Below are 72,089 nucleotides of genomic sequence, written 5' to 3'. Positions count from 1 at the left end.
AGCATTTGCTCTTCTAAAGCCCAACCTCTCCACCGACTTCCCCTGCACTCCCAAAGTTACCTCTTTCCCTCAAGGGCGGAAGCTGGGTGTCCATCTGCTGAGATCATAGTACAGACGTTCAGGGATGCTATTTCACCTGGATAGAATCATCTCCCAAATAGTTCAGGCTCTTGGTTATATTCATGTGTTATTTTGCATTATTTTCTCGGCATCTTTTAATTGACTGTAAATAGTTGCATAGTCCCAAGCAGTCATAGCTACACAATTACAACTTAATGTTCCAATTCTGTGTTCTCATACTCGTTAAAATACACACACAGCTGTTAAAATGAGGATAGGTAATTACCTCCTGTCACCTACGGTCATCTGCTTTACCATTGGCGGATGTGCAGACCCACTTTGGGAACTGCCTTCCGATGCTACAATTCTGATTATCACAGACCGGGTTTGAATCTGTAAGAAGGAAGGGGTATATTGTAGTACAGGCTCAACAAGGAAAATACAGTGTACCAAGATGTATGCAATTCAAACCTGCCAGAGAACAGCAGGAAGCACACATTCACAGGTTTTTAAATAGACATAAGAGAGCTAAGCTGATCCCTGGGGAGGCAAGTGTGTCCATTCTGGACTTGTCTTGTTCTGAGCAGCTGAGTAAATTTCTGTTTGTATTTGAAGAGGTGTATTGGTTTTTCCTCTCATTTGAAAAAAGAAGATGAAAAGAATTCTGCATGCCTCTTCTGTTTCAACAGGGTGGATGGAGTGGGCATTCTCCTTGAATCTCCATCAGTGTGTTTTGTTTTGTTTCATTTGTTGGTTTTGGGTTGTCTGTTGAAAACCTCAATGGCGTTTTGTTGTACGTATCAGAATGTATCCAAGTGTCACAAGTTTAAGACCTCTTGAATCAACTCTTAAAGAAACAGCCATGCAATTCTACTAATTCATGAAGTCCCAAATGCAACCTTTCCTGTATTAGAGAACCAACATTTTAACTAAAGTTTGCAAAATATGCTTGAAGTCATAAATGGTATTTTCTCAAAGCATTTCTCGGAGCACTATCCTTTCCCTAGAAGAGCATCTAGGTCATAACTCTTTTTTTTTTAATACTTACTTTTTATTTATCAGGGCTTCCCTGATAGCTCAGTTGGTAAAGAATACACCTGCAATGCAGGAGACCCTGGTTCAATTCCTGGGTCAGGACGATCCGCTGAAGAAGGGATAGGCCACCCACTCCAGTATTCTTGGGCTTCCCTAGTGGCTCAGCTGGTAAAGAATCTGCCTGCAATGCACGAGACCTGGGTTTGATCTCTGGGTCGGGAAGATCCCCTGGAAAAGGGAAAGGCTACCCACCCCCGTATTCTGGCTTGGAGAATTCCATGGACTCTATAGTACATGAGGTTGCAAAGAGTCGGACACGACTGAGCGACTTTCACTTTCCCTTCATTTTTATTTATTCGTTTGTTGCACTGGGTTCTAGGTGTGGCATGTGTAGTCTAGTTCCCTGGCCAGGGATGGAACTTGGCCTCCTTCTCTGGGAGCACAGAGTCTTAGCCACTGGACTACCAGGGAAGTCCCAGATCATAAGTCTTAATGTTTTCCCCCTTATAAAGGGGACATTGCAATGCCGTCTAGGGCATTCCCCTAGAGGGGTAATGAGAGACATTGGCAACACACTTTGGTGACCCAACAGCCTTTTGAAATCCTGAGCACAACCCTCATGATTCATATTCCAATTCTCAAAGTTGTTGGAAAATTGCTTCATCATCTTGACAAACATTTTCACAAGAAAGCCTTTGACATTTCTTACCTCTTGGAAGATAGTGTGTCAGAGTCCCTTTGGGGGGCAGGTTTGCAGGCTCTGCCCTCGCAGAAAAGATGGAGTGTGTGGACAAGAGTGTGGAATGTTAGAAAAAATGTTTTTTTTTTTTTTTTTTTTGAGGGAAGAGAAATGAGTTCAAATCCTAAGTCATACACTAAGCTGTCTGTCTTAGGGGAAACCAACTCTCCTTCCCAATAGAGATGACCTGCCTGGTATTGAAAGCCTAAGCATTGAAATACTTGACATCCACTAAACATAGAGCTTCCCTGAAGCCAACGGACAGAAAAGTTTGGGAGGGAGCTCAAGGGTGCTTTTCTCACCTGTGGGGATATCCTCCTAACACACTCTGCATCAGCATAAATTTTGTTTACACAGTGAGGAGCATAGATCCCCATACATTTTGAGGAAATAATACAAGCAGAGGGACTTCCCTTTCAAACACACACAGGCGCACACACACACATGCTCAGAGTAACTAAAGACGGGTGGTATACCAGTTTGTGAGTCTATGCTTGTTTTGGGCTGAAAGTGTGTATAGAGAAAGACAGTGTCTTTCTCATATCCCTTACATTTCAGGTAGAAGAACCACCGATGGATGCTGAATAAAAGTGTACGTGCTCAGTCACTCAGCTGTGTCTGGCTCTTTGTGGTCTCATGGACGGTAGCCCACCAGGCTCCTCTGTCCATGGGATTTCCCAGGCAAGAATACTGGAGAGGGTTGTCATTTCCTCCTCCAAGGGATTTTCCTGACCCAGGGATCGAACTCGTGTCTCCTGAGTCTCCTACATTGGCAGGTGGATTCTTTACCACTGAGCCACCTAGAAAGTCATGAAAAAAACTGTAGGATCATAGGCAGTAAACAAATAAATAAAGTTCAATGATCCCTTCATCTCTACTTCTGTTAAAATATTTTAAAATCCAAGTAAAATAAAACTGACTACTTTTAAAATTTTTAAAAATTAAAGATAAAACGTACCTGCTTCAAGCTTCCTGAGGGCACCTCCAAGCTGGAGCTGCCTTCCTAAATTTTTCTGGGACCGGCTCTTCTAAATGGTCATTGCCTGTGCCTTTCTGGTGGTTAAATATTTTGAATATCCCTGTTGCTCTCAAGCCTCTGTGTCTGACTCTTTGTGACCTATGGACTGTAGCCCTCCAGGCTCCCCTGTCCATGGAATTCTCCAGGCAAGAATACTGGAGTGGGTTGCCATTTCCTCTTCCAGGAGACCTTCCCGGCCCAGGGATCGAACCCAGGTCTCCTGACTCTCCTGCACTGAGAGGCGTTTTTTTTTTTGTTTTTTTTTGTGTTTTTTTTTTTTTTTTACCATTGCTGGGACATGACTGAGTGACTGAACAACAAGGATTATCATAGGGACTGAAAGAAACAACTGAATGTGTCCAACAATTCAGCAAACGATCAACAGATGTTAACCGCTTTTACTCTTCATGTCAAAGGGATTTAGTCTTCAATCTGAAACACCTTTCTTTTCCACTGATTTGAATAAATGTTTCCAAGCCCAGGACTCAAAAGACATCCCCATATACACAAACAAAAACTTACACACACACACATACACACACTGTAACATTCTTGTCACAACTAGTTTGTAGCTGAAAGATCAGAGGCCCCTTCTCCTGTCTCAGCCCTTGACATTAGGCAAACATGGTGATATCCTTGAAAATACAGAATTTCACGTTACCGCATCTCAGCCCTCCCTGGAGCCTCCCCTCCGCGCCTCCAAACTCCCTTTCATGGGCTGTCAGATCGATTTTGCAGCCTGTTTGAGCAAGTTGATTAGGGCCTGAGGGAGCTGCCCTGGCTCTCCTGCAGACGGATGAGGAGGGGGCTGGGCTGCTGAAGGCTGGGAAATCCACCTCCTTTTTTCTCTTCAAAATATGTTCTGGGGGGGCGGGGCGGAAAGTGATTTTGCCTAGTTTTGCAGCTTCCTAATGTCCCCCAGTCATTTGAGCTGGAACATATAAATTTAAGCTTCTGCCAGACATGGATTTTTTTCAGTCAGTCTGTTTTAATTGCATAAACGTTCCTCTTTGTCTTGAAGGGAAAACATGATGCAGAGTTCATTGTGAAAGGATTTTGCCTTGATTGGCATAATGAAGACTTTCTGTGCAAATGCACCATATAAAGACCAGATAAAAATCCTCTGTCCATGGGATTTCCCGGGCAAGAATACTGGAAATGGTTGTCATTTCCTTCTCCAGGGGCTTTTTCCAACCCAGGGATTGAACTCAGATACCCCGAATTGCAGGCAGATTCTTTACTGTCTGAACCACCAAAAAAGTCTTTCTTTTCAAATTGATTCCAAAAATCAAGGAGCTCTTATCTGTAACCTTTTAATTAAAAAAAAAAAAAAAAGCATTCATGCATGCTAAGTCGATTCAGTCATGTCCAGCTCTTTCGGACACTATGGATTGTAGCCCACCAGGCTCCCCTGTCCATAGGATTCTCCAGGCAAGAATTCTGGAGAGGGTTGCCATTTCCTTCTCCACTGTAAAACATAGAGGAAAAATAAATAAATAACCTTCCTCTCTCCTAAACTATTGTTTTCAAATTCTAAGGCAAGTTTTTGTAGAATTTGTCTGTATTGAAACATTGACAGTATCAAGGAGGAGGTTTGGTGGGTGGGAAGGGGTGGTGGGAGTCTCCTCTCTTGAGAAGGGACCAGCATTGTCAGGATCCTGGAAGTGTACTTTGAGCTCTCTCACACGTTCAAAGTTGCCATTGTTTTATAAAGTGTAAGATAGAGGGCAGGAGGAGAAGGGGTCAGCAGAGGATGAGATGGTTAGATCGCATCACTGACTCAGTGGACAAGAGTCTGAGCAAGCTCTGGGAGATAGTGGAGGCCAGAGGAGCCTGGCATGCTACAGTCCATGGGGCCACAAAGAGTCAGACACCATTGGCGACTGAACAACAATAAATTTATTCTAAGAAAATATGATTTAGCTTTCACCCATTAAAGCTATTGTTTAGGAATTCCCTAGCTGTCCAGGGGTTATGACTTCACATTTCACTATAGGGGGACAGGTTCAATTCCTGGTGGGGGGATCTAAGATCCCACCTGATGCAAAATGCAACCAAAAAATTTTTTTAATTAAAAATATATACATTGTTTAGAACATGTTGTGTGTTGAATTTTGTCCCCAACAAAGATACATTTGAGTGCTAACTCAGGACATGAGTGAATGTGACCTTCTTTGGAAGTCAGGTCAGATGAAATCCAGTTAGGATGAGGTCCTACTGGGTTATGGTGAGCCATAGTCTGATGACTGGCCATGAGGAAGATGGAGACAGGGAGGCCAGACATGCAGGGAAGAAGGCCACGTGAAGTCAGAAGCAGGAGCAGAGTTATGCTGCCACCAGCCATGGGATGCCAAGGATTGCTGGAATCTACCAGAAGCTAGGAGCATTCTTCCCTAGAGACTTCAGAGGGAGCATGGCACTGACGATGCCTTGATTCCAGACTCCTGCCCTCCAGAATTGTGAGAGGACACATTCATGTTAAGTCACCAAGTTTGTGGTAATTTTTTATAATTTTTGTTGTTGTTCATAGCTAAGTTGTGTCCAAGTTTTTGTGACCCCATGGACTGCAGCATCCCAGGCTCCTCTGTCCTCTATTATCTCCTGGCATGTTCATTGAGTCGGTGATGCCATCCAGTCAGCTCATCCTCTGTCATCCCCTTCTCCTCCTGCCTTCAAGCTTTCCCAGCATCAGGGTCTTTTCCAGTGAGTCACCTCTTTGAATCATGTGGCCAAAGTATTGGAGCTTCAGCTTCAACATTATTCTTCCAATGAATACCCAGGACTGGTCTCCTTTAGGATGGACTAGTTGGATCTCCTTGCAGTCCAAGGGATTCACAAGAGTCTTCTCCAACACCACAGTTCAAAAGCATCAATTCTTCGGGCTCAGCTTTCTTTATGGTCCAACTCTCACATCCATACATGACTACTGGAAAAACCACACCTTTGACTATACAGAGTTTGTTGGCAAAGTGATGTCTCTGCTTTTCGATACATTGTCTAGGCTTGTCTTTGTTATAATAACCCTAGGAAATAAACACAAACCCAATCCCTGGGATTCAACAATGAAAAAAAGACAAGCCTGCCCGCCATTTTGTGGGAACAAGACAACATGGCCGAGCCTCCTGAATAAGCTGAAGTAAAAGCTGCCTTTGAAAACCCCATCTAAGGTGAGTGGGGGGTCTGTGCGTCAGGCTCCCTGCCCTCTCATATCTGCATCTTATTTCATATCCATCTCTCCTGATTTCCACCCTGAGCATTTTAGCTCTTCAGATTCCCTCTAAGCCTTTCCACATCACAGGGCTGCTGCTGCTGCTGCTAAGTCACGTCAGTTGTGTCTGACTCTGTGCAACCCCATAGACTGCAGCCCACCAGGCTCCCCCATCCCTGGGATTCTCCAGGCAAGAGTACTGGAGTGGGGTGCCATTGCCTTCACAGTCTTCACTCTCCCGCTGATAAACTCCTCTTTCCTGAGGGTGTCACCTTGAACACACTGGCCCGTTTGCAAATCAGAGACAGGAATATGAACCCCACACAGTTTTGGAGAGCTTTCCATGAGGTGATTTACGTTTAAAAAAATCTTGGCGTCTAATCGTTCTTTGATAAAATTTAATGTGTCTCATTTCCCTTCCCAGAGAAGGCAATGGCACCCCACTCCAGTGCTCTGGCTTGGAAAATCCCATGGATGGAGGAGCCTGGTAGGCTGCAGTCCATGGGGTCGCTAAGAGTCGGACACGACTGAGTGACTTCATTTTCACTTTTCACTTTCATGCATTGGAGAAGGAAATGGCAACCCACTCCAGTGTTCTTGCCTGGAGAATCCCAGGGATGGGGGAGCCTGGTGGGCTGCCATCTATGGGGTCGCACAGAGTTGGACATGACTGAGGCGACTTAGCAGCAGCAGCAGCAGCATTTCCCTTCCCAAGAGACATCCATACTATGAGTTAAAAATGGTGAGATGGTAAGTCTAGAGAAGCCGGGCAGAGAAGAGAAGATTAGGAATTCCTGAGCAAGAAGGAGGACCCCTCCAAGGGCCAGGCATTCCGTAGAGCCTTTATAAGAGCCAGTGAATCTTTACCCACAGTCCATGAAGCACATACTGCTGTCTCCCCAGTTTTCTGGAAAGAACCTAAGTTTAGAACAGGGCTTATCACTCAGGGATATTTTGGAACAGATAACTCTTTACAGAGAAGGTCTGTCCTGTGTGTTTTAGGGTGTTCACCAGACCCCTAGTCTCCTCCCACTACATGTCAGTAATACCCCTTCCCCCAACTGGGACAACCAAAAATGTCCCAGACACTTCCAGATGTCCCCTGGGGAGGGGGGGGGGAAATTATACTGGTTGAGAACCACTGGTTTAGAGAGATTCAGTTACTGCTCCAACATCATAAAGCCAGTACCACTGAGGGTTTCAAAACCCAAGTGGGTTTCATTAATGAAGAATAACAGAGAAAGTGAGAAGTGAGTGTTTACTCCAAGACATAGACAACTGGCTTCTTCCCTATTCCAGTGTTGCCCCAGTAACACTGACTTTTGATGAAAGCAGTAAGGGATGCTCTTTATACTTAAAACACATCCTAGGACACAATGAGACAAGGACAGAGGGCTTGAATTAGGAAGATTTCTCACAAGGGTCAAATTAGGTGATGAAGATACACAAATCCCTCCTTGTACAGAAATAAAATTTTTAGATCATCTCAAAGTCAACTACAATAAAGACATCCTCACCCAGCCTTCCTTGCAGCCACGTGACTCAGATCTGGCCAATGGATGTGAAGTGCTAGAAATACAAGCATCTTCTGGCACACGTGCTCCAAAGAATGGCATATGCTCCACTCTTAATCACTCCTTCTTCAAGGAGGAGCTTGGCAGCTGGGTATACAGTGAGTCATCAGAGACTATGACAAGAAAGACAGCGTCTTAGACATGGCAGAGACGTGAGACAGAAGCACCTGCCTGGGTGCTGACAGCCTTGCAGAGCAGAGCTATCTGGCCACCTTGGACTTCACCCAAGACAGAACTAAATTTCCATGTTTCTTTCAGGCACTTTCTCTTTGGGTCTCTGCCATAGACAGCTGAGACAATAGTTATGTTTCTCTGTACAGGGTATAAACACCTTCAGAATGATACATTAGACCTTCTGACATTAGCATTTAATAGGGCTCATACCTTAACCCAAGCAATTATTCAGCAGCTGAAGCCCGACCACTGATCCAAAGGGCTGCACATAGAGTTGGCAGAGCAGTGGTGTGAAGTATGTGAAGACATAGGCTTTGACCTTCAGTTGGCCAAGTTCAAATTTCTGCCTTCTGTTCAAAGCTGTGTGACTTCAGGGGAGTAATTTATAATCTTTTCATGCTTCAGTTCCTGTTGTTACCAAATGGGGAGTAAAATTGTACCTCTTTCAGGAACTTTTTTTGTGTGGACTAAATAAGTTAGTACATATAAAGCATTTGGAGAAAGGAAATGGCAACCCGCTTTTTGTATTCTTGCCTGGAAAATCCCATGGACAGAGGAACCTGGCAAGGCTACAGTCCATGGGGTTCAAAGAGTAGAACACAACTGAGTGACTAACCAATACACAACACTATGAAGCACTGCAACAGTTCATGGCATATGCAAAACCAGCCGACAAGTATTACCCACCATTACTTCTTATATATTGCAATTTAGCTCTCATTCTCCCTACGTGTGTGTACACACACACACACACACACACACACACACACACTGACTTTCCCCTCTGTTTATCTCTCCAACATAGTTATTTGATCTACTCTGTATTTGGTATTTATCAGACTGATTTGTGTAAATCTATTCATAGCTAATTAGGTTTCCCTTCTGAAATGTTTTCTCTCGAGTTAATAATGGCCTTGCATTTAATCTGCTTAATGTTCTACCAACTCATCACAAATTCCTCTCCAAACCCTATGGGAATCTCCACACACCCCTCAGCTGTTTCTCTGTTGGAAACCCTCTTCCGCAGCTTTCTAGCACTCTCTGGATGCGGTTTCTTCTGAGTCTGCTGCCAGACAGTACCCCCCCCCCCCCAGACACTTCTTCTCATCATCTGGGGACGCCTTCCCTGCTCTGCTGGGTGGGATTCACTCTTCCCAGAGTGCCACCTCTCCCAACCTCTTCTCCTATGCCTTTTTTCTTGTGAATCACATCCTTCTCAGAAAGGGACTGCAAAGAGGGGGTTTTTTGAGATTTTCAGTGGCTACAAATGTCTTTATTCTAACACCACATTTGAACAATCCTGAGTTGGATATAGAACCCTGGAATACAGGGAACTTTCCCTCTGAATCTTAAGTTGCTCCTCCATCTCCAGGCTCCCAAGACTGCTACCAAGAGGTGTGGCGTCATTCTGATTCCTAATATTTTGTAGGTGCACTAGTTTCTCTCTTTGGAAGATTTTTGATCCTTTTTTTTTTTCAGTGTTCTGAAATTTCCTTCTAATATGCCTTGATCAAGGTCTTTTTAAAAATTCTTAATATTGGTTTTAAAATATGGGGAATTTTCTTATGTTATTTTCATGGTTTCTGTCCCTCATTCTCCTGCTTTGTCTACTTTCTTTGTCTCTTTTTCTACTTTCTATAGGATGCTTCAACTTTACCTTGCAACTATTTTATTGACTTTTTAATCTTTCTAATAGTAGTATGTATTTTCTAAATTTTCAAGAGTTCTTTTTTCACTTCTGAATACTCCTTTACAGTCCCTTCATGGGTATACTATCTAGCCTTACCTTCCTAAGGAATTATTGTTAATTGTTGTGTTGTTTTAAATTTTCTTCTTTTTACCACGTTGCTTCTTATTCCTCTGGGATTCTTTCTGTTAATGGCTTGTTGAGGTGCCTATTTTTCATACTAGATGTTTTTTGCAAATATCAGATGATCTTCAGTTGTCTGTTCATATATGGAGTGAGACATTTAGAAGCAGCCCAGGACCCCTGTGTATGGACAAGATTTACCAAGTAATGGACTTCACCATAAAATGACAAGACTTGGACCCGGCCATTATGAGGGACCTCTCCCCTAAACTGTCAGTATCTGCAGATATTTTTCTTTGTGCTTGACTGTTTTTACTCAGAGAATCCTCCAAGCTCCCATCAAGGGCTGTAAGTTTGCCTATGAGAATTTCACAGTTGAATTTGTAGATTCCCACTCGATCTACATTTGTTATTATTATTATTAAGCTCCTGTGTTTCTCTATCTTATGTCTCAGGTCCCAGAGTCCAGAGTCCATTTGGTTTAACTTCTGCTCAGAGCCAACCTCCAGTTTTCTACCAGGTGGGACAGGACAGTTCCTACTTAGAGAAAAAACCTGGGCCCTTCCTGCTTCCATGAAGACTTTCAACCATCCATCCTGCTCTCAGTTCCTTGTATCCCCTACCTTCAATTCTTCCTGATGCTGTGAATCCCTCTGCAGGATTTTGTAACATACATATGTTTTCTTCTTATGTTTAGGACTTCCTTGGTAGTTCAGCTGGTAAAGAATACACCCGCACTGTGGGAGACCCTGGTTCAACTCCTGGGTCGGGAAAATCCCCTGGAGAAGGATAGGCTACCGACTCCAGTATTCTTGGGTTTCCCTTGTGGCTCAGATGGTTAAGAATCCACCTGCAATGTGGGAGACCTGGGTTCGATCCCTGGGTTTGGAAGATCCCCTGGAGAAGGGAAAGAATACCCACTCCAGTATTCTGGCCTGAAGAATTCCATGGATGGTATAGTCCAGAGTTGGACATGACTGAGTGACTTTCACTTATGTTTACCCCTGTGAGCAATTAAAGTTCAACTTATTCAGTCACACAGCCCAGTTACCAAAATTAAGTCTGCTTTTCAGCTTTTAAAAATGAATTGATATCTCCCATCCACTTTAGTCACCTTCCCTGATAGCACAGATGGTAAGGAATCTGCCTGCAATGCAGGATACCCCAGTTCGATCCCTGGATTGGGAAGATCCTCTGGCAAAGGGAATGGCTACCCACTCCAATATTATTCGACTTCCCTGGTGGCTCAGTCAGTGAAGAAACCACCTGCAATGCAGAAGACCTGGATTCGATCCCTGGGTCGGGAAGATCCCCTGGAGAAGGAAACAGCAACTCACTCCAGTATTCTTGCCTGGAGAATCCCATGGACGTAAAAGCCTGGTGGGCTATACAGTCCACAGTGTCGCAAAGAGGTGGACATGACTCAGCAACTGAACACACATCCTGAAATCAACAATATACTGAAAACAAATGCTGTCCTGGACAGATCAGGCTAGTTTCACTTTACTTCCTAATGAAGGTACACAGCTTGCAGAGCTATTACAGGGTTTCCTGTCCAGAGGAGCCTAAAAAGGCAGAAGCCTAAGTACCAGGGAAGCACAGGGTGAGGTGGGCAGTGCAGCAGGATGACGGACTTGGGAGTCAGAGAGATGCAGATGAGTGACAGTATGTTCCACCTCTGCCTCCTGGGCCTCAGTTTCCTCATCTGTGCAATGGGAACACTGACACTGCACAGGACTGTTTTCAGACAAAAGAGAATGTCACAAATGACTTCTTGCTCACATTTCACTTGTAAACCTGAACCATGGCTTTAGCTCCTTCCCTTTCCCTCTGAAAAAGCTGCTTAGATCTTACTTTTTTTTTTTTTTGCCAAAATAAAAAAAAATGCCAAAAGACCCATTTATCTTTTACATTAGAGTTCAGAAAATAAGTATCATTGGTTCAGTGACTTTTATTTTCAATTTTTTAAAGCCACAAACTTAATATTTTAAAGGGTTTGTGTTTTCTGTCCCCTCTTTCACTAAGAATGTCACTCCTACACTCTACCAAAAACTCATGCCCCTGGGTTTAAATGATTTCAGGTTATCATGTATCGACAAGTTTATTACATGGCTACTGCAGCTTGTTTTTTGTTTGGTATAGTTTTGATATATTTTATTGTTGTTGTTTAGACCAAATCATGTCCGAATCTTTTGTGACCCCTTGGACCATAACCCACCAGATTCCTCTGTCCATAGGATTTTTCAGGCAATAATACTGGAGTGGGTTGCCATTTCTTTCTCCAGGGGATCGTCCCAATCCAGGGATCGAATCCAATTTTCTTAACATCTCCTGCATTGGCAGGTGAGTTCATTACCACTGAGCCACCAGGGAAGCCCTTAGATATATGTAGTGAATGAATTAACAAGACACCACACAATGGCAAGCTGGGGTTTCCTCTCAGTCACTCAGAAAACCCCAAGGTTGACGAGCCAAGAGTGTTGGTAAAAGTTAGAATTTATATGGCTGAAATCAGATGTGGCCTTAAAACCTCCTATTAAATTTCAAGTGAGTTATTTTTAAAGTAAACTGTAAGTCTACTGCAGCAAAGAAGAGAGTATTTTATCAGGAAGCTTGTGGTAAACACCCAGATTACTCACACACATCAAGGAAACACTGAAATATATCTGGCCAGATTAGACACTAACACAACCATAAAGAAAGCAGTGTATTTCCAAGACTAGCCACACGCCATGGGCATCCAGGGGTTAACAGAGCTGGATGTGAAGCAAGCTATTAAGAAAGACAATTTATATGAGCAGTAAAAGACACTGAATAACTCCTGGTGTGTGATGTGATAGATGAGCTTGTTGGACGATTTATGTGACTAGTCCTGAGCGGAGGTATAAGATTCAACGGCTTCACCCGCTACAGTCTACTCCACGGTAGATTGTTGCAAAATTAAGATTATATGCGTGTGCATGTCATATACATGCTAATTCTATGGTAGTGTATCTTGTATAGTGGCTTCTTATAGGCAAAGTTAACAGAACGTTTGGGAGTCTTTTTCACATTAAAGCCTTAACTAGAGTAAGGGATCTGTGCCGTGTTGCCATTGCTTTATCTCTTAGTCACGTCTGACACTTTGCGACCTCATGGACGCTAGTCCTCCAGGACTGTCCGTGAGATTCCCCAGGCAAGAATACTGAACTGGGTTGCCATGCCCTCCCCCGGGGGACCTTCCCAACCCAGGGACTGAGCCTCTATCTTCTGCATCTCATGCATTGTCAGGTAGGTTCTTTACCACTGAGCCACCCGGGAAGCCCCAGAGTAAGTGATCTTTCCAAATATCCTGCATCCTCTTGTGGGACAAAACCCCAGGAAAGAGATTTGTTTTACTTAATTAATTTTTTGATGGAAATATAGCTGATTTACAGCGTTGTTAGTGTACAACAAAGTGATTCAGCTATACAAATACACATATACATGTGTACATGCGGATATACATTTATTCATTCTCAGATTCTTTGCCCATTTAGGTTATTACAAAATATTGAGTGGTTCCCTATACTATACACTGGGTGCTTGCTGTTTAGCTATTTTATATATAGCAGTGTGTATATCAGAGAAGGTGATGGCACCCCACTCCAGTACTCTTGCCTGGAAAATCCCATGGATGGAGGAGCCTGGTAGACTGCAGTCCATGGGGTCACAACTGAGCGACTTCACTTTCACTTTTCACTTTCATGCATTGGAGAAGGCAATGGCAACCCACTCCAGTGTTCTTGCCTGGAGTATCCCAGGGACGGGGGAACCTGGTGGGCTGCCATCTATGGGGTCGCACAGAGTCAGACACGACTGAACTGAATTGGCGGCAGCAGCAGCAGTGTGTATATCTGAATCCCAAACTTCTAATTTATCCCCCCACACTTTCCCCTTGTGTGTGTGTGTGTGTGTGTGTGCATGCGTGCATGAGCACCCGCGCATGTGTGCTAAATCACTTCAGTCATATCCGACTTTTTCTGACTCTATGGACTATATAGCCGACCAGGCTCCTCTGTCCATGGGATTCTTCAGGAAAGAATACTGGGTTGCCATGCCCTTCTCCAGGGGGACATCTTCCCCTCCCAGGCCCTTGAAATCTTACTAAGATTAGAACTTTTATTTTATAATCTATGAAAATCTCAATGTTTTTGTCCAATATTTCAAACAATTGGGAGACCAGTTCCATTCTTGTGGTCTTCTCTGCCTTGAAAACCTTGCTTCTGCGTCTTCATTCATAGGAGAAAAGAGAATCCTTGCTCCACTGCAGCAACACCGACCCCAACAGAGAGCTCACATGGAATCTCCGAGGGCTCGTGGACAGTACACGTTATTGCATATTTGGGGGGAAACCAGGGGAGATGGAGAACGGGTTTGCATCATGGAAAAATGAAGAATTTCAAATTGAACGTTAGGACAATTCTCTTCGTAAAATCTCTTTTGGCCGTCTCTGCACCCTGGAATTGCCACCGCTCACCCACCCCTGCCTCGGCACTCACTTTCTTGTTTCCTCCCCTCTCACCATTCTTCTGCCCACGTTGAGATGCTCACTCTTGGGTGTGACAAGCCTGTCCTCCCCATCCCCGGCTTCCAAAAGCAACTCCAGGCCAGGTTGACACATCCAGACCCAGCATAGCAGACACAATCCTGGCTTCCCTGGAGGCAGCTGCCCCACAAAATAGTACACTTTTCCCAGCCCAGTGAGATGTCTGACCTGGTCGACTGACATTCAATCTCAGCAAAGCCAGTAAGCCACATGGAACGGCCTCACTCCACCCAAAAAGGCAGACTGGCAGCTGTTTACTCTGCCTCCTGGCTGGTCTGTTGCCCAAGCTTTCTCGGCCTGCCTCACTCCTCAGACCCAGGGCACTAGTCTCTTTCACATGCAGGGACCATCTTTCGCCCATGACTTCTGTAGACCCCATGACTTCTGTAGACCCCATGACCCCAGTCCGTCTGGTCCATCTCCGTGTCCCATGTATTAATAAACATATTTCACTTCGAAAATCGACTACGCTGAATTCTAATCATGCAGCTCTTAAAGAACTTTAAGGATGAGCAGATTCACAGTCTATTCCAGTGTTTCTCTGCTGCTGCTGCTGCTGCTAAGTTGCTTCAGTCGTGTCTGACTCTCTGCGACCCCATAGACAGCCTCCTACCAGGCTCCCTCGTCCCTGGGATTCTCCAGGCAAGAACACTGGAGTGGGTTGCCATTTCCTTCTCCAATGCATGAGAGTGAAAAGTGAAAGGGAAGTCACTCAGTTGTGTCCGACTCAGTGACCTCATGGACTATAGCCCACAAGGCTCCTCCGTCCATGGGATTTTCCATGCAAGAGTACTGGAGTGGGGTGCCATTGCCTTCTCCAAGTGTTTCTCTAATGTTTCTTAAAATTATTTTTCCTTCTTTTTTCTCCCCTCCAGGACTCACCCACTCTACTTTACCTGCATGTGTATGCTCAGTCGCTCAGCTACATCTGACTCTTTGAGACCCCATGGACTGTAGCCCACAGGAGAGTAGGTTGCCATTGCCTTCTCCAGGGGATCTTCCTGACCCAAGGATTGAACCTGAGTATCCTGAGTCTCCTGCATTGGGTAGGTGGATTCTTTAGCACTTACACCACCTGGGAAGTCCTATATCTGTATTTAAAACCTTCAAAGTCACCTCTCTGTCAGGCACCCTCAAAGTTCACGGAGCCAGAGCCCTTTTCTTTACTTTACTGCCCTCCTCGCTCTCAGATTGGTTTCTAGACATTTTTCCTCATGTGCCCTCCCAAATCCTGACAACTCAGAAGGCAGCAAGATCTCTTCCAAAAAGGTAGAGTGGGGAGGAAAAGGATGGTTGCACAACTCAATGGTCATGAGATCGTGAAGGACAGAGGAGCCTGGCATGCTACAGTCCATGGGTCACAGAGTCAGACACGACTTAGTGATGGTACACCAGCAACTTTCTTTCTTAGTCTCAGAGACTTGCCTCTTCTCTCAGCCCAGCGTCAATGCTCTATGCCTTTCACAGAAGCTGTTGAGCTAAGGTTTAAATCATTAACATAATAGCATTTGCCTTTCGTTTCCTGAATTTAGAAAAGAGTCGTCATTTTGAAATATAATACCCTAGCTTGTGCAAAAGGAATGAGGTGGGCAACTGAGGAAGAAGCAAGTGACTTGTTTCTACACTTTTCCACTGGTGAAGGTCCTCACATTTGGCAGAAGATGGGGGCCTGTCACAGGCCCTCTTAATCCTTGGACAAGGACTTCCTAACAACTGCCGACTGCTCTGCTGGGTGTGTCCTGCTCCAGAAATAAAGAGCAGGCTGTGCAAGCTTGGCAATGGAATGACAAAGCCTTCCTAGCATGGTGAAGGGATGAAAGGGAGACAAAAAGGACATTTTAGACAAAGGTATTGCTGAGCTGGTTCTTGAAGGATGAAATTACCAGGTAATGAAACCTGGGATCAAGCTATTGCATAGAAAGGTAATTTGGGAGAGGAAGGTATATAGGGTAGTTCACAGGTTCCCTGGGTACCATTTAGGCCTGTCATTGGCTTTTGTGGGCTTAGAATGCCCCTGGACGTTTGTCTGTTCCGTTAATAGAGCCCTTGTGGAAGGCAGTGCAGGAGTCAGCCTCATCCGGCCCCTTCTCTCTGCCTATCTTTAGCAAACATGTGCCTATTTGATGAAAATATGGAGAACTTTGATGGTCTACTGTGTCAGCTGAATGTGGCCCATCAGGTTTGCTTCAGTGAATCATATTTGAATCAGTAGTATTGATTTTAGAACTGGAAGGGGAATTGGCATGCATCTAGTCCATCTCTCTGTCCTAATCTGGCTTTGAAGATGGATAGAACTTGTTTGAAACTCTCACCTCCCTCCTTGGGCCATGAGACCAAGTTAAGTCCTCACCTCCCTAAGCTTCAGTTTCATCTGTACAATAAGAACAATAACACACAATCCACAGAGTACCATCAGGATTCAATAAAACAATGGGTATCAACAGCAAAGCATAGTGCCCTGCACAAAAATAGATGCCCACAAAAAATGGCTCACGTGACCATGATGCTACAGTCTTTCAAAGGTAAGATAGCTGAGTCAGTCTGCCGTGGGCTTCCCAGATGGCTCAGATGGTAAAGAATCTGCGTGCCAAGTAGGACATCTGGGTTTGATCCCTGGGTTGGGAAGATCCCCTGCAGAAGGAAATGGCAACCCACTCCAGTATTCTTGCCTGGGAAATCCCATGGACAGAGGAGCCTGGTGGGTCACAGTCCCTGGGATCTCAGAGAGTTGAATACAACTGAGTGACTAAACAGCAGAGGCAACTGAGTCCCCATGAGGTACCTGTTTGATCCATTCTTCCTAGAAGTGATTTTTTTTTTTAATGTGTTCTTTAAAGGAAGAGCTGACCCGGTGGAAGTCAGCTGTCTGTAATCAGATCCTTCTGTGATGTGGTTCTCTACTCCAGCTAGCAGAAGCAAGATGGTCTTGGGGTCCCAGACTTTTCCCCCAACTCCAGAACTGGGATGGTATTAAGGAACTCATGAGTAAAGCTGGAACGTCCCAGGATTTTTATTACAGTCTAAAAAGACATCCTGATTCGCCTGCAAAATCTCTACTGTTGCTTGCAGATAAGGACAAGGGTGAAGTTAGACTCGAGTCCTCGTGAAACTCCACCGAGAAATACGATCCTCTTCTCCTAGAGTTTCTCATGCAGAAAAGCACTGTGTGCCCCCAAAGTGTGGGAAAGGGGGAAAGAAACTGATGTTGTAACAGGATCTTGGAGGGAATTGAACCTGATCCTGTGTCTTTCAGCATCTCTCCGGGTCCACCCAGAGTTCTCACAACCTTTCAACCCCAGGCTGGGCTGTATTTGATTAAATGAAATGTATCCATCCCACCATCACCCCCACTCCTACCCAGGGCTCTACACAGCTGTGTGCCGTGTGACAGAGGGAACCCCTCCTTCAGCCTTCTTCCCAGAGAGACCCAGAAATCCTTGTGATCTGTGTTTATTGGGTTATTTGCACCCTGCCTTGTTTCATAAGGGGTTTAAAGCAGGTTTCAGCCAAAATTAAAGAGTTAATCGCTCAGTCATGTCCAACTCTTTGAGACCCCGTAGAATAGACCGTGGCCCACCAGGCTCCTCTGTCCGTGAGACTCTCCAGGCAAGAATACTAGAGTGGGTTGCCATTTCCTCCTCCAGGGGATCTTCCAAGACCCAGGGATTGAACCCGGGTCTCCTGCATAATAGGCAGATTCGTTACCCTCTGAGCCTCCAGGGAAGCCAAAATAAAGAATGAATGAGTAAACAAACCAAGAACACACTACCACAGCCAAACTAAGAATTGAAAACTGAGGCCAGCGGACTCCCCTGGTGGTCCAGTGGCTAAGAATCAGCCTTGCAATGCAGGGGGCTAGGGTTCCATCCCTGGTCTGGGAACTAAGATCCCACCTGTGGGCAATCAAGCCTGCCCACTGCAGCAAGGGAAGCCTGTGTGACGCAGCCAGAGAAAGCCCACCCGATGCAAGGAAGACCCAGCTCGGCTCTAAACAAAGAAGAAAGAGGACCGAGGCCAGCAAAAATGTAAATGCGAGCTCAGGATGAGGCGCGGAGGGGTGCTCACAGGACACCCGCAGCACCGCAGTCTCCCCAGAAGCACCTTCAGAAGTCAGGGTGCGCGGTCGCCCCTTCCGGTGAGCGTCCCCTTTCCTCTCCCACCCCTCCTTTGCCTTTGTGAGGTGGCAGCAGGCACTGTGGTGTGGACAGGGGCTGTGGGGGCCCTGCTCTCTTATACCTCGCTGTGTGGCTTCGGGTAAGTTCCTTCCCCTCTCTGGACTTCAGCCTCCTCGTCTGTAAAATGAGAGAGAAGGGGAACATTAGTAACCCTTTCCCCCACCTCCCAACAGACAGATGAGAGACAGAACGAAACGGCCTCGCCCTCCTCCTCCAGGCCTCACAGGACGCTGGGGCAGCAGGTGCTGTGTGCGGAATTCCAGGCTCCCCGGGGCAGCAACAGGGTGGGCTGGCTGAGTTAAGAGCCCACTTGGGTTTCAGGCCCCGACTTTTTAATTCTAAGAAGGAGGGTGTTCAACAGAAATAATGTGAAAGTGAGGGTGCTTAGTCGTGTCTGACTCTTTGTGACCCCATGGACTGTAGCCCACCAGGCTCCTCCATCCATGGAATTTTCTAGGCAAGAGTACTGGAGTGGGTTGCCATTTCCGTCTCCAGGGGATCTTCCTGACCCAGGGATCAAACCCGGGTCTCCCGCATTGCAGGCAGACGCTTTACTGTCTGAGCCACTAGGGAAGCCCATTTCATAATGTGAACCATGTAGGAATTTTAACCTTTCTGTTAAACACTTAAAATGAGTAAGAAGAAACTGGTGAAATTAATTTTAATAGTGTTTACTTAACCCCATATATCCAAAATATTATTTCATCATGTGTGTGTTAGTCGCTCAGTCGTGTCCAACTCTTTAGGACCCCTTGGACTGTAGCCCACCGGGCTCCTCTGTCCATGGGGTTCTCCAGAATACTGGAGTGGGTTGCCATTTCCTCCTCCAGGGGACCAACCCGGGTTTCCTGCCTTGCAGGCAGATTCTTTACCGTCTGAGCCACCAGGGAAGCCTCATCCCAGGACCAAAATAAAGATTACTACCAATGTGTTGTACATCTCTCTCGGAAGTATTCAAAACTCGGTGTGTATTTTACACTTAGAGCATGTGGCAACCTGAACTGGCTGCATTTCTGGGGTAGACAGAGCTGCCACATATGCTGGTGGCTGCCATACTGGTCGGAGGTGCTTTTGCTCTGAGGGGAAAGGAGGAACAGGGTCTCATTGTTGGGGGTTGGGGGCCCCCAGGACAAGAGAAAGACACAGACCTTGAGGATGCAAGGGGCAGAGGCTGGGGCCCACTCCAGAGACCACAGGATGGACATTACAAGGGGGCTCAGAGGAGGCGATCAGACACTAAGCATGGTGATCCCAGGGGACCGAGTGGGGGTCCCTGAAGCATGAAATCAGTCCAGTTGAGGCATCTCTGAGACCCACTAGGAGCAGAGATGCTCAAAAGGATATTGAAGGGGCAGCTTCTGACTCCTGCGTTACCTAGCAAAGGAGCATGGCCAGCGCGGCTGGGGACCAACCCCCTCAAAACAATATCACAGTGAGCAGGGCGCCCCGAGCAAGCCCCATCCAGTGGCTGTTACTGGGCTTCTCGGGGATCTTGGTGTGCAGTGATTCTGAGCCAGAGTTGATTCCATTTAGATAAATCTAGAAACGTGACATTTGCTAAATGCTAAGTTGCTTCAGTCGTGTCCAACTCTTAGCGACCCTATGGACAGTAGCCTGTCAGGCTCCTCTGTCCATGGGATTCTCCAGTCAAGAATACTGGAGTGGGTTGCCATTTCCTTCTCGAGGGGATCTTCCTGACACAGGAATCAAACTCACAGCTCTCATGTCTCCTGCATTGGCAGGCGGGTTCAGTACCACTAGCACCAGCTGGGAAGCCCCACGTGTGACATTTGGTCCACCCCAAATTTTTTCAAGAAATTTATACCTGTGGAGAAGGAAATGGCAACCCACTCCAGTGTTCTTGCCTGGAGAATCCCACGGCCAGTAGAGCCTGGTGGGCTGCAGTCCATGGTGTCGCAAAGAGTTGGACACAACTGAGCAACAAGCACTCACACTCACACTCACAGGTCCTAAAGTCCCTGTCCCACATCTTTTTTTTTTCTTTTCATCCTCAAAACAGAAAGCTGGACATGATCACAGATCCAGGAATCATATTCACAAAGGCTCATTTCCACCTGACACGGACATCTAGTCCTACCCTGCCTTCCCTTGGGAAATCTCCATCTAGGGTTTGTCTACGCACCAAAAGTATCACAGACACTTCCCACTCAGAGGCCTGCCCTCTGCTGGCTCTGTCTTCTTCCTGCTGTTTTTTCTCAAACAAGATGAGATGAGTGGAGCCAGATGCAGAGCAAGTGGTCCTCAAAGACGCACAGAGAAAGTCATGACCCCAAATTCCCTCACCTGCACCAGCCACCTACCCGGTGGCCACCATCTCCCTAGAGGGAACACTTCAGGCAAAACCATCCCTCCCTTGTAGCCAGAGATGCAGTCCTAAAGCTCTGTAGGGAATTCTTCCCCGGGGACGTGAAGAACTTCCAAGAAACACTGGAATCCTGGACCTTGACCCCTTTAGCTTCCCACCAGAGGCTTAGTCAATGAAGAATCCAAATGTCAATGTGGAAGACCCAGGTGTGGTCCCTGGGTGGGGAAGATCCTCTGGAGAAGGAAATGGCAACCTACTCAAGTACTCTTGCCTGGGAAATCCCATGGACAGAGGAGGCTTGTGGGCTACAGTCCATGGGGTCACAAGAGTCAGACACAACTTACCAACTAAACCACCACTAAGCTAAACCATGTTTAACTTAGGGCTTAGATTAGTGGTTTTTTAGATCTGGAGTCCTAGATCACTGTGCATCAGGGTCCAAGATGCCTACAAGTGAGAGCAGGGCTGCTCAAACTGGAGTGTCCGTACAGATCTCCTGGCACCTTAACATGCAGCAGGCCCGGGGTGGATGCATGATTCTGCACTTACGACAGCATCCTAGCAACTCTGATGCCGCCGAGCCACACTCTGAGTAACAAGGCAGCCCAGTGCATTCCGCAGAATGAAGAACTTGTTACCTCATCTCTCTTTCTGATCCAAACTCCACTACTGCACACTGTGACCCAGTCCGGTCTTTGCCCTTGAATATGTCAGAGCGATTCTGCCCAGGGATGGGGTGGAAGAAGGTTGCCAAGTTTACCAGCTTTACTGCAGAACTCAGTGGGTCACAGCTAGAGGTGACATCACAGGACATGGCATTTGCCACCCGACTGGGTCCACCCAGTGTCTTTTCCATCATCTCTTTGCCCCAACTCCCCCAAGACTCCTGGGTCACGGCTGAGGTCTTCTCTGTCATTGTTGTTTAGTACCTAAGCCGTGTCTGATCTTTTTGCGACCCCATGGTCTGCCAGGCTCCTCTGTCCATGGGAGTCTCCAGGCAAGAATACTGGAGTGGGTAGCCATTCCTTTCTCCACGGGATCTTCCAGACCCAGGGACTGAACCTGGGAATCCTGCATTGGTAGACAGATTCTTTACTACTGAGCCCCTGGGAAGCCTGATACTTTCTCTAGCTTGTTGCATGTAAAGCAGAGAGATTCTTAGGGAAAGAGGAAATGTGGAAGAAATGTGTGAGTGTGCAGAGCCTCCAGTGACTCTGATTTGACTGTGCAGAGCCCCCTAGAGGTTGCTGCTGCTCAGTGGCTCAGTCGTGTCTGACTCTTCTGAGACCCCATGAACTGCAGCACACCAGGCTTCCCTGTCCTTCACCATCTCCCAGAGTTGGTGCCAAACTCATGTCCATTGAGACAGTGACGTGGAGACAGCTTAACGGCTACCCAGGATGGTGTCTCTGGTCTAAATACTCCCTACCAAGGCCACATTTAGCCCCCATGAATTCTAGACATTTTACCTTCATGGATCCTTTCCTTCATGAAAAATAACAATAGTAATAATAATACAAACTTTTATTTTATGATTGTATTCACATAAACATGAATACATTAATGTTATGTATTAAATACTTCCACTTAAAAGTTCATTTTTTTTTCCTTCTGATTTTACCAGAAATTAAAACATTATGCTGGACCCCTAAAACTTAAGGATTTGTCCCCAATCTGGTGCCTACAATGTCTGATGCTAAAGCTGGCCTCACTTTAGACGTAGACATCCGTTTAATACTCCTAAAGACACATTTCCAGGTGAGGAAGCAGAGCAGAGAGAGACTACTACCTGACCTGTCACACATATAGTGATGGAGCTGTTTTCAAACCCAGACCACGTGGCCCAGCACCCTAGTCATAACCACTGTACCACACCACCTCTCTCCTTCAAATGTTTGGGGACAGCGCCCATGTCCTCATGCCCTTTTCTCCAGCAAACTCTCCCAATTCTCTCAAACAGGACAGGATAGTGTAGTGGACACAGAACAGAAATAGGGACTAAACTTGGGGGGTTGTTCTATTTTTGCCCCAATCAGCTATTTTGATTTTCCTGCCTCACCAACTCTCAATGGGTCTTGATTGCTCAGTCCGACAAATTGGCACAGTGATGCTTGCCACAGTAACAATACTCGCAGGGTCATGGCGAGGATCATGGTTGATGAAGAATGCTGGCAAATCAATGGAGCTGTTATCATTGCTAATCAGTGTTAGCTGAATTGAATGTCATGCTAGCTGATTTGCAAGACACACTACTAAGTGCACTAGAGGAAACTATCACTGAGCCACACATAGTACTGTTCATATGACCAACATTCTCTCTTTAAATCTGTGCACCTGCCCAATCAGGGGTACACATCACCTTTATTCCCCAAGGTTAGGACATGGAGGTCCCAAGAGGTTAAGGAAAGCTTATTCAAGGACACACAGGGGGGCTTCCCTGGTGGCCCAGTGGTTAAGAATCCACCCTGCAATGCAGGGGACATGGGTTCAATCCCTGGTCAGGGAGCTAAGATCCCACATGATGTGGAGCAAGTAAGCTAATATGCCACAACCAGAGAGTCTGTGTGGCTGCAATGAAAGATCCCACATGACACAGTGAAGATGTCACAGGCTACAATTAAGACCCAACACAGCCAAATAAATACATAAAAAGACATATGGTCAGCAGTCAAATTTTAAACACAAACCTGCCCCCTCTGATCTCTTCACTAAACCCCACACTGTACTGAGCCAGTATTTATATGTTATAAAGTGAATATGAAAATACTACTAATATCTAACTTCCACGTAAGGCGTACAAGACACAACTCTGTGTGCTTTCCATGAAACAAACTCACAGCAACCCAGGAGCAAAGTCCTACTATGACGCCCAAAGGAAAGACAGACAGACACAGAGGAGACTCACTGCCTGTGTCACTCCCAGCAAGAGACGGTGGGCCAAGTGCAGGTGTTTCTGAAGGACTGTCTTTCAGATAGCCTGAACGGGACGGGGAAGGTAGGGCGGGGCAGGAGAGGAAGGCCAGCAAAGGGTAAGAAATAGGGCAAACTCTAGAGGGAGCTTCATCCCCCCCCCCACTCCGATTTTGAGCTTACACTCTGGGACGCAAGCAATATCAAAATTGTGCCAACCCAAACCAAGAGACGCAGCCCTGCACACTCCTGTGTTCCTCGGTCATGAGCTGAGGCTCATCCCAGGGCATCTACAATGAAGGGACTCAAGGGAGTTAAGACAGAGCACCGACCTTGCCCCCGCACTTGGCTGAATCACAGCTCTGAGTACGGAGGTAGGATCAGAACCCAGCCAGCCTAGCTTCAGCACCCATTATCTTAGTCACTATTAAATTTCCCTTTAAAGAATAAGGAGGGATTCACAGATGTAGAGAAGAAGTATTTAAATACCTAGGGGGAAAGAGGGTAGGATGAACTGGGAGATTGGGATTGACATGGACACCCTATTAATACTATGGATAAAATGATGACTCCTGAGAGCCTCGTGCACAGCCACTCCGTGCACTGCGGTGATCTAACCGGGAAGGAAACCCAGTACGGAGGGGACACACGCATATGTACAACTGACCGACTTTGCATACAGCAGAAACCAACACAGCATGGAAAAGCAACCATACTCCCATAAAAATTTGTAAATAAATAAAAGCACATAATAAATTTTAAAAAAGAAGAAAGGATACCAAACTATATAAACAGCAAGGTCCTATTGCATATGGAATCATATTGAATATAGGAAAAGAATATGAAAAAGAATGCATCTATGTTTAGCTGAGTTACTTTGCTGCACAGCGGAAGTTAACACAACATTATAAATTGACTAGCACACTCGTGCTCAGTCACTCAGTTGTGTTCGACTCTTTTTTCAGCCTCATGGCCTATAGCCCACCAGTCTCCTCTGTCCAAGGGGTTTTCCAGGCAAGAATACTGGAGTGGGTTGCTGTTGGCTTCTCCAGGGGATCTCCCCAACCCAGGGATCGAACCTTACTCTCCTTCTCCTGTGTCTCCCAAATTGGCAGGCAGATTATTTACTGAGCCACCAGAGAAACCCAAATCAACTATACTTTAATAAATTAATTGTTTAAAAAATGGTAAAGAGGGGTTTAAAAAGAAGTAACACCAAATCCCAGGGACGGGGGAGCCTGGTGGGCTGCCGTCTATAGGGTCCCACAGAGTCGAACATGACTGAAGCGACTTAGCAGCAGCAGCAACACCAACAACTCTTTACCACAGGCTGTCCTGTCTCAGTGTACCATTGCTTGGCCTGGTATTCTGAGCTCATTAAATTAAAAAAAAAAAGAGAGAGAAAAGAAAAGATTGCACTAATTGAATCTCACAAAACTAAAAGGCTATGAAGGGGAAAAATAGACTTCTAATTTATTTATGCAGATTATATGTTTCGACATCTGCCAGCATAGAGCCAGCAGACATTAAGTGTTTATTCAAATAGGCACACATTTTAGAGTTGTTACAATACCTGCGACTTACAAGATGAACATAATTATCCTATTTTTACAAACTCTAATGTGATCTCAATTGGTGTCAGTAAGTTTTGATTGAATTTACTGCTGATTAGAGCTGATCGTCTCTTTGAACAACAAGAAATTATGTCTCATTCAGTTCGTTAGCAAGACTAGCGCTCAGCTTACGAGCCATAGCACCAGTGGTAATTATCAAGGATAATTGATTTCTAATGTGGACATATTAATTACATAGCTATAGGAAAATTAAAATATTTCACCCTGCCAATTATTATTATGAAAAATAAACAAACCGTAGACCATGGACAAGAAAGTTTAGTTCACTCTACCAACTCCCCTCCCCTTTTTCTCCCTGCTGCTGCTAAATCGCATCAGTTGTGTCCAACTCTGTGCGACCCCATAGACAGCAGCCCACCAGGCTCCCCCGTCCCTGGGATTCTCCAGGCAAGAACACTGGAGTGGGTTGCCATTTCCTTCTCCAATCATGAAAGTGAAAAGTGAAAGTGAAGTCGCTCAGTTGTGTCCAACTCTTCGAGACCCCATGGAGTGCAGCCCACCAGGCTCCTCCGTCCATGGGATTTTCCAGGCGAGAGTACTGGAGTGGGGTGCCATCGCCTTCTCCGTTTTCTCCCTGGGAAATTGCATCCCAATAATGTAGTTATGGCACAGATACACCAGAGAGAGGCATGTCCTAACAGACTGGCTTGGAGGCTTGAACTCTAAGGGAATCTGAAGACGACCCTCTGCAGAACAAGAAGAGGAAGAAGATGAACATGGGAAGAGAAAATTAAAGTCTCCCTCGTCATCTGGAAACAAAAGAACATGCTGGAGATGGCACAGGAGAACTCACTCAGCCAGGCATTCATTCAACAAACATTTCTTAAGTGTCTACCATGTGTCTGACACGGGTTAAGGTACCAATTCGTGACTGCTCTCAAGAGCCTACAGCTTAGGGGGCTTCCCTGGCAGTCCAGTGGTTAGAATTTCACCTTCCAGTGCAGGGGTTGGAGGTTCGATCCCCAGTTGGGGAGCTAACATCCCACCTGCCCTGGGTCCAAAAAACAGAAACACAGAGCAGAAGCGATATAGTAACAAAGTTCTTCATGATCTACATCAAGAACATATAGCTTAATGGGAAAGTTAGGCATTACCTATAAAACAAAATCTAAAACCTACATAAATCTAAGTACTATGAAAGGAAAAGGCAGGCCACTAGGAGAGAGACTGAGAGTGGCACATTGCTGAGGTTGGGGGTAGGGATCATGGAAGAACGCTTGAAGGAAGTGGCATTTACCAGGACACCTGACGTCACAGAGAGGTGAAGAGGGGAGAGGTGCGATTGATCATGGAGAAGAGTTGGGTGCACTGGAGAAAATAAAAAATGTTCTGAAATGAAAGAAGGTATCCCATGGTGATGTTGTGAGATAGTATGGGCTAGCCTGTACAGAGCAGGGACATCCAATCGAACTTTCTGAGATGACGGCAACCTTCTGTCTCTGCATTAACAGTACAGATGTGGCTATTCAGCAGCTGGAATGAGGCCAGTGCCACTGAGGAACTCAGTTTATAATTTTCATTAATTTCATTAAATGAGGCCACCATGTTGAAAAAATTGAGAGCCTTATAGGCTCTGATAAGGATAGCAAATTTTGTTCAAAGAGCCATGAGAGCTGTTGAAGAATTTGTTGTTTTTATTTTTCACTCAAGTTATGTCTGACTCTTTGCAACCCCATGGACTGCAGAATGCTAAGCTTCCCTGTCCTTCCGCATCTCCCAGATTTTGCTCAAACTCATATCCGTTGAGTCAGTGATGCCATCCATCTCATCCTCTGTTGTTCCCTTCTCCTCCTGCCTTCAATCTTTCCCAGCATCAGGGTCTTTTCCAATGAACGGGCTCTTTGCATCAGGTGGCCGAAATATTAGAGCTTCAGCATCAGACCTTCCAATGAATATTCAAGGTTGATTTCCTTTAGGACTGACTGGTTTGATCTCCTTGCAGTCCAAGGGACTCTCAGGAGTCTTCTCCAGCACCCCAATTGAACAGCATCAATTCGTCAACCCTCAACCTTCTTTATGGTCCAGCGCTCACATCCGTACTTGAGTGCCCCACATGCGTGCTTACTTGCTCAGTCGTGTCTGACTTTTGTGACCACATGGACTGTAGTCTGCCAGGCTCCTCTGTCCATGGGACTCTCCAGGCAAGAATACTGGAGTGAGTTGCCATGCCTCCTCCAGGGGATCTTCCCAACCCAGGGATTGAGCCCAGGTCTCCTGCATTGCAGGCAGATTCTTTACTGTGTGAGCCACCGGGGAAGCCTGTACATGACTACTGGAAAAACCATAGTTTTGACTATACAGACCTTTGTCAGCAAAGTGATGTCTTTGCTTTTTAATTCACTATGTTTGTCATAGGTATTCTTCCAAATAGCAAGTGTCTTTTAATTTCATGGCTGTAGTCACCATCTGCAGTGATTTTAAAGCCCAAGAAAATAAAATCCACCACTGTTTCCACTTTGCGCCCATCTATTTGCCAGGAATGTCTGTGGATGCCATGATCTTAGTTTTTTGAATGTTAAAGAAGAATTTTGAAGAACTTTGTACACTCAAGAATGCCGTAGTTGGAGCCAGAAAACTCATTCACAAGGCACTCACTGGCAAAATAGAAACGGGATTTATCAGATGCCTCTGTCAACTGAAGTGAAGTTGCTCAGTCGTGTCCAACTCTTTGCGACCGCATGGACTGTAGTCTACCAGGCTTCTCCATCCATGGGATTCTCCAGGCAAGAATACTGGAGTGGGTTACCATTTCCTTCTCCAGGGGATCTTCCCGACCCAGGGATTGAACCCGGGTCTCCCACATTGGAGGCAGATGCTTTAACCTCTGAGCCACCAGGGAAGCCCCTATCAACTGAGGGTAGCATGTTATATCATGTGGTTATTGATTCAACCTGTTCTTTCAAAAATGTTCAGAGTAGGAGCGAATATGGCTTAATGCTATCTATCTTGATACTACATATAATGATTTCCAAGTCTAACAAACTATACAAAGCAAGATGTTTTATGGTGTCCATAACCTTGACCTAGAGTTGCATTCCTGAATTGACATGCCAATGGCCCATGGAGGAGAAAGGGGATAGTTGACTTTCCATGCTGGTGCAGACCCACAAACCAAGCTTGACTTTAGTCAGAAGAACTGAAGATGCCCTTGGAGAGTAGGCTTCCCTGATAGCTCAATTGGTAAGGAATCCGCCTGCAATGCAGGAGACCTGGGTTCAATCCTTGGGTTGGGAAGATCCCCTGGAGAAGGGAAATGCTGCCCATTCCAGTATTCTGGCCTGGAGAACTCCATGGACTGTATAGTCCATGGGGTTGCAAAGAGTCGGACACGACTCAGTGACTTTCACTTCACTTCACTTCTGAGAGTGGTTCAGAATTGCTTCAGATGACCCAGAATCGAGTCCTCCTGGATTCGTACCAGCCAGTGTCAGTGGATCCAAGTAGCAGTCAACTGAGTCCAAGAGACAGGGCCCCACGTGGGCCACGATTCCAATACTGCCATTAGGATGTTGCATAACCTTTCCTATGTGTCAGACATTGTTCTAAGCAATGGGGATGATATTCGTATGGACACTGTGACCATGTGAGAACAAATGAATATTCTACACATATGCACACATTCAAATAAATATATCCAGGGATACATAGAAAGTGCTTAGTGCTTACAAATATATTTTCATTTATTCTACATATGTTTATATTTAGTTCTCATGATATATATTATTATTATCCCTTTTTTATCTCAATTATCTTCATTACCCCAATAACAATACTGATATTGAAATATTGTGAAAATAAATATTATACACACACACACATACATCCTCAAATGTATGTGTATATATGCGTGTGCTAAGCCACTTCAGTCGTGTCCAACTCTCTGTGACCCCATCGACTGTAGACTGTAACCCACCAGGCTCCTCTGTCCATGAGATTCTCCATGCAATTATACTGGAGTAGGTTGCCATGCCCTCCTCCAGGGGATCTTCCCAACCCAGGAATCAAACTCATGTCTCAGGTCTCTTGCATTGGCATACTGGTTCTTTCCCTCTAGTGCTACCTGGGAAGCCCTTGTGTATGTATGTGTGTATATATGTGTGTGTGTGTGTGTGTGTATATAAAACATGTATTATACATTGTGCTGTGCTGTGTTTAGTCACTCAGTCATGTCTGATTCTTTGCCACACCAAGGACTGTAGCCCTCCAGGCTCCTCTGTCCATGGGATTCTCCAGGCAAGAATACTGGAGTGGGTTGCCCATGCCTTTCTCCAGGGGATCTTCCCAACCCAGGGATCGAACCTAGGACTCCCACATTGCAGGCATATTCTTTACTGTCTGAGCCACCAGGGAAGCCCATTAACACTGGAGTGGGTAGCCTATCCCTTCTCCAGGGGAATCTTTCCAACCCAGGAATCAAACTAGGGTCTCCTGCATTGCAGGGGGATTCGTTACCACCCTGAGCTACCAGGGAAGCCCATGTTTATGTATAACATATATATATATATATATATATATATATATATATATCATTATTAACATCTCCATTTACAATCCAGTAGCAGATTGCAGACTGCTACAATCCAGTAGCAGATTGCTACAATCCAGTAGCAGACTGCTACAATCCAGTAGCAGATTGGGCACAAGGGGTTAAATAACTAGTCCAAGGTTGTGCAGCTAAAAAGGAGCTTCAGAGTCTATGCTCACCTCTTCACGTGGCATTCCCAACAGATGCAGAAGGAGGTGCATGAAGTCAGCTCACTGACACAGTAACTGGTTGGAGGCTGGATCTCTAACTCAAGCTGGTCCAGTCACTGAGCCATGGCCCACGGCCTCTAATGGGTCCAGACCTTATGGATATCGTTCAAGTTTGGTCCAATCAGATTATTTCCTGAGGGTTTTTTTTCTCTCTAAGAAGAAGCAAAGCAAGGAGCTGCAGATGCAATGAGCCCAGTTTTATATACAAAACAAGGGGAAGAGAGATGCCCAAAACCAGAGAGAGGGAAGAGCAAGAGGGAGAGGGAGTAAATCACAGTGGAGTTCAGATTCCTCCATCCGGTTCCCCGTGTGCCATCTGTCCTTCTTTCCCAAGGCTTGGCTTTCAGCTCTTCCTTTTGTTGTTGTTGTTGTTGTTTAATTTAAATGTATTTATTTTAATTACTTTACAATATTGTATTGGTTTTGCCATACATCAACAAGAATCTGCCATGGGTGTACACGTGTTCCCCATCCTGAACCCCCCTCCCACCTCCCTCCCCGTACCATCCCTCTGGGTCAGCTCTTCCTTTAACTCTTTCTTTTTTTCAATTTGGCTGTGCCATGCAGCATGTGGGATCTTAGTTTCTTGAAAGTGAAAGTGTTAGACGCTCAATCATGTCTCACTCTTTGCAACTCCATGGACTATAGACTGCCAGGCTCCTCTGTCCATGGAATTCTCCAGGCAAGACTCCTGGAGTGGGTTGCCATTTCCTCCACCAGAGGATCTTCCTGACCCAGGGATTGAACCCATGGCTCCTGTGTCTCCTGAATTGGCAGACAGATTCTTTACCGTCTGAACCACTAAGGAAGACCCATAAATTACATATGGAAGTGGAAGTTGCTCAGTCATGTCTGACTCTTTGAGACCCCATGGACTGTAGCCCACCAAGCTCCTCTGTCCATGGAATTCTCCAGGCAAGAATACTTAAGTGGGTTGCCATTCCCTTCTCCAGGAGACCTTCCCTACCCAGGGGTAAAACATGGATCTCTTACATTGCAGGTAGATTCTTTACCATTTGAGTCACTAGGGAAGCCCCACCAGGGATCAAACCCATGGCCCCTGCTTTGGAAGCGTGGAGTCTTAACCACTGACGACCAAGGAATGTCTCTCTTCCTTAGACTCTGAGAGCAACTTGGGAATCTCAGACTGGTTCCAGTTGGGTTCATGTCCCTCATAACCAAAAGTTGTTCATCCAGGAAGGTTACTGACTAGCAGAGATCAGCACAGCTTTCCACCACCATCTTGCAGACCCAGGGTGAGGTGCTGAGTGCCGAAAGTAGTATTAATTAAGTCTAAATGCTTCTGTCCCCTGAGGGACTCTGAAAACAGTGATTAAAGTTCCTAGGAATCATTCACTCAACAGCTTCAGCACATTTGGGTAGTATCTGAACTCGGTGACTTTCTGCTTTCATTAAGTGACCACCACCAACAGCACCCAGCAGAATGTGGGAGCCATAGCTCGGAGGGCTTTTCCTTCGCTGCTCATCAGTCTGTGTTAATGGCATTCCCTGTTCTTTGAATCTTCGTCCACTAGGCACCTACTTAATTTTAATCATTGATAATGACATCTATAATTAAGAGGACACAAATCATCTGGAATAATGAAGGCCAAGGTTGGCTGTGCAGGTAGGGAATAAAATGGTGTGAAGTATATTTTCTGCATTTGGCCCAAGTGTGGCTTTTCTCTGAAGGTTGTCTTTCTCCTAACTAAATTGTTTCTAATGTTATTATAAGTCAGTCCTTCATCACAGCTTTCCTGAGTGTCTACCACATACCAAGCACTGGGCCCAGTGTTAGGCTGTAAATATGAAACAGGAAACATCACTGTCTTCAAGGAGATTCCTCTAATGGTGGATACAGAAAGCACCTGTCTGACTCTTTTCAGTCCCATGGGCTGTAGCCCACCAGGCTCCCCTATCCATGGAATTCTCCAGGCAAGAAAACTGGAGTGTGTTGCCATTCTCTACTCCAGGAGATCTTCTCAACCCAGGGATCAAACCCACATGTCCTACTTTGGCAGTCCGATCCTTTACTGCTAGCGCCACTGGGAAGCCCTTCTGGTCATGGGATGTAATGAAACCATTATAACCAGCATGCATTCGACGTGGAGAGGAAGACAGAACCTGGAGGAGAACAGGGCCAAAACAGAGAGACTGAACCGAAGCTTCCAGATCAGGCAACCCAGGAACCCAACCAGCCCCCACCTTCCCATCAGCAAGAGTCTGTGTTCAAGTTCCTCCTCACTTAAGGAAGTCTGAGTTAGTTTCCCTCTAATGGATGGAGACAGATGAAGAGAAACTCGGGAGGCAATACAAATGTGTACACAGAGTGTTACAGGAAGTCAGAGGATGGGGTGTACCTCCATATCCCAGTAGGGGCGGGGGTTGCATAGAGAGGTCAGGGGAAGAGACATCTGAGAGGAGCCTTCAAGGATAAATAGAAGACAAACTAGTGATGGAAGGGGCTAGGCAAGGAGAGCATTCAGGTAGAGGGAACAGTCAGACAGAAACCCAGAAGGAAAGTAGAGTGAGATTCAATACGCCCAAGTCATTGCTTATAGTGTGGAAAGTAGAAGGTGAGGCTGGAGGCAGATGGTGAAACATTTGGATGTTTGTTTCACAAGCTTTTTTTTTCCTCCATGAAAAGGAGCTTGGACTTAGCCTGTAGAGGATGGAGAACCAGTGATACAAGGGAGGCAGGCCTGGCATCGTCAGATTCACACTGTAGGCAGATCCATCTGGTGCTCGTGTAGAGGATGGACGGGCAAGTCTGTCCCAACTTCTCAAGTCTATCTTGGCAGTGCAAAAGCAGCCAGAAGCTGCATGTAAATTAATGGATATGGCTGTGTTCCAATAAAACTTTATTTATAAAGATAGGCTCTGGGGCCTCCCTGGTGAGTCAGTGGTAAAGAATTCACCTGGCAATGCAGGAGACCCAGGTTCGATCCCTTGTCCACGAGGACTCGACGTGCCACAGAGCATCTAAGCCTGGGAGCCGCAACCACTGCCTAGAGCCTGTGCTCGGCAACAAGAGAAGCCACCACGATGAGAAGCCCTCTCACTACAAATAGGGAGTAGCCTCCAATCTCCAAAACTAGAAAAAAGCCTGTGCAGCCCAGCACAGCCAAAGATAAATCTAAGATTAAAAAAAAGAAAAATAGGCTGTGGCCTGACTTCCAGATTCCCAGCGCTTCGTAAGCTCATAAAAATCACGCGTCGAGAGGATCTGTCTCCTGCTCACAGCCGTCCTGGGATCTCCAAAACTCAAGTTCTCCAAAGCCACCCAGGCTCTGAGCAGCCCCTGCCTCCCTTACTGACTTCGCCTCCTGTCACTTCTGCCCCTGCTAACGTCGCTCGGCCCCTGTGGGCGTCTGCTGTCTCCCAGATACTCCTGGGTGATTTCTGCATGAGGACCCCACCACCAGCTTCTCCTCCTGCATGGAATGTCCCCACCTCCAGAGCTCTGCACACCTTGCTCCTCTATATGACTTGCCATGGGTTGCCATGCTCTCCTCCAAGGGATCTTCCAGACCCAGGAATCAAACCTGCATCTCCTGCATTGCAGGCAGATTCTTAACCTTTGAGCCACTGGAGAAGCCCTATGTGTGACTCATCTCTACTCAAATGTCCCTCCCCAGCAACATCTTTACCAACTACTCTGTCTAAAATTGCTCCCCCTCCTCTGCCAGCAAGTTCCATTCCCTAAACCTGACAAATTATTTTTTTTCAAAGCACTTATTACTGCCTGACATTATGTTATGAATTTGCTTGTTTGCCGATTTCTTATCTGATTCTCTTGCTGAAATGCAGCTCCATTAGAGCAAGCAATTTTTTGTCTTGCTGGCTGCTACGTCCCCAGCACCTAGAATATTGCCTGGCATATCAGAGACAAAGAGTATTTGTCAAATGGCTGGATGAATAAATTTCTGCCCTGTATCTCCACAGCAATCCATATGGGGATCTTATCAGAAGAGACCAAAAGCCTAAGTTTGAAAATGACCCTCAGTTCCTGTAGAGAGATCGTCACGTTTCCCATTTAGCGAGCTCAGGTCTTCTTGTGGGTTCTTAGCACCCTATGATACCTCCCGTTTGCTCATCCTGGAAAAATTCGGGATGCTCTCGTATCAGGATGTATCATTTGCAGTATCTGGCAAGGTCAAGCATCCAAAAATCACCAAATAAGCCTATAATTAAAGTCAAAGGGAAGTCAAGATGTTGGCTTGATAGAGGCATGACGCAGAAGGATGCAGGTCAAAGTAGGTAAGAGTCTGGGGGGAGGATGGCCAAATGAGTTTAAGAATCCCAACAACATCACTGAATGTTCACGATGAAGGGGACCTGCTTTTGAGATCACCTACCCTTCGTGCTGCTTTAGCTATGGCCCCTGGATCAGCGAGGGCTTCCCTGGTGGGTCAGAGGTAAAGAATCTGCCTGTCAATGCAGGAGATGTGGGTTCGATCCCTGGGTCGGGAAGATGCCCTGGAGAAGGGAATGGCCGCCAGTGTTCTTGCCTGGAGAACTCCATGGACAGAGGAGCCTGCTGGGCTACAATCCGTGGGGTCACAAAGAGTCAGACACACTTGAGCAACTCAGCAAAAACACTGGACCAGTAGCATCATATCGCCTGGTGTGTGTAAAAATCAACTGTTACTTCAATTTAAAGGATAATAAAAACAAAACAAAAAGAAATAGTTTGTACTTAAAAAGACCAGAGTTCAAGCCCCAGCTCTGACACTAATCGCTGTGTGTACTTTCACATACTACTTAATCTCTCTGGCTTGGGTTCTTCGTGGATTAAATAAGGTTAATAACAGCACTCACCTTATTCTGAGAGTCAAACAAAATAATGTGTGTAGAAATGCTTAGCCTGCTGCCTAGGGCAGCAGTAAATATTCAATAAATGAGAGCAATTATTATACATCAGCCCAGAAAGAAAGATATCTCAATACAACACTTAGAAACACCTTAGAGGTTTGTAAACCAAAAATGCAGGTATAGGAAAGAAATGGAGAGAGAGAAATCTTATTCCTCTAATCTAGGAAGAAAGGAGACTCCAGGGGAAGCAGAAACTGTGATGTATAAACAGCTTTGAGATTACAATATAAATTAATCAAGGGAATTATTCTCCCTTTCAGAGGATTTAGACTAAGGAGCACTGGCCTGAAGCTACAGAAGGGGAAATTTGGGTTAGATACAGCAAGACAAGAATGTTCTCAGCAGGGAAGGTCATTAGGAAATGAAGTGGGCTCCCTGGGGTGGGGATGGAAGACTCTTCCAAGGCAGTGATCAAGGAGAAATGAGAGGAGGAGGACAGAGCAGGCAACAATTGCAACATACCCATCCTTTGGGAGAAGGAGCAGGTGCTTCTAAACCTTTTAATGTGTCCGTCAAGTAGCCAGTGATTGGACTTCCCAGGTAGCTCAGTCGATAAAGTATTTGCCCGCCAATCCAGGAGATGCAGGAGACATGGGTTCCATCCCTGGGTCAGGAAGATCCCTGAAGAAGGGAATGGCTACCCACTCCAGTATTCTTGCCTGGAGAATCCCATGAATGGAAAATCCTTGTGGGCTCCAGTCCACGGGCTCACAAAGAGTCAGACACACCCAAGTAGTCCCCCAGCAGTCATCTATGGTGGCCTCTTTCTTGGTGCCCTGTAAGGTCTCAAGAGAGACATGAAAGCGAGATGAGAAGGATGCTGCCCTCAGGAAGCTTGCCATCTCTTCTGGAGAAAGAGAGTTCCAGACACAGTGGAGGAGGGGGAGGGCAGGGGGTTGGGAACTAGCGCCATCTAACCTGGGGACTTCTTCCCTGCTTGGATAACACTCAAGTATTTTGTCTGCTTGGTTTTGCTTTTTGTTTTTAAATAACAATCAATTTATTTGGCTGCACTGGGTCTTAGTAGTGGCATGTGGGATCTTTAATTGCAGCATGTGAGATCTGGTTTCCTGACCAGGTTTGATAACCCCGACCCGGTGCATTGGGAGCAAAGAGTCTTAGGCACTGGACTGCCAGGGAAATCTCTCATGTGCTTTCTTTGCTTTTTGTTTCTCTCTTGACAAACATTTGTCATGGAACAACATGCATGAGGCAAGTTTAAGAATTAATATTATTGATTTTATGTGGATGGTTAAAAGTTCTTTTTTCCCTGCAGTGGTGATGATCTTACATCATGAGTTGCTAAAATGGGACACAGTTTTGGTGGGGGCAGTGTGGCAAGGTCACAGAATGAAGGGGGACAGAATATGCCACCCCTGAATATGTCACTTTGGCACATTGATTACTTTGAATTAAAGTTATCTGAGAAACAGCCAGGACAAGAAGGACATTCTGACCCTCCCTTGTCCCTCTGAAAGCAGGAGATAAATCTCCCCTGTGGAAGGTCCACTTCCTGTCCCAGGAGGGTAGAAGGCATCCTTACCACCAGAAATAGGGAATTTAGATCTGAGAAGGCTGAACAAACTAATCTTGCTATTTCTTCACTAATTTACTACCCCAAGGCCAAACTCCTCTGTCTTGTCAAGTCTCTACAAATTTACTGTTTCTTTGTCTAAAAGGTATGAAAGCTTGGTCATTTCTTTGAGTCTCATATTTTGAGGGGGTCTCCTGTACACATGAAATGAAATTTGATTTTTTTCCCTATTAATCCATGCTATGTCCATTTAATTATTAGGCCAACCAAAGAACCTAGAAGGGAAGGAGGGAAAATTTCCCTGCCTCAATAGTGAGCCTCTTCTGTACAAGAGGAAAATGGGAAAAGTCACAAGACAGAAATAAGATTGATGCCTAATCTATGCTAAGGAAATGCGGCTGAGTGGACAATCGTGTGGTAGGTTGACTTGGGCAAAGATACCTCCTTAGGATTAGGTGAGGTAGAGGCTAGACTTTAACCTGGATCGAGATGCACTTAAGGCAGTGGACAGTCCCCATTGCCTACCTATGGCCACAGTACTGCGTCATAACAAAAATTCACAGCAAAACTCAATGGCCTATAACAATAGCTCTGAATTGACACTCACAATTCTGGGGGGCAGCTGGGTGGTTCTGTTGATCTGGACTAGGCTTGGCTGGTCTCTCCTGGGCTTGCCCACAGCTGTGGTCAACTGGTGTGTACGTGGGGGCCTGGGTGGTCAAGGATGCCCTCATCGGCCCCATCTCCTGTGCACCTCCCACAGTCTTAGCCTCCCACAGGCTTCTTGGCTTGCTCTTGTGACCAGAACAGAGGCAGAGAGGCCTCCGAGGCCCGGGTTCAGAACTCAGAATTCTTCCTGACTTCTCCAACACTCTGTTGTTGTGGGAAGAAGATTCTGGTGACCGTCATTCCCGGCTCGTCTTTGTCTGGTTGGATCCAGATAATGAAGGCTGAGGGGATGACGTTGATTTGAGAAGGTAAACACTTGGACTAAACAAGGAAAAGGAAGAGACCAAAGAGTGAGACCTTTAGAGAGAGTTTTATGGCTTCTTTGGTAGCTTCCCTGATAGCTCAGTTGGTAAAGAGTCTGCCTGCAATGCAGGAGACCCTGAGTCGATACCTGGGCCAGGAAGATCCACTGGAGAAGGGATAGGCTACCCACTCCAGTATTCTTGGGCTTCCCTGGTGGCTCAGCTGATAAAGAATCCACCTGCAATGTGGGAGACCTGGGTTCGATCCCTGGGCTGGGGAGATCTGGAGATGGAAAAGGCTACTCACTCCAGTATTCTGGCCTGGACTCACAGAGTGACTTTCACTTTCACTTTAGAGAGAAGCAGAATTTGGGACTGGAATATGCCAGCAAAGATGGAAACTCTATGTTTCAAAATGTTTCACTGGGAACAAGACTGAGATCCTCTTTGGAGCTCTTGGAAAGGCGTTGGTAGAGGTTTGATCGCCTTGTACTTATTCTACGACTGGGACTGGCATTGCTTTGAGCGTGAGTGTGTGCAGCCTGGCAGTGGCTTGTGGGGGGACAGGACAGTGGTGCCACTGAGCCAGGCACACCACCAGCCTCAGGCCACAGTCTAATAAACATCTCAAAAACACCTCAGTTCAAGTACCAGGTGGCACTTAACCAAGGGGATAAATCAATCTCAACTCTAAATGAAAGCTGGAAATGAAATGGCCTTTCCTAGAAAGAGACGGCCAATTCACCCGACCGCACATAAATTTTGCCTTCATTTGAAATTGGAAGAAATCTTGCAGATCCTTCTTCCTGATTAAAAATGTCATAAATCCCGGGGATCAGAGGGAGAACCAAACCCTCTCTGGCCTCTGAAGTCTAATGCATTCCAGAACAGGGTCCACTCAACTCGTAAAAGTCCCCTAATATGTGGTTCTGAGCCCACAGAAAATATTTGCAGAAAATCATGAGTTGCTCACTCAAGAATGTGTCTAAGGGACTTCTGAAAACACATCCTTATTGTGAGATTCTACTTTCTGGTCTTTTCTGTCTTTGTGTGCCAAGTCGCTTCAGTTGTGTCTGACTCTTTGTGACCCTATGGGCTGTAGCCCACCAGACTTCTCTGTTCTTGGAATTCTCCAGGCAAAAATACTGGAGTGGGTTGCCATGCCCTTCTCCAGGGGATCTTCTGTCTTTAAGTAAGTGTTTATAGACACTCAGGCACTATACACTTGTTTTATAACCACGAGAGGAAAATGCAATTCCAAGAGTCTTTTGGTCGTGTCAATGTCTGAAGAACAAGTACACGAGTTAGCAGGTATCCTTATCTCAGCAGTGACACTTGATGACCTCTGTGCGTGGGAAAGAGATGAACAAGGACGCGGAGTGGCCTCAGGGGAATGCCCTTCTAGCAAGGCAGCCAGCTTCAAACAGAAAGCAGAGCCTGCTACCTGGGGTCAGACTCAGAAACCTGGATTGCTCCTTAAGTCTCCCAACCCGGGGGCTGTCTTTACAGATCAGGTCATGTGGCACCTCTGCTTAAAATCCTCCAGTGGATTTTTTTCATGAGTTGCCATATGAAATTTCTCTAATTTCATATCTATTACGATCTAGCCCTTATATGTTTATCTTTCTTTTTTTTACTAAAGGCCATACCTTATTCAGATAGCTTCGATTTTCCCCTAATATCTTTTTATTTTTCCAGAATCCCATCTGGGAGACCACATTACAATCATGTCTCCTTAGGCTCCTCTTTTATATATGCATATATACATTTTTTTTTAATTGGAGGATAATTACTTTACAATATTGTGGTGGTTTTGCCATACATTGACATGAATCGCCCACAGGTGCACATGTGTCCCCCCATCCTGAATCCCCCTCCCACCTCCCTCCCCACCCCATCCCTCTGGGTTGCCACGAGCACTGGCTTTGGGTGTCCTGCTTCATGCATCGAACTTGCACTGATCATCTAATTTACATATGGTAATATATATGTTTCAATGCTATTCCCTCACATCATCCCACCCTCACCTTCTCCTACATAGGCCAATAGTCTGTTCTTTACATCTGTGCCAAGTTCAAACTTGCCAGGATCTTGCAGCTAAGAAGAGAAATTATGAAAAGATGAAGTTTTTGATGATAAAATGAGAATAACATAGGTCCTGTGTCAGGTTGGGGGTCATGTCTGAAGTCTTTTCCAAACTAGAATAAACAGGTTCAGACTTAGGATTTAGATGCCAGGGAATTTGTTGGTTTGAAAAAGACTTGGAAAGAACTTCTAGGCTAGAAACCACTTTTTCTCTATATTAATATTTCAATCTTATCTTCCTGGGCCACAAATAAAGAGAAGGAGCTGAAGGAATAGTTGAGAATCTTGAAAGACAGCTTTGCATTCACTTTATTGTATGTTTATTGAACACCTACTATGTGCCAGGCACCTGGAAATCGAGGGGCCACATAGATACACACCCAGACTACAACCTGACTGAGCAGCGCGCAGTTCATGCGACTGTTCCTGACGGCCTGCAGCGAGCACAAAGGCAGTGAGGTGTACGCCATCGTAAATTAGTCCTCAGGATATACATCAAGAGTGACCCAACACAAACGGTAGAATTTGGAGAACTAGCGTGTGTCGGTGGAGGCTCATCATTTGTGTCCCTCCGGTGTGGGATGTTGATAACGAGGGAGGCTGTGCATACGTGAGGGCGGGGTGTATATGGGAAAGTTCTGTATCTTCTCTTCAATACTGCTGAGAATCTAAAATTACTCTAAAAAAATAAAGCCTATCAAACATAAAAAAAAAAAAAATCCTCCAGTGGTTGCCAGTGTCCTGAGGGAAAGCTTCTACTTCTGCAGACCACAAGGACTGCCCAAACTCAGGTTCCAGCTCACCTCCTTGGCATTTCCTCCGTCAGCCACCAGCCCTCCGCCATCCACCACTCCCTCAGGTACACGTGGAATCTTAAAACCATCGGTAAGTTCTGGTGAAACAAAACAGTCCTGGAAGCGGCTCGTGGGTCTCTGCCTGCTGTGAAACGTCTCCAGCTTCTGTGTCTTTGGTCATTTAGTTTCCACTGCTTTCAAGGCTCTCTCTGCTGCTCCAGACGGTGGAGGAAACCCCCTCATCTCAGAAGTCACCCCCTCAGAAGCCTTACTCCACCGCCCTGAGCAGCCATATGTCCCTCCAACCCACCTCTCTGAAGCCCTGTGTCACTCTGTCCATGGCACTCACTTCCGTGTCCCGTAAAGCAGGACATCTTCCAGACAGCCACCAGGGAGAGCTGGTATAAGATAATCGACACACTAAATTTGATAGCAGTATTTATTTAACCCTACATACTCAGATGAGTGGTTAACAAGTATATACTGATCGACCTGACATTCCTCAGAGATAATCTGCATCTCTTTAGTGAGGAGAGCAGGTTAGCTTCACTCGTTTATTCATTCACCAATACATGTCTGTTAAGTGTCATCTATCTGCCATCGTATCAAATAATCTGTTGCTCTTAAAATTTAGTGGATTGCAACTTAAAATGTAGAGGCTTCCTATTTCCACACACATTCATCTGATCAGCATTCTGAGATTCGGGCAGGTCTGGGTTGGAACAGCCTGTGTCTGTTTCACGTGGTGTTGGCTGGGACGGTTCAGCTAGGCTGGAGGATGCAAGATTGTTTCATGTCTACATCCGGTATCTCTGCTCAGATGACCAGAGAGGCTGTGGGGTAGCTGTGTCTCTCCTCTCCTGTTCTCTGATTGTCCAGGCTCTGTCTCTGCAGGCGGTGCCTCTAGCTGGCTTGGACATGGGCTCGCAGGGTTCCCAGACAGGGAACACAGAAGCCACAAGGCCTCTTACGTTCAGAGCTCTACAGTGTGTATCAAGTTACCTGCTCCACATTCCATTGGTCAAAACAGCCATGTGGTCAGCCAGTGTTCAAGCAGTGAAGAAATAGACACCACCTCTTGATGGGGGGCGGGAAGGGGATGAGGGAAGCAGGATTCGTCAAGGCCATTATACAAAGCCTAGGCCATACAGGCTGTGGTAGGTACTGGAAAAGCACCGATGAATAAGACACAGCTCGTGCCCTCAGAGAATTTAAGTTGGGGAGATAATACAGTGAGTCCCCTACTTACAAACTTCCAGGTTGCAAACTTTCAAAAATGTGAATGTGCGTTCACTTGTTCAATCATGTAAGTAAGTTCACGTGTCTGATGTACAACGTCACATGTGTGCCTTCTCTACAAATGGTTGTGCTTTTGTGCACTTTACTGTACAGTACTGTATAGAGTACAGAAGTACAAGTGTCTTTATTTCAAGCCCAGGATGTCCAGAAGCAAGCGTTAAAATAGCAGTATATAGCTGACTGTGTTACTCTGGTACCCAGGCTAACTTTGTTGGAACTATGAAAAACTCGGACTTAACAAACACACTCTCAGCACAGAACTTCTTATGTGGGGGACTTACTGTAAATAGATTACTGGATGATTGCTAAATACTAAATTAGGTGCCACAAATGTGTACAGGTTGGGCACCTTTCTCCACCCTTACTTATAAAGCACAGTATTTGTAAAAGAAAAATTACTATGATTCTCCCTACTAAGGAAATGGAAACCCACTCCAGTATTCTTGCCTGGGAAAGTCCATGAATAGAGAAGCCTGGCAGGCTATAGTCCAAGGAGTCACAGAGTTGGATATGACTGAAGGGACTAACCATGCATGCACCCCTACTAAGGAAGGGGTGATAAGGGTTGGGGGAACATACTTGCCTTGTCTTCCCAAAATATTTGCAGACTCCTTGGAACCTTGAAGACATATATTCTCCACTCAGCCTTCTCTCACCATCGGTTTGTCCTCTTCTCCCAGAATGGTCTCATTCACCTTCCTATTTTCAGGCATCAGGTTAAAACACCCCAGGAGAAATCCTTACTGCTTCTCTTGTCCAGCTACTGTCTCTTAGGGCCATCTGTGGCCACCTTCAGAAGTTCATATTTTCACCTGTACATCCCATCACCACTCCACCTGACTCAGATTAAATTAATACCAGAAGGTATTAACACATTGTGTTAATTGTGTTAACACATTAACACAAAACCTTTTACAACAGACCTTGTTCATGAACAAGCAGCTTTTAAATGTTTAGAAATCTGATCAAACCTACGCATCCTCTCTCTAAGTAAATCCATAAGCGTATCCTTGCATTCTGCTTACAATATCAGATGGTCTACCCACCTCTAAAATCTAGGAAGGGACCATTGCACTGGTTTTGTGTTTTCATCTCTGCTTCTCTATTTTTCTGCAGGATGCTCTGCATGACGTGCAAAAGCACAACAATGATACAAACACGAATCAACCAGTCCGTCCATCAGGGTTTCAGGACAATGGCTAACATCTTATTCAGTCTTCTCTGGTGAGAGCAGTGAGGTCTACTTCTTGCTGAAATGTGTATTGTCATCTCAATGGTTAATCAAGAACAAGCTGGAGAGGATTCCAGAAGTATTCACAGTCAAATCCCTCAAGCCTGCAGTGAGAGCCAGGGAGTCTGAGCATTTAGAAGAGGCTTTCTCTTTACAGTAACTCAGCAATCCTTGTCTCAGGCCGAATCACCGCCTAAGCCTGTGTCAAGGACAGGAGCTTAGCTGCTACCCACGTGATCTCATCCTTCTCCACCCTCTGCGGTCCCCCAGACACCCACCAATCAATGGTGCAGGAGGAGAGCCTAGGGACTACCAGAAGGAAGACAAAACTGTCAACCGCTTTCCAGTTCCTCCTGATGTAGCGGGAAGCGGGAGAGGCTCTGAGCCCTTCTGCTAAAAAAGCGAATGGATAGATCCAGCACAGCAGGCTGGATCTGAGACTGTTGTCCTCGTGTGGCCAGACCTGATCATTTAACTTAAGAGCATCTTTTCTCCTCTCTTCCCTTCATCTCCCTGTTCCCCAAGGAACAAAGAATGCTTTGTGGACTTGGTTTCATTAGTCTTCAGAAAACCCTGGGGGACAGACTGGGGGCAAGATGCTGAATCCTTCTTTGTCCCAGGAGACTGTGTCTGGGGGAGGGAGAGGCTTGCTAAGGTCATCAGATGTTTGCCAAGGTCACAGGATGCTCAGCTTCCAATGCCAAGAGCCTGGCTCTAACCCTAAACCAGTGCTTTCCAAACTGCCTGGCAGGCCATGGAGGGTTCTGAGAGGGACTTGGGGACAAAGGTGGCACCCGGTGCCAGAAGGAGCTTTAATCTCCCATATTCTAATCAGCTGCCCCAAACACAGGCATCTCCAAATAACCTAGAGTCTAATGAAATCCACCTACTCTGTGTCTAAGAAAACCTATGTCTGGTTTCTCTGGTGGCTCAGTGGTAAAGAACCTGCCTGCAGTGCAGTAGGTGTGGGTTGACGCCTTGATCAGAATGATCCCCTGGAGAAGGAAATGGCAACCCACTCCAGTATTCTTGCCTGGGAAATCCCATGGACAGAGGAGCCTGGCAGGCTATAGTCCACAGATTCACAAGGAATCAGAAGCGACTTAGCAACTAAGCAACCTATGTCTAATAGAAGCCTGTAATAATAATTTATAACCTGTTATACAATATGCATTATATATAATTATGTTATATATCATATGGTGGTTTTGTGGTTTAGTCAGTAAGTCATGTCTGCCACCTATGACACTGTGGACTGTAGCCCACCAGACCCTCTGTCCATGGGATTTTCTAGGAAAGAATACTGGAGTGGGCTGCCATTTCCTACTCTAGGGGATCTTTCTGACCCAGAGATCCAAGCCAGGTCTCCTGCATTGCACGTGGATTCTTTACAAGCTGAGCCACAAGGGAAGTCCGTATATATCATATAATATAACCTATGATAACTCATAAGAATAAAAAGCTGCACCCAGTAAAAGCCTAAATAACCTATATTTGATAAAACTTTGCTATTTAATTGTAGTTTGAGACGAGTCTCTGGCCCCCCTTTACAACCAGATTAATGGTCCTAATCTCCTTTGATGTTGACATGCTGAAGCCCCCACAGCCAAGGGCGAGGAGAGGCTGTGTAAAAGTGACTCAGGGGACCCCAGCCCACCCCGCAGAGCTGTTTATGTACAGGAAGTCCCCTAGGTACCAATGAGCTTTGTTCAGAGTGCACATTCATGTCGAATTTGTTGGATGTGTGCATGCTAAGTCGCTTTAGTCATGTCTTTGCGATCCCATGGACTTCAGCCCACCAGGCTCCTTTCTCCATGGGATTCTCCAGCCAAGAATACTGGAGTGGGTTGTCATTTACCATTGGCTATGTACTGCTGCTTCTACACTTGCTTCTGGGCTTGAAATAAAGATAGTTCACTACTGTGATTTGTAGGGTGATGTACAGTAACGTACACAAAACCACAACCACATGTGGAAGATGCACACGTGTGATAGTGTATAAATGTGCATTATCTTTATCTGTATCAAGATTTTGCTTATTTCCGCTCGAATGGAATCTCACAGCAAAAAAATGACCCTGGAAGAGTTTAAAGTTGCTAAGTCTCAGATTTCTCAGTTGCAAAATACTAAAAAAAATGCCTCAAGGATGAGAAAATCGTGTGGGTAGCATTTTGCATGCAGGAGGTCCCATTTTATAAGTTTCTGTTGAAAAAGTGAAATTGGTTTTGCTTCAGTCCTCTATTTCTCATACTTAACAGGGGACTATGATCTCAGACTACTTATAATGTTTATAGAAGGAAGGAATGCACTCCGAGACTACATATAAATGATTTAAACACCATACAATGTTTCGGAACATCTACCTTATGATTCAGTTGTAGAGCATCGATAATCAAGAACTGTTTATATGATCAGTAGGCAAAATGTCACCAGAATGACAGAAGGTGCCAATTAAGTAAAGTAATTTATCACGGAAACATGTTGAAAGACTCTGGAGCATTGTGCACAGGGACCATTCTATTACTTAGATCTATGTTTTACCGGGAAATTTATGTCAATAAAATGACATAAATTCATTCTCATTAAGCGTAATGAGTTCATCCAACTCAACTAATAATATGGAACATCTGTCAGGGTGACCTTCCAACATGCTCTTTTCGGTTGTGTCACAGAGCTAGTTGATTTGTACTTCCTCAAGTGCACCAGGGGGTCAAGGTCAGCCGAATGGTCAGTGCGTAATTACTGGGAGACCCGCCTCTCACTTGCTATTGTGGATTGAGCCCTGTCCCTAGAGACGAGTCACCCCAATTGTGTGCTAGACAAGTCTAGTCATTTGGGATGTTAGGAGAGATGAAGTAAGGGAAGGGAGAGGGGGAAATGGAAGGAAGAAGGAAGGAAGAATGAAGTTTCATTATCCTCTATGTTTGGCAGACACAGGATGAAATCTTTATTGCAAAACTTCTCAGAGCCTTTACTATAACTCTGCATTATGACTTCCCAAGTGGAAGATTGGATAGTCAGTATTTTGTTGTTGTTCAGTCACTCAGTCAGGTCGACTCTTTGTGACCTCATGGACTGCAGCATACCAGGCTTCCTTGTCTTTCACCATCTCCTGGAGTTTGCCCAAACTCATGTCCATTGAACCTGTGATGCCATCCAACCATCTCATCCTCTGTTGTCCCCTTCTCCTCCTTCCTTCAATCTTTCCCAGCATTAGGATCTTTTCCAATGAGTGGGCTCTTCACATCAGGTGGCCAAAGTATTGGGACTTCAGTTTTAACATCAGTCCTTCCAATGAATATTCATGTTTGATTTCCTTTAGAATTCACTGGTTTGATCTCTTTGCTGTCCAAGAGACTTTCAAGAGTCTTCTCCAGCACCAAAGTTCAAAAGCATCTATTCTTCGGTGCTCAGCCTTCTTTATGATCCAACTCTTACATCTGTACATGACTACTGGAAGAACCATAGCTTTGACTATATGGACCTTTGTTATCTGTTTGCATGATGTATTGGAAAGAATGATGAAAACGCTCATGAAAACGCTTGGGAGAATATGGGATAAGATGCTCCAGCCCGGCTCCCTTTTCACTGAGTATATGACCCAACATGAATGTTCTTTGCTCAGGTTCTGCCCAAGCCCTGAGTCGTTCTCACCATAAATAGTTTGGATATCTCGTGAGAAGAGTGCTGCCGAGTGGGACTTTTCTGCCCATCCTAGCTTCTCTGGAGTCCTTCAAACCAGCACGACAGGTCTCCTCAGGACCCTGCAGTGGACTGGGACCAGCCCTCAGTTCCCAAGTGGAGGAAGACCAGAGGAAGGCTGTATAAGTGAGTCCCATCTTTGGGCAGAGCCAAGCTAAAACTAAGGGGTCTTACTCAGGCCTCACTTACCCAGTACAAAGAGCATGAGCAGTAGATGAAGTCAGTGGTCCCAAGTCCATATATCCACTAAGGATGAGCAAGGGGCAAGAATAACAGGAAATGTGGGGGCCAAAAACATGTGCCCAAGGTATTGCTGAGACTGGACCTGGGGACACAGTGACTGAAGGGGGTGGCCTGCTTTCAGAGCCAAGGTCCTGAGCAGGCTCTCAACGAGGCAGGTTGTGTGATGGGGAGCACAGGCTTACAGAATGGTGGCTGCTGGAATTGCCCTTGTTCTCATAGTCCTGGAATCAATGAGTCTGCGGGCTTCCCGGGTGGCTCAGTGGTAAAGAATCAGGAGATGTGGGTTCCATCCTTAGGTCGGGAAGATCCCCTGCAGAAGAAATTGGCAACCCACTCCAGGATTCTTGCCTGGGAAACCCCGTGAGCAGAGGAGCTTGGTGGGCTATAGTCCATGGGGTTGCAAAGAATCAGGCACAACAGAGCAACTAAACAACAAGAAGTCTGGAGTGAGCCTTTGCCCCTGCAAGCTCGCTGACTCCTAATCACCGCTGTGTCTGCCTTAACCTCCAGTTGGATAAATAAAGGGCTTCCTAATAAAGCCCTTCAGGATTTAGGAGGCTAACGAACTGCCTCCTTCCTTCCAGACCCTAACCATGACTTTGCTTCTGGGCCCCAGCTGCCATATGGGTCTTGTGTCAGAACAGAAAGAACGTGCAGAACAAGAATACTTCCACCCTCCCGACGGTGCCAACATCCCAGCTGCCTGGAGGTTCCTGAGAGGACAGGGTGGGGTGGGGACTGGACGAGAGAAGACTCCAACAGGAACATGAGAGGTGTCTATCTGTAAGAGGCTGTGGCTGCTTCTTGCTTATCTTAACCTCTACTTTTATCCCTTACGGTGATGTGAGTCTTAGACACTCCTGTGTTCCTCCCATCTCTTCCAAATGTTCCTTCCATTGCTTCTAAAAAATGCTGTATTATAATAGTACTGCAATGTTTCATATTAATTTTATAACTAGCAGCACTATCATTTATAATATTCTAATTAATACTTTTACAACTGACATATGGGAGAACAGTGTATAAGTAAAGGGATAATACATATTTATAATTTTAACAGGAAGAAGATTAAAACTTGGTATCTTTAAAAAAAAAAAAAAAACTTGGTATCTGCCTTGCAGTTTAACAAATAGGAACAGCAGACTGGTTCCAAATAGGAAAAGGAGTAGGCCAAGGCTGTATATTGTCACCCTGCTTATTTAACTTATATGCAGAGTACATCATGAGAAACGCTGGACTGGAAGAAACACAAGCTGGAATCAAGATTGCCGGGAGAAATATCAATAACCTCAGATATGCAGATAATACCACCCTTATGGCAAAAAGTGAAGAGGAACTAAAAAGCCTCTTGATGAAAGTGAAAGTGGAGAGTGACAAAATTGGCTTAAACTTCAACATTCAGAAGACGAAGATCATGGCATCTGGTCCCATCACTTCATGGGAAATCTATGTGGAAACAGTGTCAGAGTTTATTTCTCTGAGCTCCAAAATCACTGCAGGTGGTGACTGCAGCCATGAAATTAAAAGATGCTTACTCCTTGGAAGGAAAGTTATGACCAACCTAGATAGCATATTCAAAAGCAGAGACATTACTTTGCCAATAAAGATCCGTCTAGTCAAGGCTATGGTTTTTCCAGTGGTCACGTATGAATGTGAGAGTTGGACTGTGAAGAAAGCTGAGTGCTGAAGAATTGATGCTTTTGAACTGTGGTGTTGGAGAAGACTCTTGAGAGTCCTTTGGACTGCAAGGAGATCCAACCAGTCCATTCTGAAGGAGATTAGCCCTGGGATTTCTTTGGAAGGAATGATGCTAAAGCTGAAACTCCAGTACTTTGGCCACCTCAATGCAAAGAGTTGACTCATTGGAAAAGACTCTGATGCTGAGAGGGATTGGGGGCAGGAGGAGAAGGGGACGACAGAGGATGAGATGGCTGGATGGCATCACTGACTCAATGAACGTGAGTCTCAGTGAACTCCGGGAGTTGGTGATGGACAGGGAGGCCTGGCATGCTGCAATTCATGGGGTCACAAAGAGTTGGACACAACTGAGCGACTGAACTGAACTGAACTGAATACTGTAAATTCCTGGTTTGTGTTTAATGCATTACTTCACCCTTCTAACCAAGAGAAACGCTATCCTAAATCTTATAGTAATCATTCTCTTGCTTTTCTTTATGGATTTTCCATGGTAAATCCCAAGCAATATTACATTTAGTTTTGCCTATCTTTGAACTTTGGATGAATGAAATCATGCTTTCATAGGTATGTGTGCTCAGTCCTGTTTATGTCCAACTTTTTGCAATACTATGGACTGTAGTCCACCAGGCTCCTCTGTCCATGGGATCTCCCAGGCAAGAAAACTGAAGTGGGTTTCCATGCCCTTCTCCAGATAAAAGAAATCATCATGTATATATTCTTTTGTAACTATCTCTTGTCACTCAACTTTGAAAACCATAAAGATAAATATAAATTTCATTTCTTAAATTTTATTATTCAATGGTATTTCATTGACTGAATGCAGCATACATTATTTCTTGACTCTAGTGCAAATGAGCATTTGATTATTCTAGCATTTTGTTGTTATGAATGAAAAACATTCTTGTATTTGACCCCTACTGTGTATACGCAAGAATTTCCCTAAGACAAAGCTCTTCAAAAAACTTATTTTTGCCTGAGTATCTGCTAAAACCTTTGAGAAGCAAAATATTTCTTTAAATATTTTTTTAGCAAACATCTAAAATTTTTAGATAGAGACTTAAGTGTTTGCAAAGACTGTAATATTTGACATGGTAAAAATATGGTAAAGGGCTTCCCGGGTAGGTCAGTGGTAAAGAATCCACTTGTCAGTGCAAGAGACTCGGGTTCAATTCCTGGGTCAGGAAGACTCCCTGGAGAAGGAAATGGCAGCCCACTCCAGTATTCTTACCTGGGAAAAATCCCAGGGACAGAGGAACCTGTTGAGCTACAGTCCACGAATCCACGGGGCCGAAAAAAGAGTTGGACGTGACTTCAAAACTAAAAAGCAACACCAAATATGGTAAAACCTTATGATGATGCAAATTCACATACAAATCCATGAGCAGTTGGCACTTTCACCCAGCATTTCCTGTTCTCAAATCAGATTTTATCTTCCGTAGGAGTGGGGCAGAGAGAGACGCTAAAGGAGCGGATGCGGCTGGGGAGGAAACCGCAGGCGACGGGCAGCCCTGTTGCCAGGCGCATATGAAGGAAAGTGTGTGCGTGTGTCTCCAGGAACCGCCCAGCCCCGACTCCCACACCCAGGCTGACACCTTGCCTTCAACTCACAGAGATTCCTGCAGCTGCTGCGGTGTTTCTGTACATTACAGGAAGTTTCAAGACACAGAAATATTGCCATTGATATTAAAGCTGGAAAGGAACAGTATAGAAAGATCATTTGATGCTTTGAATTCTTCTGTGGTTTTAGGCAGAGTCACTTAGTAAACTAGCATTTTTTAAAATTATTTTTAATGAACCCTCAGCTGACAACTTGATGAGACCCTTTTTTGATTTTGTTGAAAGTAAAGAACTGTCAAGTATTTGACTCATAAAATCCTTTTCAGTCATTTGAGGAATGTTTTTTATCAAATTCTGGGAAACAGAACAAAGAATTTTTATCCTATGCTTGTTCCAGAAAGATTTATCAAGGGCTAATATCGTATCTATAATTTTTTCGCTTAGAGTCCCCTTGCTTATAGGTTATGTAACCTGGAAAGGTTAAAAAAAGGAAATATTGTTGATTCTAATCAAATTTTGCTCATATAATATTTTTAATAAAATTCTTTTTATCCTAACATGTACTTTTAAAACATTTCCATCTAAACTTTAGAGATGAAGATAGAATCCATTCAATTTATGAGTAATAACCAGGATATAACTGAACAGGCAAAACTAATCTTTAGCTTTAACCAATCAGTCAGGCCAGACTTTGTGTCAGAAGAAAGATCTGACTTCGTATCTCAAATTAAGCGAAAGTTTGCTGTGAAACCCTGGCAAACATTTTACTTTTGTATTATGACTCTAACATAGACAATACATAGGCAGATGAGTGGGATGGACGCGTGCATGGCACATGATAGAAATATAGTCTTGCTCTAAATTTGTCTTGTGGGTGAAATAAGACTGTGCTACCTTTGATATTCACAAGAGTGATGCGTTTTGGAGAGTAGTTGGTGATTTCAGGAGGCAAGGAAAATTGTCATCTCTGAGGCTAGATTCAGAATATCCTGATGTGAACCAAAATATTCCATTGCTAACACAACACTCTGCTCTTAACAGAAAATTTACAAGACCACAAAAATCACAAAGCCCCACCACAGGTTAATGGTATCTTGATTGACAGAAGCCTCAGGGCAACAATATCTCGCATTGACTTTTTGGCGCTCCCCAGGGATTTTTTTACATCCCAGAGAGATGCACCCAAGTGAGAGAGGGTCAGTGAGAGGTTTTCTTTTGTAGCAACAGAATAAGGATGATTGTGAAAAGGGAGAACCAACAAAGTTTGTTTTTTTCTCTAAAGTGTGTTATCAGACAGAACAATTTTAGAAAAGAGTACAGATAGATATTGAAGATCTAAAAATTAATTCACTCAAAGACACCTACGCTTGCAGAGTCCTGGAAAAATCTTCATGAAACCCCAGGAAACATTCGCACTACAGTGTGAAGACAACTGCCAAAGAACAAATACTCTGGGGTAGAATCGAGGGTCACAGGATGTGCGTAGCGTCAACTTTATGAGATAATCACAAACCGTTTTCCAAAGTGATTCTGCCAATGAACACTCCCACCTGCAACATACGAAAGCTCCTATTACTCCACATTCTTGCCAAAAAACTGGTGTTTTCAAGTTATTTGCTTGCCAGTATAATAGTTGCAAAATTTTATATCCTATTTTAATTAGTGTTTCTTCCATTACTAAGGCGATTGAATATCTTTTCTTGTGTTTATCGACCATTTACATTTTCTCTTTTGGGAAATTCTTCTTCCTGTGTTTAGTCCCTTTACCCATTGGAATCACTGGGGGTGTTTTTCTGGTTGGTTCTCAAGAGCTTTTCTTCAAACATACTGTACATATTAGTACTGTCTCAATTTTATGTATTAAAAACATAAATACATGTTCTGTATCTATGTTTGTTCTGTTACTCACAGAGTTTTAGAATGAATTTATGGTTGCCCCAGGGAAGGATAGGGGGAGGGGAGGGATAGTTAGGGAGTTTGGGATGGACATGTACACACTGCTAAATTTAAAACGGATAACCAACAAGGACCTACTGCATAGCAGAGGGAACTCTATTCAATGTTACGTGGCAGCCTGGATGGGAGGGGAGTTTGGGGGAGAGTGGATACATGTATATGTGTGGCTGAGTCCCTTTGCTGTCCACCTGAAACTATCATAACATTGTTAATCGGCTATGCTTCAATACAAAAAAAATGTTTTAAAAAAAGTATGTTCTCTTGGTTCATAGGTTACATTTTTACTCTGTTTATAATATACTTTTATGAACAAAAGTCAATTTTAAGATATGGAATTTGTCAATATTCCCCATTATGATTTGTGCTTTTCAGATCTTAAGAAATTCTTCGTATCTCAAGATCATAAAGACATTCTCCTGTATTTTCTTGTAAAAGTTTTGCCATTGACACTGAGTACTCAATCCATCTGAAATATTCTTTTGTCTGAGACAAAGCGAGGATCCACTTTCACTTCTTACCATCTAGATAACAAAGCATCCTTGCACCATTAACAGAGTTTCCCATCTTTTCCCTGCTAATCTGCAGGGCCAGCTCGGTCATCTAACAGGTTTCCAAATATGCGTGGATCAGATATTGGACTCCTTGTTTTTTCCCATTGGCCTGCCTAACTGTCCCCATATTAATGCCGTAACACCTTAATTACTACAGTTTTATTATGTCTCCTTATTCAGAAGGGCAAATCTCTTCCTCCTGATTTTGGCACTTTGTCTTTTGCAGCGGTGACTGCAGCCATGAAATTGAAAGACGCTTGCTCCTTGGAAGAAAAGCTATGGCAAACCTAGACAACATATTAAAAAGGAGAGAAATGACTTTGCCAACAAAGGTCCACCTAGTCAAAGCTATGGTTTTTCCAGTAGTCATGTGTGGATGTGAGAGTTGAACTAGAAAGAAAGCTGAGTGCCAAAGAATTGATGCTTTTGAACTGTGGTGTTGGAGAAGACTCTTGAGAGTCCCTTGGACTGCAAGGAGATCTGACCAGTCCATCCTCAGGGAAGTTAGTCCTGAATATTCATTGGAAGGACTGATGCTGAAGCTGAAGCTCCAATACTTCGGCCAACTGAATGGAAAAACTGACTCCACTGGAAAAGACCCTGATGCTGGGAAAGATTGAAGACAGGAGGAGAAGGGGACAACAGAGGATGAGATGGTTGGATGGCATCACCAACTCGATGGACATGAGTTTGAGCAAGTTCCAGAAGATGGTGAAGGACAGGGAAGCCTGGCGTGCTGCAGTCCATGGGGTCACAAAGAGTCAGACACGACTGAGTGATAAATTGACTTTTGCAGCAGCTGCGAAAGCACACACGCTTAACTTAGATCTCCCTTCAAAGAGAGAACGCGCCCTAGGGAGTGCACTCAGCGCGCCGTTTCCAGCCAGAGGTCACTTCAGCGTCTTCATCATCTTCAAACCCAAGGCTGTGCACTCCATGGACAGGCCCAGCTAATGACCAAACACAAAGGTGGTTGAGGAAGGGCTCCCACTGGCCTGAGTGGGAGTCTCTTCAGGCAGCCATATACCCAAGTCCCCCTTGGACTAGTGGAGACCTCTGATAGCTACTCTGCAGACCGAGGCTCTCCTTGCCTGGTTCTCCCTTCTTCCTCCTATCTTTTCACAGAGGTAGAATCAATCTGAAGGGTCTGTCTGCCCCCTCCAGCTCCCTCTTTCCTGTATCTCTCATGGACATTACACTCAATAAACCTCTAACCTCATCTTTGCATCTTCTTCCCGGAAAATTCGACCAATGTACTTCATGAAAACTTTAGAATGTTCTCATCATGTTCTATTAGAAAACTTGTTGAGATATAAACTAGAATTGAATTGAGTCTATTAATCAGTTTGAGGAGAACTGACATCTTTACAACATGAATACTTTCTATACATAAACATGCTATGTCTGTTTAGCTGGGTCTTCTTAATGTCCTTCAATAAAGTTTTTAATTTGTCACCAAAAAAGTAATTTGTGTGCCATTGTTAAAACCTTATTTCTTTGTAGTTTGCATGTTTGGTTGGGATGATATCTGGATAGTTAAATTTTTATTTTCTGATCTTTTGAACTTTCTTTTTTGGATCTAAAGAAATGTTCTAACTTTTACATCTTAGATCCATAGGCCTTAATAAACACTCCTACTAATTCTTTTCACTTCTTTGTATATTCATTTACATTTTCTTTGTAGACAGTATTATATATGAATTATGGCAGTTTCATGTCTACCTTTCCAAACTTTGAAATTAATTTATAATTCTTATCTAATTACATGAGTTATGGCTTCTAGAAAAAGGTTGAATAGAAGAAGTTAAAGGACCATCCTGGTCTTGTTCTTGAACTTAAAGAGAATCCTTTTATTTATTTATTTATTTTTTAAATATATCTTTGTTTAATGATTTTTCTCCTTTCGGACATTCAGGTTTTTCCCCTCAAAATGTGCTGAAAGGTCTGAATAAAAGCTTCCAGGTGACATCCTTCCAAAACTATTCCCCCTTTCCTTTTCCACTCAGATCTATGTGGACATTGAAGGGACATGTTCTCTTGTAGGCAGATGTCCTCTGGTCTGGCTTTTACAAAAGCTAACACACATGCACAAGTTCTAATGGAAGGTTACCACGTCACGTTTATGTTTTGTTACCAATACATCAGTTCATTTCAGTTGCTCAGTTGTGTCCAACTCGTTGCAACCCCATGGACTGCAGCATGCCAGGCCTCCATGTCCATCACCAACTCCTGGAGTTTACTCAAACTCATGTCCATTGAGTCCATGATGCCTTCCAACCATCTCATCCTCTGTCATTCCCTTCTCCTCCCACGTTCAATCTTTCCCAGCATCAGGGTCTTTTTAAATGAGTCAGTTCTTTGAATCAGGTGGCCAAAGTATTGGAATTTAGCTTCAGCATCAGTCCTTCCAATGAATATTCAGGACTGATTTCCTTTAGAATGGACTGGTTTGATCTCAAGAGTCTTTTCCAACACCACAGTTCAAAAGCATCAATTCTTTAGCACTCAACTTTCTTTATACTCCAACTCTCACATCCATATATGACTACCGGAAAAACCATAGCTTTGACTAGATGGACCTTTGTTTTTTAATTTTCTACCTTTGAGTATAGCATTGGCTATACATGTTCTGTCAATTATTTCATTAACTTTAGAAAAGTTTCCTTCTACTGATAATTTCCTAAGAAGTTTAAGAAAAATAATGAACAATACATTAGACCCCAGTGTACCCTGCCCCAAATTATTCAGTCTTATCTTTTTCTACAGCTATTGCTGCAGTTGAACAGAACTTGTATCTGAGGCACCATAGTGTTGTATTACTGAGAATTGAAAACCATTGCTGCTGTTATACTTTATACATCCTATTTTATCCTTTTCCTATTTTTTTTCTCCTTTCCACTTACTGACTTAATTGAATTCCTCTTCACTCCACACACACATCCAACTTTTTCTCCTTTACTAGCTTGGAAATGTACTTTATAATATGCTGTTAGTTTTCTTGAAAATTTTAAACTGCTTATTTAGCTTTTCAAAGGCTGGTGGCTCAGACAGTAAAGCGTCTGCCTACAATGTGGGAGACCTGGGTTCAATCCCTGGTTTGGGAAGATCTTCTGGAGAAGAAAATAGCAACCCACTCTAGTACTCTTGCCTGGAAAATCTCATGGACGAAAGAGCCTGGTGGGCTACAGTCCATGGGGTCGCAAAGAGTCGGACACGACTGAGCAACTTCACTTTCACTTTTCAGGGAGATATAAAACTTTACCTTCCTCCTGAACAACATTACTTTTGAGTGCTTTTAACTGCAAATATCCTTCCTGATTTATACAATATAAATATCCATAATTTTATTTCTATGCCAAATTTTTATACCTCCATAAATTAGACATTGTAGACTCTGCCTTTTATAGTCAAACTTTGGAGAGTTACCTGTAGGTTTACCATTATCTTTATTCACATTTCTGTTTTGCATTTCATATCTTTAGGATTATTTTTCATCTCTCTGAAGTGCATTTTTTAGAAATTCCTTTAGTGGAAGCCTAAAGGAAATTAATTAGTACAGATTTTGTTTGATACGTTTTTATTCCAAAGTTATTTCTAAAAGATCATCTACTTGCATTAGAGTTATAATTTGAAAGTTATTTTCTCTTGACACTTTGAAAAAACTTTTTTCTTCAGCCTTATAACTTCCTTTGATACTATTTTTCCAGTTTTATTGAGATATAATTGACCTACAGCACCATGTGTATAGCATAATGATTTGATTTACTTATTTAGTGAAATCATTGCCACAATAAGTTTAGCTGTGTTACCATTCAGAAATCAGTTGTCAGTCTAATTTCAGTTTCTTTGTACATTTCTTTCTTCTCTCACTGGTTTTAAGATCTTCTCTTTGTCTTTGCTGGTGCTAAGTCGCCTCAGTCGTGTCCAACTCTGTGCGACCCCATAGACAGCAGCCCACCAGGCTCCCCCGTCCCTGGGATTCTCCAGGCAAGAACACTGGAGTGGATTGCCATTTCCTTCTCCAATGCGTGAAAGTGAAAGTGAAGTCGCTCAGTCGTGTCTGACTCTTAGTGATCCCATGGACTGCAGCCTACCAGGCTCCTCCGCCCATGGGATTTTCCAGGCAAGAGTACTGGAGTGGGTTGCAATTTCACTATGTATCTGCTGCTGCTGCTGCTGCTGCTGCTAAGTCGCTTCAGTGGTGTCTGACTCTGTGCGACCCCATGGACCACAGCCTACGAGGCTTCTCCATCCATGGGGTTCTCCAGGCAAGAACACTGGAGTGGGTTGCCATTTCCTTCTCCAATGCATGAAAGTGGAAAGTGAAAGTGAAGTCACTCAGTCTTGTCCGACTCTTAGCAACCCCATGGACTGCAGCCTACCAGGCTCCTCCATCCATGGAATTTTCCAGGCAAGAGTACTGGAGTGGGGTGCCATTGCCTTCTCCTGCTATGTATCTAGGTGATACTTTTTTTTGATCTGGCTTGGGGTTTATTTGGCCCTGTAGATGTGAGAAATAGTATGTTTTATTGGCAGTAGAAATTTTCAGAGTTTTTTTTAATGTGACTTTTCCCTGTTTTCTACCATCTCTTTTTGGAACTTTCATTAGACTTCCTAACTCCTTTGTGTTCTTCTATTCTCATTCATACTTTTCTTGGCTCTCTGAGAGGCACTCTATGTAATTTCCTCATACCTATCTTCCAAAACCCCTGTATGTGTGTGTGTGTGCTTAGTCACTTAGTCGTATCTGACTCTTTGTGACCCCATGGACTGTGGCCCTCGATGTTCCTCTGTCCATGGGATTCTCCAGACAAGAATACTGGAGTGGGTAGCAATTCCCTTCTCCAGGGGATCTTCCTGACCCAGGGATTGAACTGTGTCTCCTGAATTGCAGGCAGATTCTTTACCATCTGAGCCGAGAAGCAACAGACAAATAACAATCGAGGGGGCATCCTCCAATATATGTCAGTAATCCTCAAAAACATAAAATCATCAAAAAGTCAAAATCATCAAAAACAAGGAAAGTCTGAAAAACTTACAGCCAAGATAGTCCTAAAAAATATGACATTTAAGTGTAATGTGTATCCTCCAGGATGGAAGCCTAAAACAGGAGAAAAAAAAAAGACATTAAGGAAAAATCAAGGAATTCTGAATAACTTATGGACTTCAAAGAATAATAATGTATCAATATTTGTTCAGTTCAGTTCAGTTCAGTCACTCAGTCGTGTCTGACTCTTTGCGACTCCATGAATCACAGCACGCCAGGACTCCCTGTCCATCATCAACTCCTGGAGTTCACTCAAACTCACGTCCATTGAGTCAGTGATGCCATCCAGCCATCTCATCCTCTGTCGTCCCCTTTTCCTCCTGCCCCCAATCCCTCTCAGCATCAGAGTCTTTTCCAATGAGTCAACTCTTCGCATTGAGGTGGCCAAAGTACGGGAGTTTCAGCTTTAGCATCATTCCTTCCAAAGAAATCCCAGGGCTGATCTCCTTCAGAATGGACTGGTTGGATCTCCTTGCAGTCCAAGGAACTCTCAAGAGTCTTCTCCAACACCACAGTTCAAAAGCATCAATTCTTCGGCACTTAGCCTTCTTCACAGTCCAACTAAATGTTCGTTAATTAATTATAATAAATGTACTCTACTAATGTAAGATGATAATCATAAAAGAAACTGGTCCTGTGGTTATATGGAAATGCTGTGCTAGCTTTGCAATTTTCTTGTAAATCCAGGACTGTTCTAAAATGTAATGTTTATTAATAAAATACTTTATCTAGCATTTTTAGGTGTACTATCATGGGAGGAGTCTTATCTAACATCTAGTCATCCATATTTCCATAAATATTTCCACTCTTTATTGAGAGCTTTATTCCCATATGTAATTTTCACCTTGATTGGTATATAAGGGTTCTCCAGAGAAACAGAACCAATGGAAAGGAGATAAATATAAACAGACATAGTTATATAGACAAACATCCATATATTATCTATGTGTATACACTGGGGTTGGCCAAAAAAGGTCACTTGGTTTTTCTATAACATCTTACAGAAAAACCCAAGCAAAGTTTTTGACCAATCCAATCTTATTTATTATAAGGAATTGGCTCACACGATTATGTAAGTTGAGAAGCCCTAAGACCTGTAGTTGGAAAGTCAAAGATGCAGAAGAATTGATGGTGTGGATAGCATTTGAGTGTGAAGGCTTGAGAACCAGGAGAGTTGATGACATAGGTTCCAGTCCAAAGCCAGCAGGCTCCATACCAAGGAAGAGCCCAAGTCCCAGCTCAAAACAATCAGGTAGGTGGAGTTCCCTCTTCCTGAACTTCTCTGTTCTACCCAGATCTTCAGGTGATTAGCTGAGGTCCAGCCATATTAGCTTCCCAGATGGCTCAAGTGGTAAAGAATCTGCCTGCCAATGCAGGAGATGCGAGTTCAATCCCTGAAGCAGGAAGATCCCCTGGAGGAGGAAATGACAACCCACTCCAGTATTCTTGTCTGTGAAATCCCATGGATAGAGGAGGCTGGGGGGCTATAGTCTACGGGGTAGCAAAGCGTCAGACACGACTGAGCACACACATGCACCCATATTAGGCAAGTCCGTCTCCTTTATGTAGTCTACCAAATTCAAAAGTTACTCTCATGCGGAAACACCCAGGATAATGGGTTAATGTTTGACCGTAAGCCTGGGTACACTGTGGCCCAGCCGAGTTGACCTATTGAATGAATCATCACGGTGGAAGTCAACAACGAGCCAGGTTGCAGACCTCCAGCCCTGGCAGCTGAGACTCCAGCATCCATGCTCCTTTCAGCATAGGGAATTCAGCAGTGGGGTCTACTTGGGGACATGTTTTGGGGGGCATAATTTCCAACAATGATGAGGGACCCCAAACAGCCACTGCCTGAGCCCCTTGTGAAGACTGGACACAATTGTGTGTGGAATGCACTGTGTAGGCTGTTCACTTCTGCGGAGGTGAAGGACTGCCATTATTCCGCTTATTCTCCTGGGGACTACCAGCATTCACATTATCTTCATTTTTTTTCTAGGCAGAAATGAAAAGATAACATATCTGAAAAGCTAAGCCCGTATGAATTCATAAAGAGAGGTTAGCTGACATCGTCTGCATCAAAGAGAAGAATAGCAGAGCAAATTTCTGTGTTGCTTCTGGCACACAAACCATTTTCTAGTGCATTATCTTATGTAATCCTTACCAAAATCCCGTACAATAGAGGCTATTATTATTCTGCTTTTTGTAGATGTAGAGAAAGCCCAAGAGGGGTTAAGTGACTGGCCCAAGATAACACTGCTAGGAAATAACTGAATTATATTTTTAACACCAGGCTTCGATTTCTAAATCTGTATTCTTCTCACTGTATCACAACCCCTCTCTTGAGAGGGAACAGTCAACTCAGCCCTGGGCAGCATAATTACCTGTAAAGAAAGACAAGAAAACCAAATTCCCTGTGGATCTCCTGGGCACAAGGCCTCTCTGAGCCCCCATTGCTTTGATTACAGGAAATAGCCTTCACTCAGTCTCCATGACCTTCCCTGAGTTGCACTGGGCAGACTCAAGCAGTCATGAATTAGGGAAGGGAAGGGATACGAGACCAGGCAGAAATTAACAGTCAAGAGCAGCCTTGGGTCAAGGTCCTGTTTTCCCATCCAAGGATACACAACAGTATCTTTGAGCTACTTTGCAGATACTGCAACCTCTTCCAGTTGGGAGAAGTTAAAGACTGATGATGGTATACTGCCCACAAGCATGCAGACCCCAGACCAATTGGACCTCAGATTTGATGATACTGACCCCTACTTACCTCACCACCAAATCATCAGAAGAACATCTATGTGCTGATCATGCTCTCTTTGAACGATTACTATAAAACTTCTCACTATCTTCCCCAAGTTGGGACATATGGTTTTGAGGGCATTAGTCCGCTATGTCCCCCTCTGCCAGGCAAAGCAATAAAACTACCCTTTTCTATTTCACCCAAAACCCTGTATCAGAGACTCAATTGGGCCTCAGTGTACAGAGAAACTGAGTTTGGGGCATCATTTGCGAATAGCTGAAGATTCAGATTTTTGGTTCTTCTACACTTAGAAGAACATATCCAAGTGAGGGGTAACAGTATCTAAGGAATCCAGTTTCCTGTGACTCATAAATTCATGCATTCCACCACCACCCATCCATCTGCCCAACAAACTAAAGGTTTATTATGTGCTGAGCACCATTACAGGCACTGAGATCACGCGACCTCAGCCTCACCATCAGCATCATCAACATTTTCTCCCCAATTACTGTGATTATGTGTGTGCCATAGGTGTCTAGGTAGAATGTCATGAAGTCCAAGATTGCAGAACGTGATGCCAATATGGTATTGGTCATGACTTTGACACATGTACTCACCAGAGCAGACACTGGAACACAGCATAAAGGAGACACAGTGAATTGGAGGGGGAAAAATGAAGCTATGCACAATTAATACATACAATATGCACGCAGGAACAAACACACTTTGTGGGTGGGTATTAGGAAGAAGTCATGATATCCAAATTCATAAAACTGTAAGGAACTTTTGCTCCTAAGTAGGCAGACGGATGAAAGATCTTCAGGTGATATAGCAAGGCTGGGTCGGTCCCATCACTTCAAGACAAATAGATGGGGAAACAATGGAAACAGTGAGAGACTTTATTTTCTTGGGCTCCAAAATCATTGCAGATGGTGAGTGCAGTCATGAAATTAAAAGATGCTTGCTCCTGGGAAGAAAAGCTATGACCAACCTAGACGGCATATTAAAAAGCAGAGACATGACTTTGCCGACAAAGGTCTGTCTTGTCAAAGCTATAGTTTTTCCAGTAGTCATGCATGGATGTGAAAGTTGAACTATAAAGAAAGTTGAGCACAGAAGAATTGATGCTTTTGAACTGTGGTGTTGGAGAAGACTCTTGAGAGTCCCTTGGACTGCAAGGAGATCCAACCAGTGATCCTAAAGGAAATCAGTCCTGAATATTCATTGGAAGGACTGATGCTGAAGCCGAAGCTCAAATACTTTGGCCACCTGATGTGAAGAACTGACTCATTTGAAAAGCCCCTGATGCCAGGAAAGATTGAAGGCAGGAGGAGAAGTGGGTGACAGAGGATGAGATGGTTGGATGGCATCACCGACTCAATGGACATGAGTTTGAGCAAGTACCAGGAGTTGGTGATGGACAGGTAAGCCTGACATGCTGCAGTCCATGGGGTTGCAAAGAGTCGGACACAACTGAGCAACTGAACTAAACTGAACTGCCTTTCATTTTTTCTGATTTCCAGAAAAAATTCAATATGAAATTCAGCATTCTGCACCCAGTGGTGTGGATTTTACTTTTCACACTGGTATATTGTCGTTCAGTCACTCAGTCATGTCCAACTCTTTGCGACCCCATGCACTCTTCCCTGTCCTTCACCATCTCCCAGAGCTTGCTCAAACTCATGTCTATCGAGTTGGTGATGCCATCCAACCATCTCATCCTCTGTTGTCCCCTTCTCCTCCCGTCTTCAATCTCTCCCAGCATCAGGGTCTTTTCCAATGAGTCAGTTCTTCCTGTCAGGTAGCCAAAGTATTAGAGCTTCAGCTTCAGCATCAGTCCTTCCAATGAATATTCAAGGTTGATTTCCTTTAGAACTGACTGGTTTGATCTCCTTGCAGTCCAAGGAACTCTCAAGAGTCTTCTCCAATAGACCTTGAATAAATGTTGATTTCTTTTGTTTCCCTTGGCTCAGAAAGATAAGTTTGGAATGTTTTTCAGAGGGATTGCTTTAATTTGGAAAGCAATATAAATTCCTCAGAAGAGAGAACCACAAAAATAGAAAGTTTCCCTGACCTCTTCTCTGTCTAAACAAGGCCTCTTACTCCTCTCTAAGTATTGTGTTGGTCACTCAGTCATGTCTAACTGCTTGCAACCCCATGGACTGTAGCTTCCAGGCTCCTCTCTCTGCAGGATTCTCCAGGCAAGATCATTGGAGTGGGTTGCCATTCCTTTCTCCAGGGAATCTTCCAGATCCAGGGACTGAATCCACGTGTCCTGCATCACAGACAAATTCTTTACCATCCAGGTTACTCCTCTCTAAGGTGCAGATGAGATGTGACTTCTGTCAGGGAAACTTCTTCCCATTCCAACAAGCACCTATCGGATCCATGTCTCTGCCTTGCAACCTCCTGGACTGCATGCCTGGGGAGGTAAGCACCCCTCCCTGTGGCCTCTGCAGATATCCCTTCTGTGTTGTTACTGTGGATGAAATGCCATGTGCTTAGCTTAGATGAATCCATTCTTTTTTAAACTGGACTCTATCCCCACTTCACCACTGAGCCACAGCAATTTTCCTCCCTCATTTATCTTTACATTTTCACTTTCTACTTGGTTATTCCCCACAGCAAACTCACTGTTATTTTCATCCAGCTTTCAGAAAACCTTTGTTAACCATGCTCCCGTCCACTGACTCCCCACTGATCTGTCACATTTGTGCCCTGTCCTTCATAGAACTTTCCTCAGCCCGAAAAAATAGCCCTTCCTCTCAAGAGGCAGGTCACAGCCAGATCATAGTCAGCCAGACTGACTCCCATGAGGTACCAAAAAGCTGGCCCACTGCCTTAGGGTGGGGAGGACTTTGTGGTGCAAACTGTTTTCCAAAGCATCACTATAGGCGTAGATGGAAGATAGTCATCAGCTGAGACTGCCTCTATTCCTGTGTAGTTTTATCCCTGCTCCATTCTGCTTCCCTTCCTTCACCTTCTCTGAAAAGCATCTTCTCAATAAGTCACTTGAATAAGAATACTCAGCCTTGGACAGGCACTCTGTTTATAAAAAATGCTCTGCTTCTAGGGAACCGAGCCTAAGACAGTTGGTACCAGAAGTGAGTGGTCCTGGGAAACTCTAAAGATGGGATTCTCAAATTGAGTCGCTTATGGCTGAATGGTAATAGGGACCCCATTGCTGGTGGTAGGTGGAGTATAAATCATTCCTAACATATTCAAGTGTTGGAATGGCCGAAGGCTCTTACCTTTGATGAACAGTTGGAAAGAGGTAAGTTTACTGGTACCTTGTCTTGACACCCAAGAGATTCCGAAGAAATAAAATATAAGAAATGTTGGGAACAAAAGCAGAGTACCACACATACCCCTGCACTCACCACCGCCAGAGGGGTGGGCAGAGCACCTAAGCCACCCCTCCAGCCTGGCGCCCGAGCACACCCCTACTGCCACCCCATATAAGGAGCAAGCTCGCTCCCTGCAGCGAGGGAACAAGCAAGGGAGCATGGTGCCTGTTCTCACTCCCCTCTGCTGCATCAGGGACCCCAGTAAAGTCTTGCCTAAAAAAAAAACCTGTAGAATCAGGTGATAGTTACTAAGCAACATTGATCTATTGCGAAGGGAAAATGACAGGGTCAATCTTCTGGGAAAATATTCCAAGCAAAGTGGGAGAGCCATGGGGTATCCTTGACAGCATATAAAGACCTTGATCTAACAGCTAAAATACAGACATCGATTAAGATCATGCACTAGACTTGATTTTAAGAAAGACAGAACTTTAGAGACGTCTGAACAATCAGCCTAGGCAAATATCCAATAGAAAGGTCATTAGATTAAAAAAAAAAAATAGTAGTCCCTGAGGCTTGAGATGGGGATATCTGGACAGATGTATTTGAGAACATTGACCCCCAAAATTCCCTGAATCTTCTGGGCCTGAAGAAGTGGTCCCTCCCTATGTTTGGAAGATAGAGATCAGCTTGCTTGAAAAACTACTCAAAGATCTAAAATGAAGCAATGACTTACAATATTTTACTTGCCCTCATTAGAATCTCTTTCCACCTTTCCTTCTTGCCACCAGATTTATAACTAGAGTTAAAACTCAGCCGGACCTGACTAGAGAAATACCAATACTACAAAGTGAAGGAAGAGATTATTTTCCAAAAGAGCTGTAGAACCAAGGTAACGTGTACTTCCAGGACCAGAGAATGTGATTGGGAGTGGATCCTGATTATGCTGGACCAAGGTGGAGGGACACAAAGCTGGATAACGGAGGACTTGTCAGTTTGGGACAGTCCTCTGTAGTACAACACCTACCATCCTGAAAAGGATGAACTCCAAGCAATGGCTCTGACACATTGCTGGAGTAGCTCTTGAGGACTTGGAAAAAGTAATGGCCCACTTGGTAAGGATGGATGCCAGAGAAAGCATCAAGACCAGGGAGGACGGATTCCTAAGTCTCAGAGAAGTGAGGATGCTACAATGCGTCTATTAGACAAGACCAGAAATGTACCAGCTAAACATCTTCCTTGGGATGGTTTGGGGGACAATTAGTTTACCAAGGTGATAAAGAAGGTACTGGGGAGAGAGTCATAAGCAGTGACAAACTGAGGAGTACTTTCTGCATGATGTTGAAGGGGTCACGTGGGAGAACTGAGCAATCAGAAACACACGGAACCTGTTTGCCATCATGGACACCCACATTGGAATGGCAGCCAATAGGAATCTTGGAAATAGTTCATAAAGCATGGCCCTCTTAGGGACAATATAATACAGGGATGACCAGCAACTCTACTGCTTAAAATACATAATCTAAAAAGTTCTGAGAATGGATGACCAGAAGGATAAGGTCAGCTGACCTCAGTGGAAAGTCATGATGGTCCAGTTTACAGACCAGAAGAGTTTTCAGATTCAGAGAGTACTGACTGAAGGAAAAACCAGGTCTCCATAAAAAATACCTGCAGTAGGTCCTTGTTGGATACCTATTTTAAGTAAGCCATGTGTACATGTCATAGAACTCTGTTCAATATTCCCTAATAAACTCAATGGGAAAAGTAATTGAGAAATAATAAATACAAATAGATGTATAACTGAAGCACTTTGGTGTACAACTGAAACAGCATTATTAATCAGTTATATTCCACTATAAAATGTAAAGAAAGGCAATGCCAAAGAATGCTCAAACTACTGCACAATTGCACTCATCTCACATGCTAGTAAAGTAATGCTCAAAATTCTCCAAGCCAGGCTTCAGCAATACGTGAACCATGAATTTCCAGATGTTCAAGCTGGTTTTAGAAAAGGCAGAGGAACCAGAGATCAAATTGCCAACATCTGCTGGATCATGGAAAAAGCAAGAGAGTTCCAGAAAAACATCTATTTCTGCTTTATTGACTATGCCAAAGCCTTTGACTATGTGGATCACAATAAACTGTGGAAAATTCTGAAAGAGATGGGAATACCAGACCACCTGACCTGCCTCTTGAGAAACCTATATGCAGGTCAGGAAGCAACAGTTAGAACTGGATATGGAACAACAGACTGGTTCCAAATAGGAAAAGGAGTATCTCAAGGCTGTATATGATCACCCCACTTATTTAACTTATATGCAGAGTACATCATGAGAAACACTGGACTGGTAGAAGCACAAGCTGGAATCAAGATTGCTGGGAGAAATATCAATAACCTCAGATTTGCAGATGACACCATCCTTATGGCAGAAAATGAAGAGGAACTAAAAAGGCTCTTGATGAAAGTGAAAGTGGAGAGTGAAAAAGTGGGCTTAAAGCTCAATATTCAGAAAACTAAGATCATGGCATCTGGTCCCATCAGTTCATGGGAAATAGATGGGGAAACAGTGGAAACAGTGTCAGACTTTATTTTCTTGGGCTCCAAAATCACTGCAGATGGTGACTGCAGCCAGGAAATTAAAAGACACTTACTCTTTGGAAGGAAAGTTATGACCAACCTAGATAGCATATTCAAAAGCAGAGACATTACTTTGCCAACAAAGGTCCATCTAGTCAAGGCTATGGTTTTTCCAGTGGTCATGTATGGATGCGAGAGTTGGACTGTGAAGAAAGCTGAGCGCCAAAGAATTGATGGTTTTGAACTGTGGTGTTAGAGAAGACTCTTGAGAGTCCCTTGGACTGCAAGGAGATCCAACCAGTCCATTCTAAAGGAGATCAGTCCTGGGTGTTCATTGGAAGGACTGATGCTAAAGCTGAAACTCCAATACTTTGGCCACCTCATGTGAAGAGTTGACTCATAGCAAAAGACCCTGATGCTGGGAGGGATTGGGGGCAGGAGGAGAAGGGGACGACAGAGGATGAGATGGCTGGATGGAATCACCAACTCAATGGACATGAATTTGAGTAAACTCTGGGAGTTGGTGATGGACAGGGAGGCCTGGTATGGTGCAATTCATGGGGTCACAAAGAGTCAGACACGACTGAGTGACTGAACTGAACAGATAAAATATAATTTTTTAAAAATGGGTCACAATGCAAGCATACAAGTGTACACACCAAGTGTACACAGCAGTGCTTTCCCAGTTCTGCCCAGCAAGCAACAAAAGAATGTTGGCTATTTACACAGATAATTGTGAACTGGGGACAGGCAAATAGTCAAGTCTTTCAAGGGCTTAGGATACAGGCTATGAATAGACACTAATAACTAGGAACTGAGGGGTCAGTAATAAGTGAATTCCCTGCCCAGGTCCATCACAAAGTGGATTCATTGGCTCCACAGATTCACCAAATGCTAATTCCCTGATTCCTGAAAGTATAATCAAAATGGCCACACTTGGCAGTTTGGCAGAACTCTCAAATTAACCTGTAGAATAAGACCTATGATAGCAACAAAGGCCAAGTGAAAGTCTGTGAAGTTGGTCCACCCGCCAAGATAATAAATCAAAAACAATGTGTCCTCCCAGAATATGTATGGCAGATGTTAGTGTCACCCTCAAATCCTTAACAGCCTGTCATATCCCATTTATGTCACTGGTGCAAAAGCCAGATGGATTGTGATAGATATTCATGGGCTATCACAAACTTAGCCAAGTATAGTCTTATGAGAAGTTGCCGTGCCAGACGTGGTATCTTTACTAGAGGCGATGAATGTGGTCTAAGATGTACTGTGTGTGCTATTGATTTAATGACTGCATTCTTTCTCATCCTCATGAAAGAGGAAGATGAGAAGTAGGCTGTATCCTCCTGGGACAAATAATAGTGAGCATTCGTAGCGTGGCTGCAGCACTATGTTAATTTTCCCATTCTCTGTCTTTACATAGTCCAAAAGCAGCTTGACCATCTGGACATCGTGAAGATGGTAATGAGCACACGACCATGGAATCTTTTAGTCCTACTGCATTGCAAACTATCCAGACACTACTGGCCTGATAGAGGAAGGGAATAATCTTTGGAGGGCAGCTGAGGGGCCAGACTGATAAATATGAGGTGATATCCTTTATGATGTGGTATGCAATAAGTACCCCACATGCAAACAAGTTTCATTCCAAGAGTGCATTTGAAGTCGATTTGTTTGTCAGTTCAACAAAATTAGCCTAGCTACCCAACTAAAATAATTGGAGGGCAAGCTGCAATTTCACTCAAGCCTGATGTTGATGGAACGCTTGTTCACATCTTTGAAAGTTCCCAACTTGACAGTTTGTATGTAGGATGTAGGGGACTTACTGTACACTTTAAATCAATGGCCATTAATTGGTGATAGCTGTTCAATCAGAGGGCATGGCAACCCACTTCAGTACTCTTCCCAGATGGCTCAGAGGGTAAAGAATCTGCCTGTAATGCAGAAGACACAGAAGATGCAGGTTTGATCCCTGGGTTAGGAAGATCCCCTGGAAAAGGAAATTGCAACCTATTCCAGTATTTCTTGCCTGAAAAATCCCACGGACAGAGTAGCCTGGTAGGCTACAGTCCATTCGGTTACAAAGAGTCAGACATGACTGAATGACTAAACCCATTCAATAGGTAGAATGCGTGGGTGAGAGACCTAAGGATGGAAGCAGGGTGATCCTCTTGCTGCTGCTGCTGCTAAGTCACTTCAGTCATGTCCGACTCTGTGCGACCCCAGAGACGGCAGCCCACCAGGCTCCCCCGTCCCTGGGATTCTCCAGGCAAGAACACTGGAGTGGGTTGCCATTTCCTTCTCCAATGCATGAAAGTGAAAAGTGAAAGTGAAGTCGCTCAGTCGTGTCCAACTCCTAGCGACCCCATGGACTGCAGCCCACCAGGCTCCTCCGTCCATGGGATTTTCCAGGCAAGAGTACTGGAGTGGGGTGCCATTGCCTTCTCTGGTGATCCTCTTAGGAGATAGCTATTTCCTTTGCCTATAACTTCATACTCCATAGGGATAAAAGTTCTGGTTTCCAGAGAAGAGGATGCTTTCACCAAGGGACCTTAAAAGAGTGCTTCTTGGTCAGTTGAGGGTTTTCATGGAAGTACACCAGGAGTCACAGAAAAGAGTTACTATACCAGTAGGGGTAGTAGATCCTCATCCTCAAGAGGATATAAAACATCTTCAACGTAAAAAGACCAGGGAAAAATAAATTTGGTGGGAAGTGATCCTTCAGAGTGGCTCTTGGGTAGCCCCATGCCCTATTAATGGGTTCTGTCCCATAGACACCTATGAGGCTCTATCCCGTATCCTTCAAGGGGACAGACCTCAGTCAATGAGAGATGGACATGGGGATGCAAAAGGCTAGTCCCTCCCCTCTTGTCCCAGGATGGGACTATGTTTCATTATTTGTGCTTTAGAGTTCCCTCATAGCATCAAGCTAAGGATCATCTCAGTTGAGACCACATTTTTGCTTGACTTCCTCCTTATCCCAAATCCTCACTCCCTTTCTCCCATGAGCACTTCCTGGGTCAGTCACTTGACCAAAAAAAACTATTTCAGGCTCTGATCTAGAGAATCTTGCCTAAGACATGGGGAATTTTTTTTTTTGACAGTTTTGTTCACAGATATATCCAAGTTTCTTTTAAAAGCACACAGCACATAGTAAGCACTTAGACAACATATGTCGAATAAGAATTTAATGCTTATCACACTGAATTGTCAAGCTTGGTTTACTCGTGGTTATTTATTAATTTTGTGACTTATTTTATTCATCTCATAAGACTTTATCCACTGTTTCCTGTGTTCTAGGCTCTATGCCAAGTGGTATAGATACATAAAAGCGAAAGCCAATACCCTTTTTCTGAAGGTGCGTGCTCAGTCATGTCCAACTCTTTGCAACTTCATGGACAGACTCCCCTGTGCATGGGATTTCCCAGGCAAGAATACTGGACTGGGTTGCCATTTCCTACTCCAGGGGATATTCCCTACCCTGGAATTGAACTTGTCTCTTGCATTCCTGCCTTGGCACAGATTCTTCACCACTGTGCCACCTGGTAAGTCCCTTTCCTGAAGGTTTTCCTGAAGTCCCTTCATAAGGTTAAACCTTATGAAGAAGATACATCAATGAACCAGTTCCTTTGGGTGCAGTGCAGTAAGTGCCATGACACAGAGAGGGCCCTGATTTTCCAACTTTTTTAACCTCAAAGAGAAACAGAGACACTGGCCCACTATAGGCACTCAATAAATAAATGAATATTAAATGAATGATTTGAAACAATTTTGTTAGAGTCTTAGGCCGTGTAAGATCTGGCTAGATCTTGCACAGCCTCGGTTGCATCTCAACAACTCAGAGTGAACAATCCTCCACACTCTGCTCATGGGGTAAAGGCCTTCCCATTTCTCCCTGCTGAGCAATCTCTTGTTCACCATGGAAGACTCCGTTCTAGCATCACCATCCTTGGAGCATCGTTAACACCACGCCATCCTAGGATCAGAGGATCTGCCTTCTCCAACCTTCTGTGTCTGCCTTTTCCACTGTATACTTAGCATTTTATGCTTTGATTTTCTGGCCTATTAAGTGATTGGTTTTTTCATTGTTTTTTGTTTAATTATTTAATTGCTTTTTAATGTCCAAAGAAGGATCGGTGTGAGATTAAAAAGTATTTGGTATATCTTGGGTTTTCATTAATAGTCATTTTTTTCATTCTTTTAATTTCAAATCCATCTTTCCTTTAGACTTCAAATTCAGTTTTAAAGTCCACTATATTTGCTTATAAGTTTAGTTATTAAATGTGAAAATTTAAAACACTCTCATTTGTTCTATTCTTTGATTTATACTACTTTCACAGATCAATTTTCTCTAAGCAGGTGAACATTATTGTAAAGGTCATCAAATTGTCTCAAATATATCAAGTGAAAGTCACAAAAATTAAAAAACTTAACAAATTAAAATCTCTCATACTATCTAAAACTTCATTAATTAGATTCCCTTCAACATGTCAAACCATGGTCAGATATTGAACATATTTTATTTTCTCAGGCACTTTGAACAGCCAACAAGACAGGCTCATGAAGCTACCAACAAAACTCTAGCTATCCAGAGCTCTCCCTTTAACACTTATGAATTCACAAACTGCGTAGATCAGATATAGTCACGCATTTCAACGTCTCCAAAAGTAATGAATAAACAGCAACTTAGATACTCTTAAGCTTTTAAGTAAATGTGATTAGATTAAAACCTCCAAATATTTTAAATAGAAATCTCAAGTCTAAATTCTGTAGAAAGTCAGATTCTCATAAACGTCTCAAACACCTTACAAAACGCATTTTAACAGAGCAATCATCACAAAACTTCCTAGCACACTTGTACAATCACAATTTACATGAAGGTTTAAATACCAAACATTTCTTCACCATATATATAGTTATATTTATGCATTTTATCTTATATCTTCTTAGGGTTACAAAATCACTTATCCTAACTAAGATAGAATTGTCATCTCAAGCCTAAGGACGTAGGTTGTCAGAGATTTGAGACCATAGCTGCAAATGCAAAGGGCTGGTCAAAGATCTGGGACTGAACTGTCATTGTTTAGTCGCTAAGTCACGTCCAACTCTCTGTGACCCCATGGACTGTAGCCCGCCAGCCTCCTCTGTCCATGGGATTCCCCAGGCAAGTACACTAGAGTGGGTTGCCATTTCCTTCTTCAAGGAATCTTCCCAGGCAAAGAATTTGAACCCATGTCTCCTGCGTCTTCTGCATTGGCAGGTGGATTCTTTACTGATGAACCGCCAGGGAAACCCATTGGAACTGCATAAACTGAGTCAAATTGCAAGGAAACAATCAGACAAACTGAGAAACATTCTGCAAAATAGTAGAGTGTGCTCTTCAAAAATTTCAATGTTGTTTAAAACAAAATAGAGAGGAAGACAAGAAAGAAGACCAAATAAAAATGATACCTAAATGCAATGCATGATCCTGGGTTGAACCCTGGGTTAGAGAGGAAAATAGTACCTAAGGCAGCACTGGGACCATTAGCAAAATTTGAATCTGGACTATATACTAGATAATAGTTTGCATTCAATTTAAATTTCCTGAGTTTGGTCATCATATTGTGAGCATGTAAGAGAATGGTAGCCTCTTTAGGAGAGTCATGCGGAAGTATTTGGGGATAGGGTGCCAAATTTCCACAACTGATTCAGCAAAACAATAATAATAATAGTAAGAATAATGCAAAGAGGAATGAGAACGCGTGTACCTTTATGTGTGTTGAGAGAAAGAGAAGTGAAAAACATGGCAAAAAGGTTTACAGTGGGCGCAGCTAAGGTGAGGGGAATGTTGACAGCAAAGTTCTTACGCCTGTTCTGTAGTTGTTTTTACAAAACAAAAAGATTTCATTGAAAATTTAAAAATCAAGAGTGAGATTTGGGATGAGCTCACATGAACTTGAACGTGACTTGG

The 72,089-nt window shown here is 44.2% G+C and overlaps 1 long non-coding RNA gene across 1 annotated transcript; it reads left to right on the top strand.

Annotated features, from left to right (window-relative positions):
- Nucleotides 1-37,255: 37,255 nt before the first annotated feature.
- On the top strand, nt 37,256-50,348 carry LOC133250118 (uncharacterized). Its single transcript, XR_009737237.1, has 3 exons — nt 37,256-37,413; nt 42,660-42,767; nt 49,857-50,348. It is a non-coding gene; the product is annotated as an uncharacterized LOC133250118 (long non-coding RNA).
- Nucleotides 50,349-72,089: the final 21,741 nt, after the last annotated feature.

This window comes from Bos javanicus, chromosome 6 (genome assembly GCF_032452875.1).
Source record: "Bos javanicus breed banteng chromosome 6, ARS-OSU_banteng_1.0, whole genome shotgun sequence".
In the NCBI taxonomy this organism is placed as follows: domain Eukaryota; kingdom Metazoa; phylum Chordata; class Mammalia; order Artiodactyla; family Bovidae; genus Bos; species Bos javanicus.
Note: the sequence above shows the minus strand (reverse complement) of the source record. Positions and strands in the feature narration are given on the sequence as shown.